Source organism: Nicotiana sylvestris, chromosome 8, assembly GCF_000393655.2.
Source record: "Nicotiana sylvestris chromosome 8, ASM39365v2, whole genome shotgun sequence".
NCBI classification, from domain to species: Eukaryota; Viridiplantae; Streptophyta; class Magnoliopsida; order Solanales; family Solanaceae; genus Nicotiana; species Nicotiana sylvestris.
Genome location: NC_091064.1, coordinates 211,800,256 through 211,872,344, shown reverse-complemented (window position 1 = coordinate 211,872,344; position 72,089 = coordinate 211,800,256). Strand labels below are relative to the sequence as shown.

The 72,089-nt window shown below is 35.9% G+C and overlaps 3 protein-coding genes across 3 annotated transcripts; 2 read left to right on the top strand and 1 right to left on the bottom strand.

Moving 5' to 3' along the window:
- Positions 1–17,586: 17,586 nt before the first annotated feature.
- Positions 17,587–24,009, top strand: LOC104220699 (cell wall protein RBR3). Its single transcript, XM_009771614.2, has 3 exons — positions 17,587–18,547; positions 23,186–23,303; positions 23,388–24,009. The coding sequence occupies exons 1-3, from the start codon at positions 17,729–17,731 to the stop codon at positions 23,939–23,941; spliced, it is 1,491 nt and encodes a 496-aa protein (XP_009769916.1). The 5' UTR covers positions 17,587–17,728; the 3' UTR covers positions 23,942–24,009.
- Positions 24,010–43,017: 19,008 nt separating this feature from the next.
- Positions 43,018–45,551, bottom strand: LOC138876311 (serine/threonine-protein phosphatase 7 long form homolog). Its single transcript, XM_070155225.1, has 5 exons — positions 44,772–45,551; positions 44,509–44,667; positions 43,985–44,419; positions 43,136–43,207; positions 43,018–43,041 (listed from the first exon to the last, which is right to left on the bottom strand). The coding sequence occupies exons 1-5, from the start codon at positions 45,549–45,551 to the stop codon at positions 43,018–43,020; spliced, it is 1,470 nt and encodes a 489-aa protein (XP_070011326.1).
- A 4,054-nt stretch (positions 45,552–49,605) lies between these two features.
- LOC104232030 (UDP-galactose/UDP-glucose transporter 2-like) lies at positions 49,606–53,315 on the top strand. Its single transcript, XM_009785125.2, has 8 exons — positions 49,606–49,717; positions 49,906–50,063; positions 51,124–51,152; positions 51,263–51,464; positions 51,595–51,837; positions 51,939–52,040; positions 52,608–52,715; positions 52,814–53,315. The coding sequence occupies exons 2-8, from the start codon at positions 49,938–49,940 to the stop codon at positions 53,057–53,059; spliced, it is 1,056 nt and encodes a 351-aa protein (XP_009783427.1). The 5' UTR covers positions 49,606–49,717; positions 49,906–49,937; the 3' UTR covers positions 53,060–53,315.
- Positions 53,316–72,089: the final 18,774 nt, after the last annotated feature.

Below are 72,089 nucleotides of genomic sequence, written 5' to 3'. Positions count from 1 at the left end.
ATAGTGTAAGTATGTATGTATATATATATATATAATTAGAGCATAGTATAGTGTAAGTATGTGTGTGTGTGTGTGTATATATATATATATATGTATATATAAGCTATATTCGATATGTATAAGCTATATTTGTCACGACCCGGATTTCCCACCATCGGGTGTCGTGATGGCGCCTACTATCAGAGCTAGGCAAGCCAAATATTTAAAACACCTTTCCTGCTTTCTTTCAAACAATAAAATAAACGAGACAAAATCTAAGCGGAAGACTTTAAATCTAAAGCAATTGAAAACCAAAAGTGCGGAAGTTTGAACCAAAATGCTACGCAGAGTCTGGTGTCACTAGCTCACGGACTACTACAGAATACTACAATCAATGTCTGAAGGAAAAATACATCATGTTTGTCTGGTACAAGATAAACAAACAAACAAAAAAACATGGAAAGGGACTTCGGCCTGCGAACGCCAGCTAGGCTACCTCGAGAGTCCCTGGACTGAAGATAGCTCCCAGAAGTCCTATTGCTGCGGTCCGTAAGCTGCTCCCTGATCTGTGCACCAAAAATGCATAGAGTGTAGTATCAGCACAACCGACCCCATGTGCTGGTAAGTGCCTGGCCTAACCCCGGCGAAGTAGTGACGAGGCTAGACAGTACCTACCACAATTAACCTGTATAGATATATATACAACAAGTGCAAGAAAACAATAACAAGATAATACAAAGTAAAACTGGGAGGGGACATGCTATCGGGGAGTAACAGATAAAAATGAAATACCGGAAATAAACAGAAGAAACTCCGGTTTCCATGATATATATATATATAGTGGACGGCGTTCCACACGATCCCATAATATCATATATAAGTGGACGGCGTGCCACACGATCCCATAATATCTTATATAAGTGGACGGCGTGCCACACGATCCCATAATATCATATATAAGTGGACGACGTGCCACACGATCTCATAATATAGTTCATAATATCTGACTTCATATAGTAGACCCCTTCAGGGGAGAATAACAACTCAATACCTTTAACCCGGCAAGGGTACAACTAACAGCCCAAAATATCCCGACAAGGGAGAATATATATATCAGTCTACACATCCCGGCAAGGGAGTATTCACAACACATTCTCCTTTTAAATCATTCTTCCTCAACCGTTCACATTATATGAAACTTATCAAATAAACAAGGAGCTTGTGTCACATTATTCGAATTAAAAGCAATCAAGACTCACGGTCATGCTAGACTCCGGTGCATAGATAACCGTCACCATGCCTATACACCGTACTCCACATTAGCAAGTAGCAAATATCATCCTAATCCTATTCCCTCAAGCCAAAGTTAGAACAAACACTTACCTCGAATGCTCCAAACTCAACTCACGCTTCTAGTATAGCTTTACCTCTTGATTCCACCACCAATCCGCTCGAATCTAGTCATAAGTTACTTAATCACATTAATAATTACTAAATGAATCATCCCCAATGCATGAAAATAGATTTTTCAAGGTTTTTCCCAAAAAGGTCAAAAATACCCCCGGACCCACGTGGTCGAAACTCGAGGTTCGGACCAAAACCCGGTTACCCATTCCCCCATGAATCCCAATAGATGATTTGTTTTTGAATCGGACCCCAAATTGAGGTCCAACTTCTCAATTTGTAGAAAACCTAGGTTCTACCCAAAACACCCGATTTTTCCCATGAAAATCTTTGATTTGAAGTTGAAATTATGTTAAAAGATGTTAAGGAATAAAGAAATTAAGTTAGAAATCACTTACCAATCGTTTTGGAGAAAAAACGTTGTTTGGAAAATCGCCTCTTAGGTTTTGGGTTTTTGAAAAGTGAAAAATGACTAAGATTTTCCGAACTTGTATACCTTTCTGAGGACCTGGCGCGGACCGCACAAAAATGTGTTGCGGCCGCGCCGAGTGGGAGAAAAGTGGGGCTTCTCTGAACCCTTCCAGCGTGGACCGCACTGTTTTGGTGCGCGACCGCGCTGGTTAACCTGAAACCCTAACCCTCAGACTCAGCCACGCGGACCGCACAGAAATGACCGCGGCCGCGCTGGTGTCTGCAACACCTGAACCTGCATTTTCTTAAGTCCAAGACCTCCCGGGCCCCATTCAAAACTCACCCGAGCCCTCGGGGCTCCAAACCAAACATGCACACAACCTTAAAAACATCTTACGGACTTACTCGTGCGATCAAATCGCCAAAATAACATCATATACATAGGATCAAGCCTCAAACACATGATTTTCTTTTCTTCAACTTTCATAACTCAAATTCTCCATTTTTAGTCCGAAACACGTCATATGACGTCCGTTTTTAGCCAAACTTTACAGATAGTGCTTAACACATATTTAAGACTTGTACCGGGCGTCGGAACCAAAATACGAGCCCGATACCTATATTTTATAACTCCTTTTCATTTCAAATTTTCATATCAAATTTCAAAAAAACAATTTCTTTCAAAAATTCATTTCTCGGGCTTGGGACCTCAGAATTTGATTCCGGGCACACGCCCAAGTCCCATATTTTTCTACGGACCCTCCGGGACCGTCGAATCACAGGTCCGGGTCCGTTTACCCAAAATGTTGACCGATGTCAACATTATGCATATTAATACCAAAATTCATCAAATGTTTCACATGATTCACATATTCTAACATAAAAACTTTCCGGCTATGCGCCCTAACTATGCACGCCAATCGAGACAACTAAAAGCGAGGTTTTCAAGGCCTCGAAAGCGCGGAATAAGGAAGAACTACGGTGACGACCATTCTAACATAAAAACTTTCCGGCTACGCGCCCGAACTACGCACGCCAATCGAGGCAACTAAAAGCGAGGTTTCCAAGGCCTCGAAAGCGCGGAATAAGGAAGAACTACGGTGATGACCCTTCGGGTCGTCACAATATTTGAATTAAAAGTAATTTAGATAAATTGAAATAGAGACCAAATTTGGTCACTAATTATACATAAATTTAAATTAGCGACCAAAGTTGGTCGCTAAATTTAAATCAGATTTATTTATATTTTATATAATATTTAAAATATTTTATGTTAAACGTTAGAACTGAATCCCAGATTAGCGACCAAAGTTGGTCTCAATTTCAGTAAGCGACCAACTTTGGTCGCTAACTTTGAATTATATTTATTTAAATTTTTATAATTTTTTTGTAATATAAATATAATTATTAAAATTTTATTACTGGGTCCCATTTTTGCAATCAAAGTTGGTCGCTATCTGCTTACCCTTTAGTTAGCGACCAACGTTCGTCGCTAATTTAAAATTATATATATTTATATTTTGTAATTTTTTTAAAATAATAATATAATTATTAAAATTTGATATGTGGGTCCCGCTTTAGCGACCAACGTTGGTCTCTAATCTCAGTATACCTTTGACCAAGCAAGTATGACCAGCCTGGTCAACATTTTGACGAAATTAGCGACCAAGTGGTGAGCAACCTTGGTCGCTAATGTATTTCAAATATTTATTTCATTATTTTCGCTAATTTAGTGACCAACTTTGGTCGCTATTCTTGACAGACCAACGTTGGTCGCTAAACTTTGGTCGCTAAACTTTGGTCGCTTTTTTACGGAATTGTAGTAGTGGCAGTTATATATATTTTTTTATTTGAATGTTCTATAAAAGTTGAAAAAATAGTTGTATAATATATGAATCGTTGTATAAAATTTGTATTTAAGTTATCAATACTATCTTTTTACATAAAATTATTGATATGTATCAAAATTGTATTAAGAGAGTAAGTTTTGATTTGAATTTTAGAGAGGAAGAAGCATCCATCAAAGAAAAAATATATACAAATCATATACAAAATATATACAAAAGACATATTGTATAAAATTTACATAAAAATTGCATTTAAGTTGTATGATATTGTAGTTGTATTTAACTGGGTAGAAATAATGTATGAAAGTTGTAGATAAATTGTATAATATATTAATAGTTGTATGAAATTTGTGTTTACGATGTATGTTGTTGTAGATATTTAAATTTGCATTAAATTTGTACGAAATTTATTTTTAATTTGTATATTGATGTGCCATATATTGTTCTCAGAGATAGAGATTTTATGTGTTTAGTTTGAATATTAATATGCAATGAAGTTTAGATTCAATAGAAAGGGGTGTTCATAAAAATCCGAACACCCGAACCAAACCGAAAATCAAACCAAACCGACCAAAAAAATCGATACTTTTTGGTTTGGTGTAGTTTTGGTTTTGAAATTTAAAAACCGATCAAATTTGGTTTGGTTTTGATTTTAATAAAAAAAAATCAAACCAAACCGAATATAGGAGTAGCTATTTTAAATTTATTATTACACACACACACACACACACACACACACACATACATATATATATATATATATATGTGTGTGTGTGTGTATACTTTTATACAATGTTTCAAAAATTTTATAGTAAATGTTAATCGTTTGCACTTTTAGTACAGGTTTTTACATTTACATTCTAGTTTGATTGGTAGTATTCTTTTGTTAAGTGTAAGAATCTATTTCATGTCAAAAATAATATATTTTTAATTGAGTCCTTAAATTATTCATCACTATTTGATTCAATTATCATCAATATATCTTGGTAAATAATAAATTTCTCAAAGGGCAATTGATTTGATAGTGTTACGTTGAAAATGTGGCCGCCGAAATATGTGTTTGGTAGTGTATGTCTTATATTTAAGAAAAAACTACAAATAACCGAAAAAACCAAAAAACTGACTTAATTGGTTTGGTTTGGTTCATTTTTAATATTTAAAAAACCGACTTACTTGGTTTGGTTTCTTTTTAGGGAAAAACCGATCTAAACCGAACCATGAACACCCTAATTAGACGTTCTCTTTTAGATTGTGCTGATGAATAATTGTCGATTCTTGGAAAACATAATTGTTGTAATTTAGTAGTGTAAGTGTTCTGTAAAATGCCAAGCTTAAAGTAATCCCACATGTCACTCATATCGACGCAAGTATCATTGACATGAAGTCCTATAAACAGAACCATGAGTATTGGATTATCATTCATTTTAGTTGGTTGCATATCTTGCTGTCGAGGTTTGGGATCCTCTTGTGGTTTCTGCTTCATCGACATTATTGAAGTCTATAATAGGAAAAGAGAGCAGTAATTCCACACCTATTAAAATTCCAAAAGATGAAGTTATGTGGCGGCGGCAGCACCGAAACGGAAGATGATAACCATGGAGTATTTCTATTGGTATTGGTAATGGTGGTTGAGGAAACAAAAAGACCAACATGCGTTAGCCGATGAATATTCTAGAGAGAAGAGGGGAAAGAGGAGAGAAAAAAAAGAAAAAGTGTGTAGCTAAATCCCTTGATTGAAGGCACTAATAATGGATTGCGAGTCTTTTAAGGTGAAATATATATAAATTTGTAAGTAATCCTTGTTTAGGGCAGGTAATATACAAAATTAAAATAATTTTGGTAAATAAGTTTCAAATATTGTACAGGAACGAAAAAAATCCCATGTAACAACGACAATAATAATGTTGAAATTGTTTAACATATTTGGCCATTTCGAAATTCTAATAAGGGCTTTTTAACATATTTTGTCCAGTCAGTTAAAAATAATTACAATCACTAGTTAAATATATTAAAAATTTTATAAAGCGTATATTTTTAACTGTTCCCAAATATAATACACGATAAAGTATATATTTTGTATATGTATATTTTATAGATATAATATACATATTTTATATATTTTTTGGCTAGATAATATAATTAGTATCGGCCAACCGACCAACTTATACTTTTTTCAAAAAATATACATTGATTATGTATGAAATTTATATATATTATACGTTAATAATTTCCCTTCTAATGACTCATTCCATATGTCGAGTTGTTGACTAGTGAATTGTAGTGCGAGTGCTAAACTTGGGCTAGGCTCGAGATCAAAGTTTCAAATCCAACCCAAACTTAGCCCAAATGTCCACCTTCGGGTCATTTCGAACTTCCTATTTACTTCCGGTGATTCAAATCTATTGGGCTGTTGTGCAGATATGCTCTCTGCTCAAAAAGTCCAATTAGATGATTGGATGGAAAAAGAAACTTTTTCCTTCCTATAACATATATGAAACCTTATTACGAAAAATGTACATAATTTCATATTTACCCGTCATGTTCACAGTTTTTCTAAAATTATTATATTATTTATTAAATACTAATTATTAGGAGTTGATTTCTTCCTAATTAGGGGCGCTACACAGGAACAGAATATTCTAATTGATTTAGCGACCTTCAGATCAAATTTGAAACGCAAATCCTAATATCTTCAATTTAAAATCAAATTACATAAACCTTTTCTGCAAAAACTCCGTTCTTCGATATTTTACCTTAAGCCACAAATCAAAAAAAGACAAAATCGTCAACAAATTCAAATCAAATTTTAGAAATCAGTTCTGCAAAAGCTCAGTTCGTCGACATTCTCTCTACATCTCTCTCTATTTCTCAATCGCAAATTTCAGTAATACAAAGCAAATGAAAAGAGAGCAGCAATTCCACCATTGACAGCCATTAAAAGCTTGAAAGCTTTAAATTCAAATTTGGGTTTTCAAAATCATTATTTGTTTGGATTGGGTGTTGTTGAAAATAATCGGGAATATGGTTTGGAATTTATATCTGAATTTTGAGGGATTTTGGTGAAGATTAGACTTGGTTTTGACTGAATTTCAGATTGAAACTCGAAGAAGAAGAAGATATATTGAAGAAATTGTAGATAAATTGTAGATTATTTGTATTTTGATTATAGATGCTTTATTTTTTGTTTTCACAAATAAAAAACGGCTAAAACTTCTACAAATCTTCTGAAAAAATGCAATTATTTCAAAAATCCCAATTATGCTACAATTGAATGGGAATTGGAATATAAAAATTTAATTTACCTAGTTTTCGGGCAAAGAGGGGCAGCTGTAAGCACGTGATTTTTGCCCTATATGAGAATTACTCCCAAAAATTCAAAAATAAAATGATTTTCCTTGGTGTGCAATTTTGTGGTATTTTTGTGTAATTATTTGTATGTTTGTATGTGCATGTTTATTTGTTAAATTATTAAAAATAATAAAAATATGTCGCATTTCGCATGTAGGATTTAATTATACAATTGTTAGTAACTAAGTTTGTTTTACAAAAAAATAAAAATTACAAAAATAGGCATCGTTTGCATTTTTAGCATTTAATGTCCAAATATACAATTTTATGCTTAATTATTACTTAATTGTGCGTTAATTGTTATTGGGAGTTAAGTTGCGCTTTTATAACTTAAGTTAGTTCTTAATAATAGTTTAAGTATTTTTATAATTTAGTTTTAGAAAAATAAAAGAAGAAAAGAGAGCGAAAATATAAAGAAAGTCGGAATTGAGCCTCTTCTTCGATTTCAAGCCACAGGCCCAAAAAATGACCCAATCTTCCCAAACGACCCAGTCCATTTCGAACCGGGTCGACCCAGTCCATAACCCAACACCCCTATTATCTTACATTTCATAAAACAACATAAAACAAAACAAAGAAAAAAAACAAACCCTAAAAAAAACACCCTAAACATCCGCCACCCCCCCTCCCTATCTTCTTCTTCAAGCTCCCCTACATAGGAACCATGGCTGCCCTATCCCCTCACCCAACGACCACCCCCTCCAGCCCTTCCCCCTCACCCCGTCACACTCACACACACACGCACCAACAACTGCATAGCTGCCCTCCTCCATCAAGCTTCGTCATCGTCGAGTTTGAGCTCATCCATGGCTTCCCTTACTGCGTTCAGCTGCTTCTCCTTCTTGTTGCGTTCAGCTGCTACTTCTTCTTCGTGTTTTCGTCGTCAACCCGTCGCGCTGCTGCTCCGTTCTCCAAACAAACAGGCCGCCAGTGCTGCCCGTTTCTGCTCCCCGCGGCTACGGCTTCACGCCACTTCTGCCGGTGCTTCTTCTCCCGACGTCCTCCTCGACAAACTGCTGCTGCTGCTCGTCGCGGCAGTAGCTTCTGCTATTACTCCTTTCCTCTTTGTTTCGTCAAAGTTCGAAGGTCTTTCGTTGAGTCGAGGCCCGGACAGATTTGTTTACAATCGAGTTCGTCGTTGATTCATCTCCGGTTAGTTGTTTTATTTTTGTCCATATTTCATTTTTATATTTCTCGAAGTTAAAATCGTTAAGTATTTGATTCTTGTTTTGTTCGTTGTTCATCGTTGAAATAATTTTCTAGTGTGTTCATGTGTTTTGATTAAATTAATTTTCAGATTTCAAATGGAAAGTTAATTAGTGGTTTTTCATGTTTATTTCATGTTTGTTTTATTGTTTAGGTAAATGTTGTTAGTTTAATGTTAGTTAGATACAAATTGAAGTTTAATTAATTGTTTCTTCAATTTGTTTCATGTATTTTATGTATTTTCCAGAAATTGTTAATATTGTTAAGTTCAAGTTTAAATTCATAATTGTTTCTTCTTAGGTTTCGTTTTGTTATTTGCCTAAAAGAATTTAGTTGTAATAGGGAAGTATGTTGGTTTAATCATTTGAATCCGTCATGTTGTTTTTGTTCAAAATAAATTTAATTCATGTCCATACTTTGTTTAATTGTTCTTGAATCCAAAATTTTTATAGTTTTGATTTTTCTTGTTTATTGTTTATCATTTATGATTACTTCTTGAATTTGTCTCATAATCTTGTTTAAGTTTAATATAGGAATTGTTGGTTGTAATATTGTTAGAGTTGATTTTAAGTTCCATATTATGGAATTTAGAAATCTGAATATACTTGTTTGTTGTTGTTTGTTGTTGAATCTGAAAATAGATTTGTTTGTTGCTAAAAAAAATATATTGTTCAATCAAATTTTAGTTGTTCTTTGTTGTTCAAATTGTGTTCATGTGATTTGTTGTTGAAATGTTGAAGAAATCATGTTCATGTGATTTGTTATTTAAATTTGTGTAGAAATTGGTCATATTGGCTATATTTTGGTGGAGTGTGATTAATTGATTTGTTATAGCTGAAGGGGTAGTTTGGTAATTTGCAGTACGTTCAGGGGTAGTTTGGTAATTTCAGTAAGGTCGGAGGGGTAGTTTAGGAATTGTACATTTTTGTAATTTCTTATGTGAAGCATGAGGGACAAAATGTAATGGGGTGGGTTGTGATATAATTGTTTAATATAAAGGGGGACAAGACAAAATTTAGTGTGGAGGAATCTTGTATTTGTTTAGTGAAAGCATGGGGGACAAAATATAATGGGGTGGGGTTGATATATTTATTTAATGTAATGGGGATGAGTGGGAAGATAATGGGTTAGGTAGGAGAAAATGAGTTAATTTTAATTGATTAAAAGATTTATGGGATGAGATATATATAGAAGTCTTGAAGACAGACAGAAAAAAGACAGAGAGAGAGGACAAAAATAAAAAGGAAGACAGAAATAGAGAGAAGAACAAATAGAAAATAAGAGAGAAAAAAGGGCTAAACATTTAAGAGAGAGAAAATTCCGAAAAATATTTAAAACTTTCAAAAAATAAAATAAAAAACTAAAAAAATCTTCTGCTTTCTTTCATTGTTTGAAATTAGAATTAATTGTTGTTTCATCAAAGCTTGAAGCTTTTTTTTTTTGGGATTACTGCTCCACTGATTTGCAAACTCTGTTCCTGGGTTGTTACTACTGCTGGACTGTTGTTACTGTGATGTATTGTTATTATTGCTGCTGATTCTCATCTTCTTTTGTTTCCAATACCAGGTACACGACTGTAATACTAGCTATTGCAAAGCTAATAATGTGGAAGCATGAATACATATGAAGAATGAAATGTTGAAGTTTTAATTTCATTTTTATTTCCTTTTATCGATTGTATTTAAACTATTTCATGTATTACTGAATAATAATTGAAATAAGAAAAAAATAACATAAGTTAGTCTTCAATGAATCGGTTTGGCAAAACGGGTTAATTCACTAGTTATGAAGGTTTCAAAATTATCAACAGTAGGTTAATCATGAATAAGTAGCTAAATTTAGTTAAGGCATGAATTTGAATTAATTTTCGAAAATTAGGCATTAAGGCATTTGAGTTCAGACAAGATTAGAAACTTCGTTTAAGTCTAAAAGACTTTCTAAAAAGATTTAGTAATTATGGTTAAAATCTAGTTTCAAATGGTTGTGAATAATTAATCTCAATAGTTTTTTTTTATAACAATGCTGAGTTTTAATCTAGCTGTATTTGATTCTTTTGAATATTAGTTGTCAGATTTTTATTTTATTTATAATTTCGATTTTTTTTAATAAAATTCCTTTTCATCAATAATTGTATTAATCTAGCAATTAGTATGTCATGCTTTCTTAAATAAATAAAATAAAAGCTAGTAATTAATTAGGATTTTCTTTCTTTATTTTAGAGACTAATTTTTATAGAAAAATGTAGTCGCTTTAAGATTTGTCCATTTAAAATAAATGAGATGAGCCTCGCTTAATAAAATGTATAGATTGTGGGGCCCTCAATAAATGTACATTTAATTGCTTAGAATTCGGGAGGAGCCGTTTAGCAAATTTCTCGGCCCTACCCAAAATAATGATACGCTAGTTGCTTTAGGCGCGTATTTAATAATGTTATCTTCCTAAACTTGGGTGCACATTTATGTGACCTAAATCTAAATCTCAACCGAGTCGAGATATGCCAAACAACTACGGGTGCATTGATGTAACGTGGTTCGAGATATGTTTCCACGACGTTGCAATTCTCGTAAAATAATAACAATAAGTAAGAAAGCGGTAAAAAGATAAAATTTTGCACATAAGTTCATATTTGTATAAAATCAGATAATCAAGCCGAATATAACAGTTGAGCGACCGTGCTAGAACCACGGAACTCGGGAATGCCTAACACCTTCTCCCGGGTTAACAGAATTCCTTATCCGGATTTCTGGTACGCAGACTGTAATATGGAGTCATTCTTTTCCTCGATTCGGGATAAAAATTGGTGACTTGGGACACCCTAAATCTCCCAAGTGGCGACTCTGAAATAAATAAATAAATCTCGTTTCGATTATCCTTTAATTGGAAAAAACTCCTCGTACCCTCGCGGGGGGCGGAAAAAAGAGGTGTGACAATTTGTATTCTAATTGTAGATGCTTTATTTTCTGTTTTCACAAATCCAAAACGACTAAAACTTCTACAAAATCTTCTGCAAAAAATGCAATTATGTCGAAAATACCAATTAAACTATAATTGAATGAAAATTGGAATACTAAAATTCAATATACCCAGTTTGTAGATATTTTGTAGATAAATTGTAGATTATTTGTATTCTAATTGTAGATTATGTAGAAAATACCTATTCGCTGCCACATTTATAGTGGCAGGACTGATAAAAATGCACATAAGGAGGGCAGCTGATAAAAAAAAGGGCAAAGTGGTTCTTAAGAGCAAGTGCATTCTTGTTGGCAAAGTGTAACGGAAGGTAAAAGTAAGCAATAGTCGATAGTTCAGGTGCAAATTTGGAACTTTTTACTAATTACATATCATTGGTATCTATGTCAATTCATCTCTTGAATGCTTCTAGTCTCTCAGAGAGAAACAAAAATGCCTCATAGGAACGAATCATCAACTGGGAATTATTTTTCTGAAGACTTCCCTAGGCAGCTTTGCTGAGATTTGACGACGTAAGCAATAACCACATGTTCTATCAGAGAAAGAAAACGTGGGTGAGGGTGAGAGTTTGGGAGAGAGAAACGTGGGAGGGTGGGATATACAGTATCTTGAATTAAGGAGGGATATACGCTGCATTAATTGTACCCTTAAAATACACTATGGTATAGAATTGGTAATTTGTTATACTAAGTGTAATTAAGTCAAACCTTAAACATTGAGGGTAATAAGGTTTCCTATTTGGCATAGGAATGTAAAAATACTAGCTATGTCCATTTATAAGTAGCTTATTATAAATATTGGCCAATTCCTAAAATATTACCAATATTAGCCAATTAGCTATTTGTAGTAAAAAAAAGTCATATTTTTGCTTTCTTTTGAGTGGGTGTTATTAGAATAGATTAGGTACATCTTAAGAAGTTTGAATATCATTTTTGGGATGATTTGATAGAGTTTTGAAGTGGGTTGAATTGAAAATTTGAAGTAGAAGATGAACATGAAAAAAGTTATATATGTATCACACTGTGTATCACTTGTGTATCAAACATGTATCATATTTGTATCAAATGTGTATCACATGTATATCCACATATACATGCATGTGAGATATATGCGTGATACATATTTGATACATGTGTCACAGAAGAATTTTTTGAACTTGATTTTAACTACGAATTTTGATACTAAATCAGTCCAAATCACCTGCAATCTTCCTCAAAATTTGTATATTGACTTATCTATATGTTTTCAATGAACCTCAACCATACTCATTGAAAAAAGTTATTTTTTTGCTTAGATTTTCTGGAATCTTGTATGTATGTATATATATATATATATATATATATATATATATATATATATATATATATATATATATATATAGTATTCCATCATTTTATTTGCTACCCGATCCACGAAATTTTCTTTCTGTCTTGCATCTAATGTTGCTAATCACGCTTAAAAATATGAAAGGAGATCTTCGTGTGTGATTCTTGGAGAGAAAGAACCTTATTTATTTGTGTTTTTAATTTTTATATGTGTTTGACTAGTTTGGTAAGTCTATAATTAATGATTAGAGATTGGTAAGTTGAGATTTTAATGGAATATTTTTGTAAGATTCCCTAATTGGGTATAGGTGAATGAGCCGCTTTAATGGACTTTTTGGGAATAAGTTATACTCCCTCCGGTCCAAAATAAGTAATTTTTTAGCTGTATTCACACATATTAAGAAATACACATTTTAACATTAGTTAGCAATGAAATTGACCATATTAATCTTTACTATCTCTTTACATAAATACTCCTAACACATACTTCAACACTATTTACTTCAAGGGCAATGTAGGAAAAAAATAATTAATTCTTTCTTGAAATCTGAAAAAATCACTTATTTTGGGCAACAAAAAAAGCCAAAAAATCACTTATTTTGACCGGAGGGAGTATAATTTTGCTAAAAAAAAATTAATAATAAGCCTAAATTGTGAAATCTAAATCCACTACCAGGAGATTTGAGCGATAGTCAATTGGACTTTAAAAATATTTGATCGGTCGGTCAAAAATAATTACAGCTGCTAGTCAAACTCAAATATACGAAAGTTATACATTATACATTATGTATATATATATAAAGAATTATTTATCGCTATTATTTTAGTGGACAGTTATACTGTGTAAATTTTCCAAAGTTTAGTTTATCTATGATCGATTCTTTCTGTTGGCAATTTAGAATTTTCATTAATCACCAAGGAAAGAGGTATAAATCTTAGTTAAGCTATTCAATCTGCTAGCTAATTTGAGAAAACAGAACATTATGACTAACCATCTCTTTGGTCTAAGGGTCTATGATCGATTTATAAGTAACAGCTTGATCCTCGTACTCTAAAATCGTCGTTTAAAGAAATAATAAATGCAGTATATTTTTGTTGAACTAATCGAATTTAAATATTGTAGAAGATTAAACCAAAAAAAAAAAAAAAAAGCACGACATGGAAATGTTAGAGATTGGATAATAAAGGGTGGGGAACTACAGATAGAGTAGGAACCTAGCTGCATGCGCCAACAGATGGCACAAACTTGGGAATTAGGGCCATATGGCACGTTTAGCGCAAGGCTGCAACCATATATATTGGGAACGCTCCTATTAGAAACTTCAAATTCAAACATAATCATTACTGAAAGACACAACGTATGATCTTGAACTCCCTCCCATGCAAGTGTCAACGAATCAGTAAACAGAGTCAGAGCCAGAGGTGACGCTCCCATTTTCATATGACTCTTCCAATTTTAAAAAACTTACGCCCTATGTTCACCTATGAGCCAGAGGTGAGTTTCAATTTCTTGATCTTTAAAATTAAATTACATACACATAAAATATATTTAAAGTATAAAATTTTGACTTTGCAATTAGTAATGTTATAAAATATGGACAAATAAAGCACATATAGACCTCTCTAGAACATCATTGTAATATAATAGTCATTTATTATAAAAGTTAAACTTTTTATGGAATCAAGTTTTTATGCTATATTGTAATAAATGTTATCTTTAACAACTTTTTGTTATAATAGCCAAAAAAGTCTAGAACAAATAAAGCTGTTATAGAGAGGATTGATTGTATATATTAGTTCGAACATTAACATCTTGATGAGGGGCGGATTTAGGGGGGCGGAAGAGGGTTCACCCAACCCTCCTTCGCCGGAAAACTATACTGTACATATAAGGCAAAATTTGATTTGTACCTCTATATAATATATTTTTTAATCCCTTTGACACAACCCAAAAACATAGTTCATCAATATCGGCCCAAGGGGGAGGCAGCTAAGCAATTGCTTTAGGCCCCCTAATTGAAGGCCCCAATTTTTCATTATTAGTTAATTTTATATTATTAAAAAAATTATTATTATTAAAAAGATACTAGATTTATGTTTTTTCTTTTTGGATATAAAAGTTAATTTAGAAAAAACAGAGGTTATTTAGATAACTACTTGAATTTCATAATAAGCATACAATAAGGCAAAATAACAATTTGATGATGATATTGATAATAAAAAAATAAAAACAAAATCTCTTGTAATATCTTTTAAAGTAAATTATTTTTTATAAAGAGTAGATCAAGCTATTTTTTTAATTCAAATAAACTTGAACTATTTTAAATGTATAAAAGTATTTTAAAATCTACTTTAGTAGTATAAAATTACGATCATTAGATGCTGAGAACTTATAAAAACGTTTTTTTTAACTGCAAATATTTCATATAATAAAATTTGAAACCTTGGGGAGCAGAGTTACAAGATATCTTCGATGATGGAAATTAGCAGGTAATCGAGTGAAGGGCCAAAATACGTACAAGACGGTCTATAAAACTATTATTAATAACAAAAAAGAAAAGAAATCATAACTATATACAATTTTATTAAATAAATTTTGGGCCTCTTTTTAACGTTCGGCTTTAGACCATCAATTTTGTTAAGCCGTCCCTAAGCTCAATGATCAAAAATGTTCAAAATCTTTGTTAGGTCACCGGTTCAATTCCTCCGGACTCCGCCGCTAATCTTGATACCCATAAAACACATGCATATATCACCGATCGGGTCAATACGTTCCATATCCTATAATAGATAAAAAAAAAACTGAAAGAACCACTGTTTTTCTCTCACACATGCAAACTCTTATATGCTCTTAGAGAAATGTATATACCAAAAAATATGCTCTTAGAGAAGCTGTTCTTGTTCATCTTTGTGATAACTAGTCAACTGGTTAAAAATTTCTCCTCCCACCACTAAGAAATTGCTTCGTTAGAAAGTAACAATTTCTTTTATTAACATAATAATTTCGTAAAATCTCACAGAAAGTTACAATATTTTATTGGAGATCACAATATCTCAAGTCATGCATATTAAGGAATTCCCAAAAAGTATATAAAAAATCTTCTGGTTATACCTACCGCTCATCCTCTTAAGATTTTTGAATTAAATTTTCGGAATTATTTTTTACAACATTAATATCAATTTACTCCAATTAATGTCGAGAACTTTCACAAACTTATTGGGTGCAATAAAACTTCAGGTTTAGCTAACAAAGCATAAGTCACATGGAATATGTAGTCAGAAAGGTGAACTATCATATATCATATATGCAAATAATATAGCTAGACATTTATTAAATTTATTACTCCATTTCTTTTGTTTTTTAAATTTTCTTTATTGATATATGTAATGGAACTAACTAAATTTGTCAATGGGAATGTCTATGCCATTCTAATTCTAGTCATCTACCATAATTGGTGTCAAACTTGAAATCAGTGAAGAATCCTTTTAATTTGTATTCATCTTGCAATTTTGAACTTTGTCACAATCATTAAGTAATTAACCATCAAGATCTTTAAGAAGAAAAAAAACAATTTATACTCAGGCTTCTTGGTATTCCCTTTGTGCTATTGAAATCTTAATTTGTATTCATCCTGCAATTTTGAACTTAATCACAATCATTAAGTAATTAACCATCAAGATATTTAAGAAGAAAAAAAACAATTTATACTCAGGCTTCTTGGTATTCCCTTTGTGCTATTGAAATCTTAGTAGAGATAAAATGTTATGGTCTATCGTAAGGAATGGAACTTAGAGTCCCATGTCGATACTACAAAATGCTGATGTCAGGTCTATATAGCCATGAACTCTCCTACCTTAATAATTAGCTTTTGGGATGTAGTTCTCGCTAGGTTGTATCAATGATATCAGAGTCACTCACCACCCTCTGTACCTACCGTGCCTTGGATGGTGACGCCGATATTAGAGTATTCATCCGGGGCTAGAAATGACTAACGTACAACCGTCGAGGACATGGTGGTTTGTTATGGTCTATTGCAAGGAATGAGATTTGAGTCTCACAGGTACTACAAAGTGCTGATGTGGGGCTTACATAACCTTGAGCTCTCCCTCCTCAATAGCTAGTTTTTGAGGTGTGGTTCTCCCTAGGTTATATCGCAAAAGACACTAGATGATTTTTCCTCGTTTGTTTAAGCTTTAGTGAGTCGAATTACTCGTTCATGTGCAATTTAAAGGTAACAGGTATCCGATGAAACAATCGAAAACGCGCAAGCTAATCAATATTTCACCGTTATAATTCTTTATAGCATATTTTATTGGTTTCAACCTATTTCCCACCTTTTTTAGATCACCAAATTATACTTAGGCATCATTTTTTTTTAAAGAATTTGATCACATAAAAATTTCTCATTGTTAAGGCCTAAGCATTGAACTGAAGCTCAGAACTAAATATGTACTACTATTTTCCCCGTCAATTAGTGCAAATTTCCTCCATGTTCTCAAAACGCAATATAGTGCAAACAATTCCAGCAATTTCATCAGTAGACATTTAATGCCATGCAGAATAGTCGCTGCACGCGCTGGACAACCGAGAGCGCGTGATAGAAACCACACAATATTGAAATATTCTAATCTAACAAGGTCAACCAGTGGTCAGTCCCAAGTCTAACAGGCCGAGATTTGTAATCAAATCTCAAAACCAGCTAATTCAATTAATTAAACTCCTATTAATTAAATACTAAGTTCAAACTCAAATACAAATCTTTAAACTCATTAATTTAATCAAACTTGAGATTCAAAAAACCTCTACAAGAAGCATGCTTCTTCTTCTACTTCTACTTCCATTTCTTGTTCTCTCTTACTGCTAAAAATCCCCTTATTTGCCAGTGATAGCCAATTGTTTTATCATTTTCTTGAGATCTTCAACTTTAGCTTTAAGAAGCTGCCTCTCTATTTCACCACCCATTGGCCCCCTTTTTTAGTGTCTTAAATTTTTCATTCAATATTTACACTGTTATCAATCAGTAAAAGCTGCAAAATGCTACAGCTTTCTGTATGAGCTTTCTCTGTCTCTCACTAAACTTGCATTCTGTCCGTTCTAATTCAATGCTCTCTCTTTGATTCTGATATTATTTCCTTACCACTTTTGTCTCTGATTCTAATTCAAATTTCGGCTCTTCAAGTTGTTCGTTTAAGTTTTGAAATTTTTTTTTTAGTGTTTTTCTTTGGTACTGTTTGATTATGGATTTGAAATTGATGAAACCATTACCAAAACAATTGATGCTGAAAGATTACCTGTTAGATGACTTGAGTTCATGCTCATCGAGCGGTTTCCGATCATATCCTCGCCGGCAATGTTGCACTACAGTTCGATTTCTTCTCGAAATCGACTTAAAGAACAAGTATCAACCAGCACCGCCGCCGCCATACATGAAAAATGCAAAATCGTTACTCAAAACCCGGCCAAAACCATCGCCGCCGTCGGCGACGGTTTCTGCATTTCAGAAAGCGTCTGTGGCGGTGATCAACGCCGTGAAACACCTCCCGTTCGCCGGAGCGAGGTCTCCTCTGTCTTCTTCGCCGTCGAAGAAGAAGAAGCCGATGATGAAGGCAATTTTTCCGAGGAGTTTGTCTCGGAAGCTGAAAAGAAGCTTCTGGAAGAGAGGCGATCACAAGGAGATCCACTGGTGGACGTCTTTCAACCGGTTAGATAAGGAAGAACTAAAATCGCCGGGTTTTTCTCCGGTTATAACTGCCATAACCGCCGGCGATTCAAATAGCTCAATGAGCGTGAGTGTGAGTGAGAGTAAAAGTAAAAGTAACAGTAACAGCTGGTCAGATAGTGATTTCACTGCTTCAAGTGAAAATAATTCACTGCAAACTTCAAGTGGTAACTCGGAGGTTAATTCGACGGAGACAGAAAACGACGTCGTCGCTTCGAAGAGCTTAGGAACAGAGAAGGTGATCAACAGCAAAAAAGTTGGCGCAACTACCGGTGATGATTCACCAGACTCAACTGTAAGCAGTCACGGTAGCACTACCAACTCTCCTAACAAAAAGGTTAGCTTCTTTTTTTCCTAACATTTCTTTTTCATTTTTGTCTTATTTCTCTAATTTCATGTTTTCTTTCTTTTATTTTATCACTATTACTTGCATTATCAGTTTACCTTTTTACATATAATCAACACAACTAGCAAAGGTCAAATGGAACTTATTACCAAATTAGTAAGAATAGATTTTTAGATATAGGAACTTAAACTCCCCTTTCATCATAGATTTTGTTTGAAAATACTGTTTGTTTATGAAATATGATCATGTAAATGGGGAAAAAAATTTAAAAACTGATTTAGGGCAGTTTTTGATTGAAATTTTTTCTTCGCTTCAAATAAAATACATGTCTAAACACAACTTTAATTTTCAAAAATTATTTTTCAACATAACTCAAAAACTCTTTTTTCAATTTTCAATCAAATTTATGTTCAAACGCTAGTTAAATTATTTATACTTTGACAATTCTGTTCAAGACTTTTAAAGCTTAGTAAAAATGTATGATATTCGATAAGAAAGGCAAGGCACAAGAAGAACTTATTGTGAATTAATCAATAATAGCATCGATATATATCCCATATATTTTCAGCACGAGAAATTTTTCTTTTACATAGTAAGTTTGCGAGGTTCAAGTTGGAATTTTCATAGTAGCGGTAAAATTTTGAACATGACGAGTAAATTAAAATATTAGACAAACCTTAGTAATTATGAGGGGGTGTAATAATTTGTTGAGCTTAGAAAAATTAAAATAAAGTTGTATTCTCAAGGTATAATTAAAGCGTGGTGAATTCAAAATTTTGAAATATAGTAAAAAAAGTATGGTGTAAGAAATTTGAATTATATTATAAAAGAAGAATTTTCTAGAGAAATGAATTTTCACAGCGATATGGTAGGAGCAAAAACAGGTGGAACTATTTGGGGTAAACCTGGAGAGTACACGTGCGGGGTATTCAGGGTTTAATTGCATGCTTCTCGACACTGACAACGAAGTTACAGTCGGGTTATGAGACGGCACTGATCCCGCTACGTTGTTGTCGCCTTGCGGGATCTACGGCTATCTATGTAGACTAGCATTAACTTTGTGGAAGTCGAGACAGCAGATTACTATATTTGTTTTATTTCCTAAAATACCCTGACCCACCTCTTTGACTGTTTGACACATAATAGTGTAGATAGCAATTTGTTTGATTGCATTAAACCAGGTATGAAGTGTCATTTTCTTATTCTCTGATTAGTAGGACTGTGTAGGAGTAGTTAGTTCGGTTATATATTATAGTATAAAATAATTCCATTATCCTTTTCAAAATAAATATCCAGTGATTCATATGCAAACTCTCCTTATTGAAAATTAGCCTTTTAAGTCGGTATTTGAACATAAATTGGTTGAAACTTGAATAAAAAGTTATTGAAATGGTGTTGAAAAATAATTTTTGGAAGTTAAAGTTGTGTCTCACAATATATTTTACTTTGAGTGAAAGAAAAATTTTCATCTAAAAATAGTCTAAACTTGAAAAAAATTCTTCTAATTTTTTTTCAAAAACTGATCAGATTTCATGAACAAACAACGTTTTCGAAAAAAATACAAAAAAAAAAAAAAAAAAATATGTCCAAGCGGAAGCTAAGTTTTCACATGACTGCTAATTAATATTAGTAGTCAAGAGATTACAATTTTTTCTAGTATTACGAGTTCGAGTGATTTAATTACCTCTATATTAATTCTTCAATAAAAATTACTTAGATTGTTTGTGTATATAAAAGTTTCTTTAATTTTGTGAATAATAATATTGTAGGGTCCTTTATTGTTTTTTATTTGTAGCAAGCTAAAATATAGAAGATATTATTTCTATCACATTGAACTTGTGTCGGTCGTGTGTATGGTATGTTTTAAATAACTTGCATATCCTTGCGCGTAAAAGGAAAGAGGAAAAAGGTGAGTGATAGTTTGGTTTGTTTGGACGTATAACTGCTACAAACATTAATATTTATTAGCATGTGGGAACATTAATATTTCCATTTCATAATTTATCTTTACGCTAGGTAGCTCAAAAATTGGTTATGTGTTTTTCCTTATAATAAGAACTTCTATAAACGATATCATATTGGCAAAATACATAGTTTACCCATTGATCTTGTACCCAAATTTCTCTTACACACTTGTTTACTACGGGGATAATATTACATACTCAAACCTTTTAAAAGTGTGTCAATAGCACACCACTTTAACTACGTGGCACTTGTGTGTTCTTCACATAACACAAGCACGTATTACAGAGGCGGATTCAGGATTTGAGGCTTATGGGTTCCTACCGTAATTTCAGATTAATATGTAATGATAACTGGGTTCACAGTCAGATATTTACCAATACTTAGTGAATTTCTTAATATAAATACAGAGTCTACGCAAGAGTTATTGGGTTCCCGAGAACCCGTAGTCCATGCACTAGGTCCTCCCCTGACGCGTAATGCTAAGAATTTCATGTCAGAAAGTTTATAAAGAATTCACGTGTCTAATTTTTAAGTTTTTTTTCCTTTTTACGCCAATTAACAAATTTAAAAAAAATAAAAAATAACCCCTCTCACTCTTGTCTTCTTCCCAGCCCCAACCCCCCACCCCGCGTCTTCTTCCTAGTTCCTCACCCCCAGGTTTCGTCTCCCCTCACCCTATTTCGTCTCCTTCCCCGATTCAAACTTCTCCTATTCCATTTTCTTTTGGTTGTTTAAGATTCGAAATTTCTCCGAAAATTTCTTGGTGGTAGTTATGTCATTGAGAAAGGCAGAATTGCAGAAGAAATTAAGTTTTCAATTTCTTGTTTTGGAATTTTATTGACAAAGTGGTCTTTTTGGTTCTTTCAATTGTGCCAAATAATGAACTGAAATTTTTCCTTTTCGTTATTTTCTTTTGGCTCACCATTATTGAGTTTTGTGAAAAAGAAGAGATAATACCAAAATGAAGGGTTGGCCGGAGATGGAGTTTTAGGCGAAATTCCGGCCAGTGAAATTTTTTTGGATATGTTATTTGTGTGTTACAACTAGCATTTTTGTGGTAACTATGGCAGAATATTATTTTTTTACAAAGAAGAAGGGTTTGCAATGGTGGAGAAGGTGGTGCAGTGGTGGGGAAGGTGGTGCACTAATTGTTGGGGTGTTTTATTTGAGTGGGTCGGATCTTTAAAAGGGTTGGGTAATTAAAAGAGTCCTTTTAATTTAGAGACGTGCGTGTGATACACAATATAGACTATTACTTGGACTGGTCAAAAGTGATGTGTTATTGACACACTTTTGAAAGATTGAGTGTATAATATTATCCCCGTAGTGAACTGGTATATAAGAGGAATTTGGGTACTGGGTCGATGGGTAAACTATATAAAATAACGTTTTAGTTAAGGATCTGAAATTCCCTTTTCTTTTATTTGAAAATGAAAATAGTATAAATATGGGTAGACAGAAGTCACATACTTTGTCTAGTAGTTAAGTTGACTTATGACGAATTTGAAATTGTCTTCGGAGTTTGTGTCCATTTGCTTACGGTAGAAACATCCCTGGAGAATAGTTGACTTCCTAATAACAAAACTTGACCACATCTTTCCTATGTGTACTATTTATTTCTACCCTTTTCAAGAAATTGCTCTAGGAGATTGGGAACTTTTAAAATCTCGACGCCAAAATTTTAATCTATTTTTAAAGTACTACTAATATTAATTATATTTTGGAAAAAATAGACACTCCAATGCACAAAGTATTATGCGTTTACGCGGGGTGCAAAGAAGGGTTGTACTCTTGGGGGTTATAATATAGACAGTCTATCCTAATGCAAGTATTAATAGCTGCTTTTACGGCTTGAATCTGTGATGTATAGGTCATATGAAGACAAAAAAAATTAGTTTTCCTTTCGGTTAGTTCCTCCAAACCCCACTTGTAAAAATATACTGAGTCGTTGCTTTCAGTTAGTTCCCCTTTCTTCTATATTTTTCTTTTAATCTTCTGATGTGAAGATGGTTTTTTTTTTAAAAAGAAAAAATAAGTAAGTGAGATTTCCCTATTGTCACGCATGATAAGTGATGCCAAGACAGTCTCATTGAAGTGGAACTATCAAATAAATTCAAGTGTCTAAAGTATATTGACACTAACATTTATGTGACTTTATTAACACTATAGCTAAGGGTAGGGGCCATACTGGTTGGTCTTGCCAGGAGAACAACCGAACAAAATTAATAATAAGAGATATGTTGGATGTGTAGCCCCTGTTTGTTTGATTATTTCTTTTCTTCTATCTTCCTTTGTTTTAAAATTTAACAGTACTTCCTTTATCCCAATTTATGTTAAAATGTTCGGATTTCAAGAGTCAAATAAATTATTTTTTAACTGTTATTTTTTATATGCCTTTTAAATATTTTAAATTATTAATTATTGTGACTTATACATAGTATTTTTTACGTACTTTTTAAATATGTAAATTTTATTTCAAAAAACAAAAAATATTCATGTCCAAATGAATGTCAAATTTAAGAAATTGAATCTTGAAAAAATGAAAAGTGTCACATAACTTGATACAAATGGAGTAATATTTCTCGCATTCAATATTTGATATTGTACACGATTAATGTTCAAAATAATCCTCAAAGATTTCTTAATTTTCATTGTTATGTGCAGAAACATTGGCCAAATGAGGAAAAAGAACAGTTTAGTCCAGTTTCTATACTGGATTGTCCATTTGGTGATGAAGACGAGGTTTCATCACCTTTCCAGCATAGATTAGCTCGTGTGGAAGGTAAAATCCCTAATCAATTTGTGTTAAAGAATAATTCAAAATTTATACCCTTCTAACAGAAAATCTTAAATATATTTGTAACAGGAACTACCAAAAAACTCATGAAGAAAATCCAAAGGTTTGAGTGTCTCACTCAACTAGAACCACTAAACTTAGAGAAAAGAATCGTTTCTTCAGAATCAGAGAGTGAATCCCCACTCACAAATACCTCAGAAACTGAAGTTGAGGAACAAGAAGAGGACAAACAGACAGTTGAAAGCAAAGCATTAGATTTGGTTCAAGAATTGAAAGCCTCATTGCCATCTAATAACATGAAACTAAAGGCAGAGAAAATACTGTTGGATTTCTTTAAGGAGAGGATTCTCAATGCCAGTGAACATTCAGAAGACCTAACAAGAGGTGATGCATTCAATAACAAGCTGTTGCAAGTAGCAAAAGATTGGATAAATGGGAAACCAATTGAGGTACTGTTAGATTGGAAGGTGCAAGAAAACAGGATGGCTTATATTCGAGACATTGAAAGCCGAGGCGAGTGGAAGAACACAGATTTAGAGAAGCAAGAAGTTATTTTGGAGTTGGAAATTGAAGTCTTTGCATCTTTGATGAATGAGCTCTTGCTTGATATCATCTTCAGCTAGCAGATCTTTAGGTGCAGTGCAGTAGAATGGTAATAACATAACATAGTTAAAAGGGGAGTTAGGGAAAATATTAGAAGCATATACTCAATTCTCAAGGTTGTTTTTGTCATTCAGTTGTTGACAGAAAATGGCTAGCTAGAATGAGTGAGACCACCTTGAGAAATGGGCTACATGAGTTTTGAACTCATTCCTTCTTTTTCTCTTCCTTGGAGAAAGAAGGGATGGTGAAATGTTGAATTAGAAGAGAACTTTGGTTGTACTCCATTTCTGGATCAAGTTATGCTAAATTCTAGTTAATCATTGTTAGTTAACAATCTCATTTGCATGCAAAAATAAGAATGTTAGATAGGAAATAACATATTAATGTATCTAAGATCTTTATTTACTCATCACTTCAACCAACTATTTAGATGAAATGCTCTGGTACTCAGAGGGCGGACCTGCGCTATACCGAGGGTCACCGACACCTCTAAAGTTCGATAAAATTTTTATGTACACATGTATATGTCTTTAGAAAATAGTGATATGTTAGTATTTGATATACCTATGTATCCAAAAATACATCCCAACCTTCAAATTTTGGGTCCGCCTCGAGAGATACTCCACCGAAAGTCCAAACTAATAAATGTGTGCAACATAAATCACTTTTCTATATGAGTCCTTAAAGCCAAAATAATTGTATAACTAACTAAAGGTCTCATTTGTTTGCACTTAATGAAGGTTTGAATCTTAATCATTCATATATCAGATATTAAGTGTATTTGTCTTTAAAGTCTAAATCTTAAACATTCAGATCTTAATCATTAAGTGTGTTTGTTTTTTTAAATTCACAACTACTTAGGTCTAAATAGGTTTGTATGATTAAGATATATAACCAAAATTTAATTTCATTAAGATGTTATTGTCCACATTCATTAGTGACTGACACCAACGCCTACTATTATCAACTACCAGCACCACCATCATCCTCAACCATAGCTGCCACCACTACTACCCCCACCACCACCACCACTATCATCCTCAACCATATCCACACACTCATCCACATCAACTACCACAACCAATCACCCCATCACTATCATTAACCATAATCAGCACCGCCCACTGTTATAAACTACAACCACCCACCACCATCTTCCTCAATTACAACCACAACCATCACCACTACCACCATCCACCATTATTAACTATGTGTGTTAATCGGGCCGGGCTGACCCGTTTTCAACCCGCTTCAATCCGGGTTAGCCCGGTTCAGCCCGGTACTATTCCTTATTATGCGGGCTGGGGCGGGTTGGTTGGGGAGGCGGGTTTTGGACGAACATGTTCTGGTTAACGGTGCACCGAACCCGCTAAGCTCGTGACCCGTTAACGGGTTGTTAACGGGTTGCAGCCCGTTATGAGCCCGGTTACTGTTGCTAATTTTTTTATTTTTTATTTTAATAAATTGGACCGTTGGCAACGGTCAAATTGAGAAATGACCGTTGGGGAACGACCAGATTTTACTGAAATGGCCATTTCGGCCTCCCCCATTAAAAATATAGCCCTCTCACCCCTAATAATTGTAAAATTACATTTTTAACCTTTTAAAACATATAAATAGCCCCCCTTCTTCTTCATTTTTTCTCACAATTCATTCTCTTACTACTCTAATTCTCTCTCAAGTCTCAATTCTCAATTCTCTCTTGATATTATAGTTCTTAAATTCTCAATTATTTATTATTTCAAGTTTCATCAATTATTTAGTTTAGCCATTACAAAATTATTATTATCAAATATCAAGTATTCAAGTGAAGTGGTATCAAGCACTATCAAGTATAAAATTTCGGTCTATCAATTGAAGTTTGATTTTTTATATCAAAATTAGTGCGGCATCCGAAATTCCGGTACACTCGTTCCATCTCTTTCTTTTATTTGGTGTACACTTATTTTATTATTTAGAATTATTAATTTAATTTCGTAATTTAATTTACATAATGGATTTACTTAGAGCGGCCAAAAAAGCGTGCACTAGTAAATGTGGTAGTAAGAAAACTTCCAAAAAATCAAGAGGTGGTGTTGGTTCTTCTAGTAGCTTTACACATATTTATAAAAGTTAACCTGAAAATTTAAATGAAGATTTTGAGTGAATGCAAGAAAATTTTGGTATAGATGATGATTTAGATGATATTCAATCACCCGATAATCTTGAAATACCACCACCTACACCTGATAATGCTAGTCAAACTCAAAATGTTAGGGGTGCAACAAGTAGGCCTCCTCTCCCTATTAAGAAGAATCAACGATTAAGAAGTAAGTATTGGATATTTTTTGAAAGACTAGAAGATCAAAAAAATTATGTAAAATGTAAAATTTGTAGTGAACATTATAAATATGAGCCCGGTAAGGGAGGGAAAACGGGTCAACTTCGTAGGCATATGGAAGAGAAACATCCTCTTGATTGGGGAGTAGATGAGCAATCTGGGCAACAAAAACTTAACCTGAGTACTGGGGGGTTAATGGGTAAATACGATATTAAAAAAGATCGGGAAGAATTAGCTAAAATGATTGTTTTAGGTTGTTTACCTTTTAGTTTTGCTTCTTCACCGTATCTTGTTACTTATATTCAAAGAATTTATAACCCTATGTTTAAAGGTATTCCTACAAGTACTTGTAGAGCTGATATCTTTAGGCTTTTTGGACAATATCAGACATATATACGTTATTTGTTCGCAAGTCTTCCTTCTAAAGTTTCTCTTACTTCTGATATTGGTCGTGCTAAAAATGAAATGATTATTTGACTGCTACATGTCATTGGATAGATGATAATTTTTGTATGCAAAGACGTATTATTACTTTTAAATATGATGAAGATCAAAGTCATACTGGTGCATTTATAAGTAATACTATCCATGAAGTTGCTATATTTTATAATCTTGCAGAAAAAGTTTTGTATATGTCATTTGATAATGCTTCTAACAACAATGTTGCTATTACAATATTAAAATTGCATCTACACCCACCACTTCCTGAAATATTTCATGTTAGATGTGCATGTCATATTTATAACTTGATTGTGAAGAGTGGCCTTGCATTATTTAGAGATGAAATTACTTTAGTTAGGAGAGCTGTTGGTATAATTCAAGGAAATAATAGAAGTACTAGATTATGCATTTAAGAAAAAATGTGTATACTATGGACTAAAACCAAGACTCATACCTGAAGAAATAGTTACTAGGTGAAATTATACTTATTTATTCTTAAGATGTTGTTATAAATATAGAATGCCTATAACCTATATATATATATATATATCTTAATTTTTGAAAAAACAAATGAGACCTAAGTAGATATTCATATGGGCCAATTGGGCCCCTACCTACACCCTCTTAGTGCAGAAGTTTGCGGCCTTCTCTTGTTACAATTAAGGAAATTTTCATAAAGCACTATCTTTTAGTGGTAATTAGCTATCTATAGATACTATTTGCTATATTACGAATTGTAGATATATTTTCTGTTGTTATAAGATGTATTTGATGTATTTAAGCTACTGTATTCATGAATACTGTAGAAAAAATAGGCGTGAATCAGGAAAGTCCACCTAATCAGTTGTTGTATTCGAGTGTATTCGACTGGATTCATGGCATGAAAATGGGATTACAGCTGGACAGATTATTGTATTCGACTATATTCACGGCATGAAACAGAGGATTACACTGTTTTTAAATGGAAAGTGAATCAATAAACATAATAGACACCGAATATAACTCAAAAAACTCAATTATAACACATAAATTTTGTATTTCCAGTTATAAAAAAGATTCACAACCGAAAAATACCCCAAAACATAGAAATCTTCAGAAAATTATATAATACATCTGAACACATAAATTATATTAATTAAAAAAATATATGAATACATTCATGGCATATAGCGAGACAGTGAATACAATGAAATACATAGAATACAGTGGATACGTTGAAATACAATGAAAAAAAGATAGTGAATACAATGAAATACACGGAATACAGTGAGATACATTGAATTACATTTAAAAAAAAAGAAAATAAATACAATGAAATACATGAAAATACCGTGTGATACGTTGAAAATACATTAAAATATATTAACAGAAAATCAAGTTGTTCAGCCCCAAACTCCGTCGTCTTTGTTCAAGAGCAAACCCTAATTTCCGTCGAATCCGCCATCGAGCAAAAACCCTCGCGAATGAAGACAAATCATTCTTGAATGAAAGCAGGAACAGTGATCACGCCCAACTCTAGTCTTAAAAGGGATAAGCGGTCGCTGCAAATATAATCCGGTCTAAAAGTCCGGAGTCGAATCCCACAAAGAACTAAGGTTTAGCTATATCTGTTTAATATCACTAAAAAGACAAGTTTGAACAATTTTTCTAGATTATAATGATTGAGATTTATATTTATAACTAATTAACTAGCAAATACTAGAAAATGGTAAAATTATCAACTAACGAGATAAAGGGTTGGAGACTAAATTAAGGAGGTGTAGAGTTATGATTTCCCCAATTGTCGGAATCCTTCTAGCTATGTTCCCTACAATTTTTTCAATGTGTTCTCTACTGATCGTGAGCACTTTAGGTGTCGTAATTCTCTCTCAAGCAACTACAATAATTTACTAGACATATTCTCTCGAACTACGCTAGTTGGGTTTATCTAACCGCTCATTATGACCACGTCATAGCTTTGTTATTTCTAAACCTGCCTTTAAACCCACTGTATTGATTTTTCATATACGTTAGGAGTGACGTTGTTCAACAACTACCTAAATATGTATTCTCTCTCGAACACTACACATTAAATAGGCACAGTCAATTGATGGCCATTCAATCAGCAACAACAAATACGTAGTTGAACAAGTAGAGAAATCCAACGGCTCAATTATATAAAAACATAACAAGAATTTATCCTACAAAAGGTTCTATCAAAACCCTAGATAACACATTAGCTATTCATAATAGTATGTAAAACTACAATACTAAAAGTCATAACCATAATAAAAAAATAGGAAGAGGAAGGAAAAACTCGTAGAAGAATTTTCCGCCTTGCTCCTATTATGTCTCTGCCTCCTTAGGTCGAATCTGTATCAAAAATTGGTCTCATCCTCAAAATACTATTTTTCGTGCATATATACCAAGTAGGGTCGGTCCCAAACTATTATACTTTCTCCTACACGAAAAAAGACAAGTTTCCAGGCCTGGACGCCCGCGGCCGCGGCCCAAGCGCGGTATGGGCGCGGTACTTTCCTAGTGTACTGCCTCAGCCCGCCTCAGGTCCGTGGTCGCGGTTTCGACCGCATTTTTCTCCCTATTCTGTTTGGAAAATTGAAATATGTAAAGTATGAAAGTTGTAGCGCTTTGAGTTATCTTTGGAACCCAAATGGAATTATGAGCGAAAAGTTATATGTATTTTACTAGACAATGCGCAATTGCCTACTCGTTTCTTCGTTTTGTTGCTCTATCATCCATTGATCCTCGAATACGATCCCGACTTAATTCCTTGGGATTTTACTCATACTTCAAAGCTCCGTAAATTCATTCCATAACATCTATATAACTCGAAATCACTCCTACAAGGCATAAAACACACAATTAGTGCAAAATACTAACGATTAAAACACAAACTCAACTAAAGTGCAATAAATTTGAGTGTAATAAGCGACTAAAATACGTAATTATAGCCTATAATCAACACCCACACTTAAACCAGTGCTCGCCCTCGAGCAATCAAACTACACTTTTTTTATAGACACGACCTTTTTAAACAATTCTCCTAACTCATCACACCACGAGCATTTAAAATAGACTAAGCACAAAAACGTAACATCTTCACCTCATGATTTGACCCACAAGTACCACGCATTATTCACAACTCACTCACTTACTCTAACATAGAGGTCACTGACATTACCTTTCCTTCATGAATCAAGTGCCCTCACACAACAAAAAAGAGTAGTTTCACACAATAAAATTTAAGAACACTTAGGAACTAAAGATAGAAAGAATTCACTCACTCTCAGAAATAAAATTCATATGCCACAAAGTTGCACCATAAGCTTGCCCGTAGTGTACTACTCTACTAATCGAGTTCATTCCGTCTAGGATCAAGTAGGAATTTATTTGTTTGTAATGTAGGTTGCGGAACGGGTAGGATATATTTGGATATAAGAGTGACTACACCTCCCTAAGCACTTTAATACATATACTTTAACATTCAAACCTCATACTTATGCCAAACCAAACTCCACCTTCTCATCAATGTATATTACCTCATTCTTCTTTAAGCACACTTATATCAAAAGCTACCACTTATCAAGGAATATTTTTTCACAACAATACAACTATTTTTTTCTATATTTTTTCAATTCAAGTGGCTCTTACATTTTTCAAAACAGTGCACCTTTCTCCTTATTTAATTAGTTCCACTCAAAAGCCAAACCAACCTCTCCACACTTTAACCTTTACAAAGTTCATAAACAATTCAAGTGCTCATGAGAGGTTACAATGGTTCAAATAGATGGTTAATTCAAACAAATGAGTAAGGCTTGTAATGTGGGTGCCAAAGAAACAATATTATAGGCTCAGAGGGGTTAACTACGATACATACAATTAGGTGGTTAAAATATACATATCTGGCTCAACAAAGAAACGCCTATATCACTTCCAAGACTGAACAAAACTACTATTTCGCTTTGCAAACACATAGGGCAAGTTCTAGGCATCAAATGCAATGCACAGAATAAGGCAAAACCTTACACACACACATGGCACATAACTCACTCAGGATTGGATTCATAGACACTCTAGTCAAAGCAGTTAAGCAAAGTTAAGATCATAAAATTTAAGGTACTTCTACAAGAGTCAAAAACTGAGCCTAAGCGTCACAACCAAAGTACTCACTATTCTCAAGGCATAACAAAGTCAAGAGATATTGCTTCATTTCAAAACACTAAACAATGGCTCCTATTCCTAAAAAAAACTAACTACACCCGGTTCAAATAAAACTCTTGGAAAAGAACCGCGACACAAAGAAAAACCAAGGGGGAATTGCTACATTACCTAACAAAAGAAACTCTTTTTATTTTATTTTTTCTTTAGACTTAAATCCCTCAAGAAAATTGTCTAGTAGATCCATCATCGGGAAAAGTCCAATCTTTTCTATTTAAAAAAAATATATTCAATTAAACTAACACAACTAAAATAGCATAGAAAGTCACCCAGACAATCTCCTCACCCCACACTTAAAATTATGCATTGTCCCCAATGCACATCATAACTAATAAAAGGGTAAAAGAGACTCCCTGGTAGGCCAAAGGCCGAAACACTAACAGCTCATGGGGTACTCAGACTTCTCCCAAGCTTGGTCCTTCGTGCGGGTACCTCACACTTTGTTTCAACCATTTGGTTTGTTATTGCATCCTTCCAATACCTTTGTTTTCCATGATCCTAGAAAATAAAAAACTGACACTATAAAAATAATACAATAAAAAAATAAAAAAATAAATAAAAGAAAGCAATAAAGCTGGGTTGCCTCCCAACAAGCGCTTGATTTAACGTCGCGGCACGACGCGAATCACTTTTTGCCTCCACCTCGAGCTTATGAATTGAACCCCTAATTTGGCATTAAGTTTTCGACTATGCTCCAGGGGTGGAGGAACAAATCTAATTGGCCCAAGAAACCATTATACTATTCTACACTTCTTGGCTTTTAGATGAAGTATGTAATCCCGTCTTTCTGGCAAGAAAACTTCCAGAATGTAGGCACCTTGTTCCTCATTCCTTGACTTCTCAATCGGCTCGGATGACTCTATTTCTATATCGTCATCCAAGCACAATGTAGAGAAATATTTGGAGTGAGTACCAATGCGCTCACACACATGAACTTCAGGACTTTTAGCATCCTTAACATCAATGATACTAGAGTCAACAAAATTTGTATCCTCAATGTCCTTGGCTGACTCTAGTCTCACTTCTTCAACATTGACATCCTCAAATTGTAGTTGGCTAGGTTGTTGATGTTCTACTCTGACCTCCCCAGTTAACACCTCAAATTCATGCTCTTCTTGGCTACTATCCTCAATATTGGCTTGTTGAGCATTAAAATCTCCAACCACTTGACTCAATTGAGCCTCCAAATTGCGAATAGTTGCCTTTTGCCTCTCTATCTGCGGTTTTTTCTCATTGTTTTGTTCCAGAAGGCACTTTAACATATCCTTGATCTCCTTCAGGCCCGCTTCCCCGGGTTTTTTGTTCCTATTAACTTCACAAGAAAAGGTAGAACCATCATAGTAAGGGGTTGGGGGAAGATAAGAAATATAAGCACAACCATTAAAGTGACCATTTTTACCACCACACACATCACACACATTCCATAAATAAGATTGAGTTGGTGCACATAACTCGCTCTCGGGAATATTTTGATAATTTTTATACGGGTGGTTTCCTTCACAATATATATGAGGATGAATAGTAGAATTATCTACACCTAAATTCTCATAATTACAAGATGTCCTGTTTCTCAAATCAACAGTTATAAGAAAAATACAAAAAAAGAAAAGAAAAAAAAAAATAAAAGTTCAAACTTGAACCCTAGCAATATATACAGCTACAAATACATCGTTAGTTCCCCGACAATGGCGCCAAAATTTGATCACGCCCAACTCTAGTCCTAAAAAGGATAAGCGGTCGCTGCAAATATAATCTGGTCTAAAAGTCCGGAGTCGAATCCCACAGAGAACTAAGGCTTGGCTATATCTGCTTAATATCACTAAAAAGACAAGTTTAAACAATTTTCTAAATTATAATGATTGAGATTTATATTTATAACTAATTAACTAGCAAATACTAGAAAACTTTAAAATTATCAACTAACGAGATAAAGGGTTGGAGACTAAATTAAGGAGGTCTAGAGTTATGATTTCCCCAATTGTCGGAATCCTTCTAGCTATGTTCCCTACAATTTTTTCAATATATTCTCTACTGATCGTGAGCACTTTAGGTATCGTAATTCTCTCTCGAGCAACTACAATAATTTACTAGACATATTCTCTCGAACTACGCTAGTTGGCTTTATCTAACCGCTCATTATGACCACGTCAAAGCTTTGTTATTTCTAAACCTGCCTTTAAACCCACTGTATTGATTTTTCACATACGTTAGGAGTGACGTTGTTCAAAAACTACCTAAATATGTATTCTCTCTCGAACACTACACATTAAATAAGCACAGTCAATTGATGGTCATTCAATCAGTAACAACAAATACGTAGTTGAACAAGTAGAGAAATCCAACGACTCAATTATTAAAAACATAACAAGATTTATCCTACAAAAGGTTCTATCAAAACCCTAGATAACACATTAGCTATTCATAATAGTATGTAAAACTACAATACTAAAAGTCATAACCACAATTAGAAAATAGGAAGAGGAAGGAAAAACTCGTAGAAGAATTCTCGACCTTGCTCATATTGTGTCTCTGCCTCCTTAGGTCGAATCTGTATCAAAAATTGATTTCATCCTCAAAATACCGTTTTTCCATGCATATATACCAAGTAGGGTCGGTCCTAAACTATTATACCTTCTCCTACGTGAAAAAGGACAAGTTTCCAGGCCTGGACGCCCGCGGTCGCGGCCCGAGCGCGGTATGGGCGCAGTACTTTCCTAGTGTACTACCTCAGCACGCCTCAGGTCTGTGGTCGCAGTTTCGACCGCCTTTTTCACTCTGTTCTGTTTGGAATTTGGAAATACGTAAAACATGAAAGTTGTAGATATTTGAGTTAGCTTTCTAACCTTATATTATGTATTCCAAATGGAGCTCTGAGAAAAAAATTATATGTATTTTACTAGACTATGCGCAATATGCCTACTCGTTTCTTCGTTTTGTTGCTCTATCATCCGTTGATCTCCGAATACGATCCCGGCTTAATTCCTTGGGATTTTACTCAGATTTCAAACCTCCAAATCACTTGAATTCATTCCATAACATCTATATAGCTCGAAATCACTCCTACAAGGCATAAAACACATAATTAGTGCAAAACACTAACGATTAAAACGCAAACTCAACTAAAGTGCAGTAAATTTGAGTGTAATAAGCGACTAAAATACGTAATTATAACCTATCATCAAACAACATCATTGGACGAGATGAAAAAGAGTGTACATATAAATTGTCGGCGTTGCCTTCTTTGCTATCCCCTAAGAATTACGATCACATGACTTTCCATTGAGATTCGATCACTATCTTGGAAAATAGGTATTACAAAGATGTCGGAGTAAAACCATTATGGCCAATGTCAAGTGGCCAACATAATTCCCATAGATGTTAGCACGACGAACCTGGAGAGGAATAGTTCAGGGATGGATAGTATGAGATAGGGGAAGTTCTCTGTGGAGAGAACTAGCATATCATTTTCTAGTTCATGCCGTCAACAATTCGTCGCTTCTCAATTGAATTGGGATGAAGTAAAAATGGATAGTATGAGATAGGGGAAGTTCTCTGTGGAGAGAACAAAGAGGGGTTTTGGTGCAGAGAGGTGATGTGGGCATCGTGTTTTCAGGAAATGAAGGAAGAGAATGACATGTATAAAAGTAGAGAGGGAAAAGAAATAGTGTAACTGAATAGCGTATTTAGTGGCTTAGGGATAGGAGGTAACCAAAATTAAATATTTTGCTATAAATATTAAAAGGTATCTATAGAATATAATTTTTTTAAAATGTATTTATTTAAAATAAATAAGGTGTTAACCTTTGCTATAGGAGGTAAAAATTCCTTATAATGATCAAGTAACCCTGCAGCAAACAACACATTATTGTATTACAGTATGCATTGTCTCCAATAGCATCAAATTTTGCATCTTTATTTTTCAAGAGAAGAGAAAGTTAAATCCTAAAATGAATCTAACTCAACTAAGACTAATCAACTCGTGAAAAATATATTGCTCGTCTAATTTGAACTAATGAACACTATTTTTTTTAAAAAAAAAAATTCTAACAAAACAATTTGACTGCCCTAAATAAGAAACACAAAAACCAAACGGAAGCAAGACAAAAATATTGTCAAATTTCTGCTGCCCCCCCCCCCCCCACACACACACTTACTCTAGCTCCTTAAGTAAATATAATTTTTTCAACTTAGGGGTAATTTGGTTAATAGCCTGGAATAATTAATCCCAACTTGGATAAGGGGGGTCAGAAGTACTGTATATAGAAATGTGAGGGTCTTTTTGTATCAAGTGAAAAGTAAAGGCAGGAAAAGTGCATTTGACCTTTTTCTGAATTTGGTGACACTGGTCTACAATTTTAAGAACAAGCAAATGCAGATAGCAGACGTGAAACAGAAGATGTATAAATTTTCCTTTTTGCTATGAATGCCCCTAATATTTGTTAGATTCTTAGATTGCATACTACGAATGACTTTTTTTGCTCTTAAGCTTCAGATAGTGGCAAAGTGCAAATTACCCCCCCACACAAATTCTTCTAATCTTTTTAAATTATACTTACTTATAACTTGCAAATTACCCAACTTAAGCTGATGCCAACCTCAGACATTTTTTAATTTTATACAGTTTTATTAATAGTGCATGATACTAAACTAAGAAAATGGAAAGTCCAGATATCTTGCATTGCTTCCAAAGTAAGATGAACAGATAATTGCTAGCTACCCATTTTTCCTTTCTTTCTTTTGATTTTTACACTTTCTGGATATGTAAATAAAAGTCATGAAAAAGTCACTCTTGATCGGAAAATTATATTGAGTATATAAAAAGTTTTATTATGTATATCGATCAAAAATTGCTTTTTATAAATATATATTAAATTTTAAATATCCTTTGCAAAATTCATGTTCGCCACTGATTGCAACATAACATATTTGAAAATGGTGTATTACGACCTTTAAAATGAATAACAGGAAAATACACGTTAGTAAAATGAACATTTATTTTTATCTTGTAATTCTATAAAGGATTAGATTAATCATAGCGTAATATTTTGGGGCGTTTCAGTGTAATTTATCTCTTCTAACTGCAAGGACTCGGCTAGTTACCAGATGTATTTTAATAGCATGTTTAGTCAAATATTTTAACTTTCTAAAATACTCTGCGGTTCTAATTTTTCAAAGATTCGGCGTGGCGTAACACTCAAAAGTACTTTTTGAAAAAATAGACTAGACACAAACTATTTAGCTCCGATTTTCCATACATCATATAGCTTGAATAGATTTGCTTGAAAAGGACTAGAATTGCACTAGATTTGTTTAGCATCCTTCTTAGAGAACAGTGCAAGTCTTTGAATTAATTTAATACTTAGCATGTTTGGCCAATTAGTTCCTGGAAATTAGAAGTTATTGTACTTATTTTGGAGAGGTAAGGTATATTTTGTCAAACTTGTGGGAAAAGAACAAGTGATTGAACAACAGTAACATAAATAGTTTTTTTGTATTGCGGAAGGAATAAAAAAAAAGTAATTCTTCCTAGAAGTAGAAAACTAATTTTAAAGGACAAAATTACTCTAATCAAAAGTCTATATTTGAAAACTTTAATTTAATTATTGTCATTGTTTACCCGTAAAACGATACAGTTGAATTTGTAATGTGATTTATAGACACGTAAATTAATTTGATCCAAGAATATAAAATAATCAAGAACAATAATAAGTTAATGAAAATAAATTAAAAAGAAACACTAGCCTGATTGTGGGATTAACTTCTCCGAGAGCAATGACAAGAACAAAGTAAAGAATATTATTTAGAATAAGAGCTTGTTTTGCCTTTTTTGTATACAGAATGTCTCGTGTCCTACAATTTAGGGTGTACAAAAGAAACCGACAAACCGCACCAACCCGATAATCCGAGTCAAACCGGAAAAAAATCTCGATTATGGTTTGGTTTGATTTGGTTTGGTGTTGGAAAAAAAAAAACTCGACCATAATTGGTTTGGTTTGGTTTTAACTAAAGAACGTCAAACCGAAACCAAACCAACCCGACATTACATATATAGGAAATTTTAGATATATTTAATATATAAATATACTTATTGTGATCCAATTTATAAATATTTCTTAAAAAAAATCATAATTTTATCTTTTAAGTTATTATTTCAAGGTTGGACTTAGAACTTTTGAATGCTCCAATAAGTTTTATAGCCATTAATATTAGTAAATTAAATAATGCTAACAAAAGCCCAAACCAAAATCAAATCAATACTAATGCTAACAAAAGACATTCAATTCAATATTACGAACGGGAATGTATTAAATATCTATTTTTTATTTTGCAATAATTTAGATAAACATGCATAGCCTATTTTTATTTTTCTTTAGCGTTTAGTCATGTAATTAATACTCCCTTATTAGTCTATTTATTTTAGCATGACTTAGTACTTTTAGATTATGTTTCTTTTTATTATGGAGTTTTTAATTAGCAATATTTATATTACATAATTTTATTGACTTGATTGTTGAATATTTTAGGATAATGCCATGACACATCTCATATTTTTTATTATTTTCTTGAAAAATACTTTATATAATTGTACCTTACTAGGATTAAAGAAATATTTTGAGCATACGTTATATGTTTTGTTCTACGAAGATTTTACCGGAAAAAAACCCGAAAAACCCAAGAAAATCCGAGAAAAATCAAGATTGAAAAACCCGAGTTTTATTGGTTTGGTTTGGTCTTTAGATTTAATAACCCGATACAATTGGTTTGGTTTGGTAATTGTAAAATCCGAACTAACCCGACCTATGTACACCCCTACCTACAATGAATATGAGTTCTTCTATTTATAGCTCAATTCAATGAGACAAGATCCCAAAATCAAGCTCTCCTTTAATATAAATAAAACCCCTCTTGATGATTGAATAACGGTTATGAATTAATGAAAAGATTCTCTGGAATAGTTGGCCATTGAATGTTGTATTTCCCAACCGATGACTTCATTTCAAATCTTCATCATCGAGTTTGCTTGAGTCTGAAACCTTTTTAATCAATTTTTGGACAAAAAACACTTTTGTACTACTTTAAAAAAAAGTTACATAAATGAGTAAAATGCAGTATTATACTGCGAATTACTTTAACGGAAATTTTGCCTTTAAAGTAATTCGCAGTATAGTACTGCGTTTTACATAAAAAATTATTTTTTTTGTAATTCGCAGTACTATACTGCGTTTTACTAAGAGACATTTGTAAAACGCAGTATAATAATGCGTTTTACATTAAATAATTGCGTTGTACTCTGGTTTTTGCCCCCATCAATAATGTACTAACATAACAATAATTCAATACATAAAACGTAGTATTGTACTGCGTTTTACATAGAAAAATTCTACACCCCAACGTCGAACTTGCCTTATTTAAAGGCGTTTCAATTTTATAAAAATTCATTCAATACTTTATTTCAAACTTACATTCATACTTCTCTCTTCTTCTTATCAATTATTTTTTTTACAATGTCTGAAGTGACAAAAATAAGGGTTTCACTATATTGGGGGGGTGAGGTTGTGTTGGAGAATAACTCTGTGTGAGGTATAGCTCACCTCCACAATGTCATGTTAAATTGCCGCTTACTATGGAGTACGATAAATTGGTATCGTTGTTACGTAAAAAATGAATGAGAGGAGGCATTCGGTTAACCTTAAAATAACCGGTAGATTTCCGTATTCAGTGACTCCGCAGGGGTTTGCTTATTATTCTGAGTTTAACATCGAGAATGATGAAACTCTTAGAGATTTTTTGCTGATTTCGGATGAATATAGGGAATTTATTGTAATAAAATTATTGGAAATGTACGTCAAGGTGGAAGACGTTCCCAATAATGAGGGCGTGCATAGTAGGGATAACCCCCAGTCATCGGGTGGTTATTGTGGAGCAGTTTTTGCCGGACATATTGGTAATGAAAGAGCTTGCCTTGATTTAAACTTGTCACCACCGGCGAATGAGCAGCCACAAAATAATTTTTCGACTTTAGATAATCAACAAGACGACTGGTAAACTTCAATTTTACTACGCTTTAGCGATGTTTAATTTATGTTTTAATTGGATTTGTATTAACACTCATATTTTTCATAGGGGGTACCGTCCGGATATGAATTTTACAAGTTATGACCCTGCCCCTAGTTGGAATATGCGTAGTTCTGGAGTATTGGACCATGGTGGTCCATCTGGGAGTCATCACCAACAAGAAAATATCCATCATGAAACGTCAAGACAGTACGACTTGTAAGTAAAGTGATATAGCTATATCTAAAGTATTTATCTAGTTGGGTAACTTATCATTTTGTTCTTTATGTGCAGTGAAAACGAGCTTCTTGAAGCTCCTGACCTCACACAGTTGCCCATAGACGACGTATTTACTCGTGATTTGGCAGATGCGCAGAGTCAGGAAGATGATAGTGATTATGACAACAATGCGGATGAGTCTGGGGATGACACACCCTTCCATGATGAGGGTGATGATGAGGAGGAAGTGAATGTTGAACCTGAGTTGACGAGGGAGCATGTTCCTCCACCTCCAGCTAGACCAAGAGTGTACGAGTCCCACGTGCCATTTCATGAGCGGAATATTCCCTACCTTGATAATTTGCCAAGCATGCCGAACGTGGATGCCCTCACAAGGGATGATGATGAATTTCGGTCAGCAATGTGGGATGAGTCTAGACCAGCTGTTCTGACAAAGGGCATGTATTTCACCGATAAAGCTCGCCTAATTAGGGCTGTAAAAATCTACAGTATAAGAGAGTGACGTGGGATGACGGTAAGTGAGTCAACTACGGAGAAATACAAGGTTGTATGTCGTAGAGACTTTATGGGTTGTCACTAAATGTTGCGTGCCACCAAGAAGAAATCAGGTTTGTGGAAAGTGGGTAAATTTATTAGCGAGCACAGATGTGAAATGGACACATACAATGAGAATCACTTCAACTTGGATGTGAACTTGATTTCTCTTGTCTTGATTCCATATTTGGAAGTGTCCATTAGGTTTAAGATTAAAGAGTGTGTATTACAGTCGTCCACTAGGAGTATGGTTGTACTATAACCAAAAGAAAGGCATATCTCGGTCGCAAACGTGCCTTTGAACTTATTTATGACGACTGAGATAAGTCTTTTTCAAATCTGCCCAGGTACATGGCCGCACTGCAACACTTTAAACCCGGGACTGTTGTTGAATGGAGGCGTGAGCGGAGTCCGGACGGACCCGAATATATTTTCAACTATGTGTTCTGGTCATTTAAACTAGCAATTGATGGTTTTGTGCATTGTCGCCCTGTTATTTCCATAGACGGTACTCATGTCTATGGAAAGTATGATATTAAGCTTTTGATTGCAGTTGCAGTAGATGCCAACGGGAAAATATTTTCACTAGCTTTTGCCATATGTGCCAACGAAAGTGAAGAGACATGGACGCTTTTTTTGAACCACTTGAAGCAGCACGTTGTCAAACAACGTTAAGGTATTTGTCTAATAACTGATCGGCATGGTGGTATTTTAAGTTCTGTACGTCACTTGCCTGAATGGAAGGAACCATATGCATACCATCATTACTGTGTGTGTCACCTGAAGGCCAATTTCCAGAAGAAATATCTGACAAGGCATTGCATGACTTAATGTGGCTGGCTGCAACTGAGCACCAACAGTGCAAATTCACGAGGTGCATGGAAGCGATCCGGCAGTTAGAACCACGAGCCTATACTTGGTTGATGGGGCATGAGCTTCACATGTGGACATTGCATGCTGATGGCGGCAGACGATGGGGAGCCCTCACTACAAACGTGTCGGAGTTATTCAACGGCTTGTTGAAGTCTGCCCGTGGACTGCCTGTCACTGCCATGGTCCGCATGACATCCAAACAGAGTGCGGAGAGATTTGTTGAAAGGCATGCAGCTTCATCAGCATTGATGGACAGGGGTGTTCAATTTATGCCAATACCCATGAGAAGATTTGAAAGGTCAAGGAGGCGAGCACAGTGGCATTCATTTCTTCAGTACGATCATGAACGAGGTGTTTTTGAAGTTAAGACCGCTATCCGCGGACACCGTAGGAATAATCTACAGACGGTGAATGAAAATAGAAGGTTATGTTTATGTGGGAAATGGACCATCTACCACATGCCATGCGCACATGCGTTGAAGTGTTTTCAACAAGTTGGATATGGGGCAACAAACTATATTGATAGGCAATACAATGTTGCTGCATACATAGACACGTATAGTGGGAAGTTGCAGCCATTAGGTGCTGAGCATTATTGGCCGCCGGAACCTTTTAAGATGGTATGTAACAAGGACTATTTGCGCAAGCTGTAAGTGCAAAAGAGAACGCGTATACGGAACCAAATGAATGTTGGTGACACCGTTTATGCGCGTAAATGTGGCATATGCTCGCAAACAGGACACGACCGTCGTAAATGTCCTTCAGGTGGTGTGCGTGGCGGAGGTAATCCGGCTCCTGGTGCAAGTTCGTCGAATGTACCCAACTATCAAGGATACCCCTAGTCTTTTATTTTGGTATTGTTTTTTATAATATATGTTTTTACTTGTGTATATTGCAATATATATCAAATAAATTATGTTCCACAATTTGAAATGAGTGAAGAACAAGCTGTTTAATTGTAGGAAATGTAATATGTAAAGGTTTGATAGTTTCATATAACAACACAAGTACTTAAACTTAACTTGCACTTCAATTAAAATAAAGCATTACTACAGCACAAACACAAACATAACAGGCCAACATAATAAAAATACATGAAATATGAAAAATACACTAAACACATACAAGCAAATGTTTAGTCCCGGTTGCCATTTATTCTCCGCTCCAACCACTTAAATCGTTCTTCCATTCGTTCTTTTTCTTCTTCTACCTCTTTTAGTTTCGCCTTCACCTCCGCAAGTTCCCGTTTATATTTTTCTTTTCGTTCCTTTTGTGCTTCACAATTCCATTGTGATTTCCATTTTTCTTCTCCCACCTCCTTCAGTTTCGCCCTCATTTCTACAATAATTCTATCGCTTTTTCTTTGTGTTTCCCGTTGGCATAAACACATATTATGAAGAAACTGCAGTTGTTCTCTGTAGCAGTCCTTATAACATGGTTCATCAACCCATTCCTGAAAATCACAAATAGGTTCGTCGGAAACCTTGTATAACTGGTTCATACAGCACCAGTAGCGGCGTCCAACTTCATCATCGTCCCAACAATTTTGCATCGAGCATTCTTTTCCACAGTTACACTTTGGTGCTCGAAGATATTGAGCCATTTGATGAAATATTTGCTTTTAGTAAAAAAAAAAACCTTACTTTTAATGAAATATTTGCTTTTACTAATTTTTTAACACACAAAATAACTATAATGATGTCGTTATTTATAGGCGAGACAAAGTACATAAAGCGTAGTATAATACTACGTTTTATGGAGTTGTCTTGTCGTTCTGAAAAAAGATGAAAAACATGTGAAAAAGCTGGTTTATCGCAGAAAATTTAACACATAAAGCGTAGTATAGTACTACGTTTTATGGAGTTGTCCTGTCGTTCTGAAAAAGATGAAAACCATGTGAAAAAAGCTGGTTTATTGCAGAAAAATTTAACACATAAAGCATAGTATAGTACTACGTTTTATGGAGTTGTCTTGTCGTTCTGAAAAAGATGAAAACCACGTGAAAAAAGCTGGTTTTAGTTATCCTTTATGCAGTGATGGTTTTAGTTCTATTGTTTGTTTTTCTGTGTACTGATATCCTTTGTGCAGTGATGGTTTTAGTTCTAGTATAGTACTACGTTTTGCAATGTTTGTGTTTCTTGTGTACTGTTTAAGTAAAACTGTTGTTCAAATGAAATTAAAATATAAATGTTGTTAAAAGATAATTGTTATCATTATATACATAATGCACTATTTACACAAACTAAGCACCTAAGTAAATCAGTGAGTCTCGCAGCCTGTGTGCTTCAGTGCTGCTGCTGGCCTGAGTCGCATCCCCTGTCGCCCGGGTACACTATCTGGATCATCATCATCAAGCCGCCTCTTTATGTGAGGATGTGCAGCAGCATCGACACCACAACTGGCAGGATCGGAAGATTAGGTCGTCGGGCCGTCAGCAACCTACAAAACAAGTACTAAACTTAGCATGTGACAAAGTATATTTGTATTGTACGTGTTAAGTCAAAATATATTTTTCCATCGTGGTATCGTCGACCTCCTGAATATACGCATCAGTGGTGTCCTCATCAAAGCATGTAGTGGCCTCAAAGATGGGCTGGGATGATGCCTTCATAAGAAAGTTAAAAATTAATTAATGGCAGCTCATTAAGGAAAAAAAACAAATTGAAATTTTAAAGTAATACAAATATACCTGCGCTTGTGATAGATCCGCATCAACCGCCAGAGATGAGGCATAACTCAACCTGCGCCCGCCATCCACGTCCCGGGTGGGCCGATCCTCAGCTGCGGTAGATGGGCATGCAAAGTACTGGTCTACATCCCCGTCGAATGTACCCGTGATCGACAATGCTCCTGACGGGGTGACCTGCGATGCTGGCAGAGATAGCTGAAGACTGTACGAAGGCATGTTGCTGGAAGGCTCATCTTCCCGAGGTATATAACCCGGCTGATCATCTCCAAGCGCCACAACTCCAAAGTCCTCATCATGTCCCTCAGCAGGTGGGTCGACAGGTGCCTCAACGCACCCTTGCTGGGGACCATCTCCTCGCCGTCCCCCGCGACCCCTGCGACCTTGTGGGGCACCCCTCCCTCGTGTCCTACCCCTGCCTCGTGGGACACCCCTACCCCGATGGTAGTCCTCTAGCACCGCATACTGAGCCTCGTGGTCCAACCTCGCGGCATCTCTCGCCTAAAACAGGGTCCGACGAGCCAACTGTGCCACCCGCCGGCCATAGTCAACGACTGCAGGGATGTCGGTATGCTGCTATATCTCCTGTCCCAACTGGTAGAGGTGATGATGCCCAATAGCCGGTGAAATATTTAAAATATTAATTAAATAATGCAATATAACAATTATACGATATTAATAAGCCAAAAAACATACCAGTGCCTCGTGTCTCCCGGCGTATGGTCTGTAGCGCTCGCCAAGTACATGAATGGGGTTCCCGATAATCAGTCGGGTGTGACGGCGGTACCATGATGCATACATATGAATAGTGGCATGCTGGGTAAATATAGGTGATGGCGGAATACGGTCAGCTCGCTGCTCCTCCCAAATATGGACCTGCTGCTCTAGCCATCCCATATATATATCGTCCAGCCTGGCACGGTCATCTCGCTGATAGTGTATAGCCACCCATCTAGGCTCCCTCGGTATAGGCTGGAGACGGTGAAACTGGCGAAGCACACGCTCTGTGGTATGATACTCAACCATATCAAAGAAGATCATCGGGATGGAGGTGCTCCAAAGCAATCGATCGACTGAGCAATAAAAGGGCAGCTGAGCTAGCAACTCGTCGATGTATGGCGTCCAGATGAACTACCAAATAATAACATAAAAGTGAGTATGCGCAACACAACTCAATTTAAAACAAGTAAGTGTAGGTACATATTTACCTATCCGTCCACCAGCATATCTGGCACATCCCTGATAAGGGGGAGATTATGATGAGCATCGGTCCCTCGATAGTTCCCACACCGGAGAATCCACCTAGAAGCTAGAAGGAGAAACGGATAAGCCTCACCAGGCGCAAGTGGTGGTAGAGGTGGCTGCAACGGCATGATCCGCTGTCATGCCCAAACCTAAGATAAAAGGTTGATGTAAAATTTATGACTCATTTCGACCATATAGAATTCGGAGAAATGAACAGAGTATTCGAAAATGTTGTCACCTGTAGGAGGGGCAGAAAACCATATATGTCCACCGCTGGGCCCATGCTCGCCCGACACATGCTCCTATATAGGTATGCGAGAACAGCAACACCCCAACTGTACTGGGGTAAACCATCTAACTGCTGAAGATGATGGAGAAAGAGCATACTCACTTTACTTCCCGAAGTGTTCGGGAACAAGACACACCCGAAAAGCAGGAGCAGCGCCAATCGCGTGTACCTCTCAATGTGGAGATCCTCAGTCTCGCCGGTAATGTCTGGGTGCAAAAATGCCATATGATCTTTGATGACTGACAAAGCAACGCGACTACCCCCAGCGTCACCCTGAGGTCTATAACCAGTAAAATGGCCCATCATATCCAAAAATTGTGCACGCGTCATGGATCTAATGTACTGGGGCAGTGCTACGGCCTGTCCATCTACGCGCAGCCCGTACAAAACCTGAACATCCTCCAGCGTGATGGTGGCCTCTCCAGTGGGCAAGTGAAAAGTGTGTGTCTCCGGTCGCCACCGCTCTACCAAGGCCGTGATGAGAGACCAATCAAGCTGCATCCGTCCAAGCTCAAAAATCATATAGAAGCCCGTAACCTGTAGGCGCGCGACTACACGGGCATGGAAAGGATGCTCCCCGATGAACTCCCACAAATCGTCAGGTCTCCTGGGGCGGAGAGGCTGCATCGATAGTTGTCCCTCCCATACAAAGGAGGACCTATGGTTGCCCTGCAACACTAGTAGCTGATCCTCGGTAGGTCCGGGATGCGCAGGCGGAGGAAATTCCATGTCGTCTACTATAATTTAAACAAAATTAATTGTGTGTGTTAGCTTAATAAATTAAATAATTAATTATGTTTACAATTGGACTGAATAATTATGTATGGATTCCAGGCTCGATTTTTAAGGCCCGGTAGCACCGAGTTATCCTTAATTATTATGCATGTCAATTTCAACATTTTTAGAATTGTGTGTGTTAGCTTAATAAATTAAATAATTAATTATGTTTACAATTGGACTGAATAATTATGTATGGGTTCCAGGCTCATTTTTTTAGGCCCGGTAGCACCGAGTTATCCTTAATTATTATTCGTGTCAATTTTAACATTTTTACAATTGTGTGTGCTAGCTTGATAAATTAAATAATTAATTATGTTTACAATTGGACTGAATAATTATGTATGGGTTCCAGGCTCGATTTTTGAGGCCCGGTAGCACCGAGTTATCCTTAATTATTATGCGTGTCAATTTTAACATTTTTAGAATTGTGTGTGCTAGCTTAATAAATTAAATAATTAATTATGTTTAAAATTGGACTGAATAATTATGTATGGGTTCCAGGCTCGATATTTGAGTTAATTTTACAACATATAGGAATTTGTTACTTTTGTAAGTTTATTGTTATAATTAAATAATTAATTTTGTAAAGTGTAATTGGATAGAGTTTGCAGTTACTACATACATAAACTACATAGACTCTACGTTAAAAGGCTCTACATTTTACTACGCTAAAAGGCTCTATATTTTATAACACTAACAGACTCTATATTTTACTACAGTAAAAGACTCTATATTTTATTACGCTAAAAGGCTATTTATTTACTACGCTAAAAGGTCACTATTACATATAAAAACAACTAACATAAAATACAAATATGAACAACAAACAAAATAAATAATATTAATTTTTTAACAATACAAATAATTTATCAAATTTTAACAATTTTTTGTACCAAAGCTAATAAATCAATCCGGGTATAAATAAGATACAAATTTAAACACAAACATAACACAAATTAACATGGAAACACATTAAACAATACAAATATGCATGTACTATACGAGTTTCGACATAAACAAAATTGAAATACCTCGATTTAAGTTTTTTAAATTTGATTGAAATCGAATTTTTGCACCCGAAAGAAGGAATTCAAAGCTTGTCTTGTATGTGGAACCTACACTCCTTGTTCTTTAGGTGACGGGTGGGGCCCAAATTTTATTTTTTTTGAAGTTTGACGCGGGGGGGGGGGGGGGGGACCAGCAGAATCGAAGGTGTTTGGTTTTCTTCGGTTCAGTGGTCCAAGGAAGAAGAAGGGGCTATATTTTATTGAAGCTGTTCGCAGTATTATACTGCGTTTTAAGTAAAACACAGTATAATACTGCGAACAGCTTTAATAAAATATAGTTGGGCCCAGCATCTTAGTAAAACGCAGTATAGTACTGCGAATTACAAAAAAAAAAAATTTTTTTAAGTAAAACGCAGTACTATATTGCGAATTACTTTAACGGCAAAATTTCCGTTAAAGTAATTTACAGTATAATACTGCGTTTTACTTATTTATGTAACTTTTTTTTTAAAGTAATACAAAAGTGTTTTTTATCCAAAAAATGATTAAAAAGATTTCGGACTCGAGTTTGCTTACCCAGCACAGACTATTTGCTGACTTATTTTTTACTTGTCTTTAGAATTGCACAACATTTGTTTGGCATTACTGGAATGTGAATGTGACCGCTACAGAGCCCTGACACAACATACATGGAAAAAATGCCAAAATTTGAATGAAGTAATGCCCCCTGAACTTACGCACATTGCTCCCTTGACCCCAAGAAAGAGACATACAAATTCTGCTGATAAAATGAACAAGTTCCAAGTAATAAGACAACCACCGCGACAGAAAATTACTTTAGACATTATGAGTAAGTAATATAATATTGTACGTGATATGAGAACTTGAGTTATCAACAAAATCGAATCCGGAATTTAAATTTTGTGGATTCAATATACTAATCAATAAATTCGTTGTATTTTTAAAGTGACAGATTTATATATACTATTTATTACAATTATAAAAAACTTTTATATATAAATTTGTGTCTGAGTACTTGATTCAAATAAACCAGTATTGCATCCGTCTTTGGTTAGAAAGTGATAAAGTGAGAAACCTAGAATAGATGTCATGTTGTAAAATACGTAAAGTTGCTATTTTTTCCTTTTTACATTTGGTAACTCACAAACATTTTGATCCTATTAGTTCAAATTCATGTCAAGCTGACCTATTATTAAGAGAAAGATTTTCCCTTTAATTTGTTTTAAGTGCAATTTTTTCCCCACCAAAAAATAAAGGCAAATCTTTAGAGTTACAAGCCTAATAAACATATATACATAAATTTTATTTTTCCATTATAAATTAATAGCCAAGTAAAATTTTCAGTTAGTTGTTCAGATCATAAAGTAAACAATTACATTGTTTTTTTAATCAAAATGATTAGCAATGGTCATAGAAACCACCGAATTCAGTTGGAGGACGTAGACAAATTACTTCCTCAAGTTACCAATACGGTAACCAATTATGAAATGACCTTTTCAATCTGATTTTTCTTCTCTTTTTCTAAAGTATTGGTTGGGTTTTTAGTTAATTTTATTAAATTTGTGCTTAAAGGTTCAATAAATAGGGAAAAGGGTAAAGAAAAGTTTTTTTTTTCTCTTTTACTTCGCGCCAAAAACTATTTTCATTTGATAGCTGAAAAAGTGTATAAAATTTAAAATATATATATATATATATATATATAGCGGCTATACAGTATTATTTTCCTAAAAGAAAAACAAAAAGCGAATCGTAACTGACTAAAAACCCAACTAAGGAATAGCCTCACATATTGACCAGCAGAAAAATCAATTTGCCAGAGTTTCATTTACTACTACTCCTTCACTCCCCATAAAAAAATGACTAAATTCAAAGTACAAATGTAACTTTAATTTTAATGTTAACACACTGAAATTTTAATTTATTTTAGAGAACCTTTAGTTAATTAGGAACTTGATTAACAGTATCATCATTGTCTTTGTTAACTCTCATAGAAGAAGAGATCGAGTAGCGACGAATTGGAAGTCAACAAGCGCAAAACCTAGTCTAAATAATTGATATCGACAACGAGGATTAATCATGTCTAGTATCACTGTTTGCGTATTAATTAAATACTATTTTTTTTCTTTGTTTGTTGGTTTACTATTTAAAAAATTTCACACGTTGAAATTTCTAAAAAAAAAATCACTGTAAAGTCTTATATGATTAAATGAAATGTGTATATTAAAACTTGTAGCATGAATGATGTAGCATATAGACTATTGGTTCAACTAATTTCAATATTTTCAACATGAAGTATAGATACAAATATAAGAAAATTACAGTATTATTGTTAAAAAATTAATGTTGAACTTATAATTCTAATAGTATAATAGGTGCAATGGTAAGAACTAAATGTTGAACCCGTAAAAATTTATAATCTGGATCTACCTCTTCATAATAGTGCACCCATATACCTAAAATTTCGAATCCGCCCTTTATAGGTTACATCTTACATGGAGTAAGTATTACGGTTGCTCCAAGGTTCCCCTCTAAACGCTCAACTTTTATAAAGTTAAAATATTTTAAAATAATAGTAATAGTAGTACTCCCTCTGTTCTAGTTTATGTGAACCTATTTTCTTTTTGGTCCGTTCCAAAAGAATGATCCTTTTCAAAATTTGGTAACAATTTAGCTTAAACTTGCAATTCTACCCTTAATGAAAAGCTTTTATAACCACACCAATACTCTGTAGCCTTTTTTGACTTGTTTAGGACCACAAATTTCAAAAGTCTTCATCTTCTCTTAAACTTTGTGTCCAGCCAAATATGTTCACATAAATTGAAACGGACGGAGTAGTAAAAAAGAAAAAATAGTTGACTATTCAAAACTATTTATAGGAGTAAATACGATAATATGGAAATAAATAATTCATTTAATACCCACAAAATTATTAACCCCATGAAAATCTAGTAACGCTTCAAAGAGCTTCACGTAAACTTTGTTTCAATCCCCTTTCTTCCCATATATTTCCTCCTGGCTCCTGCTTTTATGGCCTCAGTTACCAGAATTAAGCCAACTCTTTAAAAAAGAAAAGACAAAAATATAGAGGTAAATTATATGACAAGTCTAAGCCAAATTCTTATTCTTTTCTTCTGTTGCTAAGTGAACTGAATCTTTTCACTCTTTTGTTTCTGTTGGCTCTGCCTTTTTTGTTTTCTAACTGGAATTCAGTAAACTATTGGGCTATTGATTTTTCAAGTTAAATTTTCTTTTTAATTATTTTTTTTTTTTGTTAGAGTTTTGAGGGGTTTGAGGGAAGAGAAAGCAGATGAAGAATGAGGATCAAGCGAGGTTTTTGTTTGGAATTTCACTAACTGATAGACCCAAATGGCAACAATTCCTCATTTGCTCTTCTGGGTTTTTCTTTGGTTATCTCGTCAATGGCTTGTGCGAGGTCTGTTTCATTTTCTCTTTTAATCCTGTTTCAATCATTATTCTGTTGTTTCGGTTTTATATATCACTTTTGTTCATTGGATTACTGTTACATTGAGCTTGAGTTTTGTCACAAAGTTGCTGCTTTCCTTCTGTTCTAATGACAAAGGCCTTATACTTCACCCAAACCAAAGAATTTTAACCATATAACAGGTAAAAGTTAAAATGAGAATACATTTCACTCAATCATGGTTAATTAAGTATGAAAGTTGGATACAATAATATCAAAAAATCCATATGGGCAATTCCAATTAGTAGGAGTTAAGGCTTAGTTTTAATATTGTATATCAGAGGCCTGAAAATGACGGGGGCACCACTGTCGAAAAACAATTTGAGCAAATGTTAGAGTCCGAATCGAACCCAAGCAAAAGCACTAAAAGTCAAGTTGTGCCCCCCAAATCGACTAATGCAGCTGCCTAAGATTTGAATTTGAGGGTGCCAATCAAAATATATATTGTTATTTAAGATATGTACACATATACACATACGTTTTTTCCGAAATTAACGGGTGCCAGTGACCCCCTACCCAAAGGGTAGGTCCGCCTCTGCTGTATATGCTTATATTAGGTTCAGTGTTGTCTATTGATTTGTATGTCAGTACGAAATGCATAGAGTTTCTAGTGTTAGAGAAATCCAAATTTTGGATATTGGCATGAAATGGGTCAAAAATTGAGCGGAATGAATAAACTGGAACATGTTTGGGATTAAGGCGTAGTTGTTCTTGTATAGAGTGTGCAATGGTGGTATTTTGCACAGACAGACTTAATATTCTCGATCTGACTCTAGTTGTAAGTCTGGTTTAATTTGACCGATGTGAGACTTTTCATAGGCCTCTTTTGTTCATGCTATTGTCTTGGTAAGTTGGATGGTGCTTTTAATTCTTTTTCATTTTTTCAAGTTTTCAATTCTTTGATATTTAGCGCTCCTCTGTTAGGCTCAAGTTTGTACTAATTCAGTTTTAAGTCATAATCAGTGTTGCAATGCAAAATAACTGCTTCAATTTTCTTAATTGCAATTTGCAGGAGTATGTATATAATCGACTGGGATTCAGGTAGACTACTGTCTTCCTTCAACTCTAATTATTTTCCCCACCTTGATCATCACTATAATATTGAAATAAAACTCCTCACTGACAATTTTTTTTCTCAATCTTGGTTTCAGCTATGGGTGGTATTTTACCTTTGTACAAGGTTTTGTATATCTATTTCTCATACGTTTGCAGGGTTTCACCACTAAGCAAATGGTGAACCCGTGGAAAACTTATGTGAAGCTTTCTGCTGTACTCATGGGTTCTCACGGATTAACAAAAGGCTCCTTGGCTTATTTAAACTATCCGGCACAAATCATGTTCAAATCCACTAAGGTATATTATATGCAGGACTCCAAATAATGACAGAATGCTTAGTTATGTGGTGATTTTTGTGTAGGAAACTTATGATGTCTTAATACTTTACATTGGTCTAATTCTGGCTATATTCATTTTTGGAGTATAGGTACTACCGGTAATGGTAATGGGTGCCTTTATGCCTGGTTGGAGAAGAAAATACTCAGTTCAAGAATATGTATCGGCCGTGCTTTTAGTTGGGGGCCTAATACTTTTCACTTTAGCAGATGCCAATACTTCACCAAACTTCAGTATCATTGGTGTAATTATGATAACTGGTGCTTTGGTGATGGACTCTTTTCTGGGTAATTATCAAGAAGCAATTTTTACCGTGAATCCTGACACTTCTCAGGTGCTCACTATTTGTTTGATGTTTATGGTTTCTGCATCACTGATTAAATCACCTATTGCATGTATTTAACAATTTGATTGTCGTGTTGACTCTTCTATCAGATGGAGATGCTATACTGCTCAACAGTTGTCGGTGCACCTTTTCTACTTGTGCCCATGATACTAACAGGGGAACTCTTTGCTGCATGGAAATCCTGTTATGAGGTTAAAAAGGAAAATTCCTTGCTGATTCTGTGGATTATACCTTGTTCACTTGTTTCATTTGTTTGTCCTGAGATAATGGAGAATAAGAAATTGACAAAACTACATTCATTTCGAATTGTCTAATCTGGAGAAACATCTCACTCGATTGGGAGTTCCTCAACAAATTGCTTTAAAAGAATGAATGTTTCGCCCATTCTTCATAGTCCACTTAAATTAGTCGTTATGATTCCTTAAATCAATGCACGATTTATTCATTTTTGTGATCGTAGTTCATGCTTGACAGATTTGTGCAGTCAGACTGTCAGAGCAACATAATGTGAAACAGAATGAGCAGCCGTTATCCGAGCATGCCCGCTTTCCACTGATCTTTTGTTATTGCTATTGTAATTAACAAATTATGAATGATGAAATAAGTAGAACTATGTGAAGCGGTTTCAGAAATAACACAGCACTCAAACCTTTATATGGATAATATTATAGTCTTACTCTGAGTGAACTCGTTGAAACTTTTCTCGTTTGGCTGCTACAAAGTTTATATTAGACTAACATTTGTTGTGTATCTTGTAGCATCCATATGTTTACGGTGTGCTTATATTCGAAGCAATGGCCACGTTCATTGGTCAAATTTCAGTTTTATCACTCATTGCTATTTTTGGGGCTGCAACTACTGCTATGGTAAATCTTCTGATTTTCTAATCCTCTAAATCTGCAGCCTTATTGTCATTCTTTTCTCTGATGCTAGAGTTAACGTTCTATGATCATTTCGCATACAGGTAACCACAGCAAGAAAGGCAGTGACATTGTTGTTGTCTTACTTGATCTTTACTAAGCCACTGACAGAACAACATTGCTCCGGATTGCTGTTAATGTCAATGGGAATTGTTTCGCGGCTATTGCCTGACAGTAAACCTCCCTCACAAGCTGTGAAATCCGATACCACAACTAGGCGAAATCATCACAAAGAAGCAAACTTATCATCACAAAATAGTCCAGATGAAGAAAAGAGGCCATTAGTATGAGCTTCCAATGTAAAAACATCCTCCTATTCCTCCCCCTCCCTTAGAGAAAGAAAATACTTCCTCCGTTCACTTTTATTTGTCATGTTTCGCTTTTCAGGAGTAATTCTTAGCTAAAGTTAGTTTATTGGTAGTTGCTGCTAACTACTTTTGTCCTCTATCCTTTTTGTTTACATGAACCTCTTTGCTTTCTTTAGAAATATTTGGACTTTATTTTTGTCATAAAAACACAGAGATATAACAGAATACTATAACAAAAGCTCTATGTTTGTCTATATATGGAATGGAATATAGTATATTCCTTCTCTTGATCCCCATTTCTTTGATTGATGTAGACTGGTGTTATTTTGTTCCTTACATTGAAAGAATGGATTTGATTTTTAGTGCAAAAAATTTGACATAAATATCAGCAGCAAAGCAAAGTCCGTTTATATTTGATAAGTTAAATAATGTTCTATTTGATAACATTTTATTTATTTGAATAATTGTTAGAGGATTAGTAGTTGAATACTGAGAGTTCAGTTGCCTTTTTTTGGGGGGTTTCCCACCCGAGGTATGGTACCCTCATTGGAGCCCGACTATATCCGGATTCGCACCGCATGGGCCCCATTCAGGTGGAAGCACTCCTACCAAGGATTTCTCCATATCCAGAGCTCAAACTCGAAACCTCTAGTTAAGGGAAGAGCAGTTCTCATCCGCTGCACCATGTCCTTTGGTGGTCAGTTGCCATTTTCTATGAGAAAATAAGTTTGCACCATTGGTGTAAATAATTTTTTTTAATGATATCATTGTAATTTAATCCGTTTCAGCAAGTTACAATTTTTATAATTACTGGCACACAAATGTAAAATATTTACACACTCAGATCAAACTTAAACTCGTTTTCTAATTTAATGTTTTACACTTAAGAGTATAAAGAAAATACACACTTAAATAAATAGTTAACTATTCATGCTGAGCATGAGTTAATAATAACCTGAACAAAGAAAAGTAAACAATTTTAGGATTGTTACAGTCGATTTAAATAAGATCTAATTCAATTGAATTTTAGGATTCGAGTAATTCACGTGGTGAACTTCCTGATTTTTAACTTTAATTAAAATATTGTCATCTGATATATATAATCCCCTTTTCCTTAATAGTTCATTAGTTTCTTCTTCTATGAGATTTATTTTGTCGGTTTCGACAATTTGACGCTTTCTTATAATTTAAGAATTCTTCAATTTTACCACTCATATTTATCCATAGTAATATGCGTTTATGTCAAATGTCTGACACATTGAAAATTGCACGATACTTACTTTTATATGTAGCACATAAATTAATTTCTTAGAATATAGAAGTTTTTATATGAACTTTGTTTTCACTAGGGGTGTTCATAAAAATCCGAAAATCCGAACCAAACTGACCAAAAAACCGATACTTTTTGGTTTGCTTTGGTTTGGTTTTGGTTTTGAAATTTTAAAACCGATTAAATTTGGTTTGGATTTGGTTTTAATTAAAAAAAATCGAACCAAACCGAATATAGGAGTAGTTATTTTAAATTTATTATTACATCTATATATATGTATACTTTTATACAAAGTTTTAAAATTTTTAGAGTAAATATTAATCGTTTGCACTTTTAGTACAGTTCTTTACCTTTACATTCTAGTTTAATTGGTAGTTTTCTTTTGTTAAGTGTAAGAATCTATTTCATGTTAAAAATGATATATTTTTAATTGAGTCCTTAAATTATTCATTACTATTTGTGTAACACCCCGTAAAAATTCGGCTTAGGTATGAATGAGTTAAAGGAGTAGTAAGGATATATTTTGAACATGTGAAGTCCCATCGGGATGATTATGGATGAAAATAGTTGTTTCAAAATCAAGATGGAAAGTGAGGTGCATAAGATTTGACAAAATCGACTAAGTTTGCAGAAGGTCTGTCTTCCAGCAGGTTTTAGTAAAGATGTAAAAGAAATCTGGAAAAACTCAAAGCATGAAAGTTGTAGGCCTTTGAAATACTTTCCAACGATATATTATGGAGCCCAAACGGAGTTATGTGCAAAAGGTTATGCCCGTTTTATAGAATGGTATGCAACCACCGCGGTCCTGCCGCGTTTTACCGCGACCGCGGTGGCGAGGCAGTGTTCCAGAGATTTACCGCGGTCGGGACCGTGGCCGATCCAATCGGGACGCGGTGGACGACTTGGGAAGTCGTTTTTTTAAGCCCTATTTCATCCCCTACAACCCCAAAACATAAAAACTTGTCCTAGAAAGGAAAACTCTCAAAAACCTAACTCCTTAAAGGTCTCTCCACCACCCAAGGTAAGTTCTAATGGTGATTATATGTTTATTTCAATTTTTCAACATCTTATTAACATGGGTAAACCCTCCATATCATTAGATATTCGATTGGAACATCATTGATGAGAGAAGAAACTCTATAACTCGAATTCAAGGAGGTTGAACTTCAAAAAGGTAATATCTTCACCCTCTAGTTGATTCTATCATTGAATTAATGATTATAGACTCTATTTCATGAGATATGAGTTGATGGGTTTGATATAAAAGCATGAACGGTGATAGGTTTGGGTTGTTGATTGGTTATTATTGGTTATGGGTGTTGATTACCTTATGGGTGATAAAGAATAATGTTGTTTATAACCATTTGAGACTTTAGAATTTATCTAAGAGCAAGAGAATGGGTTATTGGGTGTAGAAGCACCATTAATAAGGACTATGAAGCTTTATGCTACCAAGTGTTTGAGAAAATGCCTAAGTGACCAAAAGATGAGTATTATTGCTAATATGGAATCCCTTTGACTTGTATTGATATAGATTAAAGTTGAAAGGGTTGGCGAATGTTGTATTATGCTCAAGAGCAGGAAGTTAAGTTATGTGAGGTTAACTCTCTATGTTTGGGAATGTTAATGATTCTCCCTACACTACGTTTCTTTATGACGTATCAATTGCCTCAGAAATATAGTTAAGCTTAGTTCCTTGAATCGTTGTAGAACTTCTATTCTTTAGCTTCATAACTCGTTCATGACTTTCATTCTGAACGTTGTGAGCTCAGTGCGTATTCAATATAGACTTGGGTTTGATGCCCCCGAGTCTTAGTATAGATTACTCAGTATGCCATAAATAGTTGAAGTTTCAGTGTTCATAATCAGTTCAAGAATACATGTCTCAGTCTAGTCCTATTCAGTATTCCTGTATTATGTAACTCAGTGTGATCCAGTATTCCAGTATCATGTAACTCAGTGTGATTCAGTATTTCACTATCATGTATTGCAGTATGATTCTCAGTTCCTGATTTTAAATCCATGAATGTTGAACACTTGTATTTGGGCCTGAGGCCGCAGTTTATGCTTTATGCATCTTTGGGCCTGAGGTCGCAGTTTATGCTTTATGCATTTTGGACCTGAGGTCGCAGTTATGTATACGTATACTTGGGCCCGAGGCCGTAGTTTGTGCATATATATATATTGGGCTTGAGGCCGCAGTTTAATATTCAGATAAACAGGTTGGTCATCATTCAGAAGAGGGAGCATTCATATCCTTACTTCCTTTCAGTTCAATTATTAGTTATCGTTCAGTTATCAGCTATCATATAAGTTACCAGTTATCAGTTCAGTTATCAGCTATCAATTATCAATTATCAGTTATCATTTCAGTTTCAGTTTGAATAGTTATCATTTCAGTTATCAATTATAAATTCTCAGTTATCAGCTTAGTTTCAGTTTCAGCATTTATAATTCTTTCTTTCAGTTGCTTTACATACCAGTACAATTCAAATGTACTGACGTCCCGTTTGCCCGGGGCCTGCATCTCACAATGCATGTAATGATTTACATGTTGATGATTCTGAGCGCTAGGATTCTCGTACCAGCTATTTGGTGATCCCAGTTCTTTCGGGGCATTATCATTACTACAGTCTTTAGTATTCACATACAGTCAGTGTTTTCAGTACTCAAATAGAGGCTTCATAGATTAGAGTAACAGTTAGACAAAGTCACGGGCTTTTCATATTAAGCTATGTTGGCTACAAATATGTTTCAGAATTGTATTAGTATTTCCGCTCTTTGATTTATATCATCCAGACTTTCAGTATATCAGCATGTGTTAGTTTATCTTCCGCATTCAGTATGTTATGATACCACATGTTGATTCAGCCAGCCAGTTGGTTCGCTCGGTCACATGTAGTCAGGCACCGAGTGTCGTGTTACGTCCAGGCCAAGGTTCGGGGAGTGACAATTTGATTCAATTATCATCAATATATTTTGGTAAATAATAGATTTCTCAAAGGGCAATTGATTTGATAGTGTTACGTTGAAAATGTGGTCGCCGAAATGTGTGTTTGGTAGTGTATGTTTTATAATTAAGAAAAAACCAACAAATAATCGAAAAAACCGACTTATTTAGTTTGGTTCTAATATTTGAAAAACCGACTTACTTGATTTGGTTTGTTTTTAGAGAAAAACCGAACCATGAACACCCCTAGTTTTCAAAGTTTCTAATTTCTTCCCAAATATATCTTCAGTAACTTTGTTTTCTTATTTATCTGTTTTATGGTTTCATTAATAATCTGTAGACTGTCACGATATAATAATGAATTCACTTATGTGAAATTTTTTCGACGTAAGTGGGAAAATTTTAGAATTTGGAAAAGAAAATTAAGCTAGGTCGCAAAAACATATGCGACTTATGGTTAAGTAAAACTAGCCTAATGTCATCACTTAGTACGAACTTGTGTTTTTATCTACTGCACATAGTACTAGAAAAAACCTTTCAACAATCTATATCTATATTTATATCTATATTATTATAAGTGCATGAATAAAATGTTGGATTACAAAAATAACCGTTTAATATTAAGCATAATAACTCATAATAAAAGGATATAATTGGAATTCTACACATTAGCCTTATAATCCTATTATTTTTAGGACATAATACTACACATTAGGAATCCTACATGATTACCTTTAGGAATTCTATTAGTATAATTATTTTTGGGAATATATATTAGCCTTGTAATCCTATTACTTTTATGATATACTTCTTAAAAAATTCCTATTACTAATTCCATTTGAAAATATATTATATTATCCAAAATCATTTAAAAATATGAGAGTCTATATTATTATAAAAGCACGAATATAATATTGACACACAAAAATATCTCTGAAATATTAAACAGAAGAATTCATGTGACGACCCAAAGGGTCATCACCGTAATTCTTCCTTGTTCCGTGCTTCCGAGGCCTTGAAAACCTCGCTTTTAGTTGCCTCAATTTGCGTGCGCAGTTCGGGCGCATAGCCGGAAAGTTTTTATTTTAGAATATGTGAATTTTGTGAAAAATTTGATGAATTTTGATATTAATATGCATAATATTGACTTCGGTCAACATTTTGGGGAAACAGACCCAGACCTGTGATTCGACGATCCCGGAGGGTCCGTAAAAAAATATGGGACTTGGGCGTGTGCCCGAAAGTAAATTCCGAGGTCCCAAGCCCGAGAAATGAATTTTTGTGTGAAATTGTTTTCTGAAATTATTTAAGGAAGATGAAGAAGAAAATTGATCAGAAAACTGTGGTATCGGGCTCGTATTTTGGTTCCGACGCCCGGTACGAGTCTTAAATATGTTTTAAGCACTATCTGTAAAGTTTGGCTAAAAACGGACGTCATATGACGTGTTTCAGACTTAAAATGGGGAATTTGAGTTTTATGAAAGTTGAGAGAAAATCATGTGTTTTGAGGCTTGATTCTATGTATATGATGTTATCTTGGTGATTTGATCGCACGAGTAAGTCTGTAAGATGTTTAAGGTTGTGTACATTTTTGGTTTGAAGCCCCGAGGGCTCGGGTGAGTTTCGAGTGGGGCCCGGGAGGTCTTAACTTAAAAAAAATTGCAGGTTCAGGTGTTGCAGGTCCGGCGCGGCCGCGGCCATTTCCGCGCAGTCCGCGCTGGCAGCCACGAGGCCGCGGCATTTTTCTGTGCGGTCCGCGTGGTGGGGTTCAAAGGGGGGTGGCCAGGCCGACCAGCGCGGCCGCGCACCAAATCAGTGCGGTCCGCGCTGGGTGGGTTCAGAGAGAGACCACTTCTTCCCTCCCTCGGCGCGGCCGCGGTACATTTCCGCGCGGTCCACGCTGGAAGCAACACGGCCGCGGTGTATTTTTGCGCGGTCCGCGCCAGCCCCCAGCATATATATAAATTCGGGATTTTCAGTCATTTTTTCCACTTTTCAAAAACCCAAAACCTAAGAGGCGATTTTCCAAACAACTTTTCTTCTTCAAAACGATTGGTAAGTGATTTCTAACTCATTTTCTTCACTTCTTAACATCTTTTAACATGATTTCAACTTCAAAACAAAGATTTTCATGGGGGAAATTGGGTGTTTTGGGTAGAACCTAGGTTTTCTACAAATTGAGGAGTTGGACCTCAATTTGGGGTTCGATTTCAAAACAAAGCATATATTTGGATTCGTGGGAGAATGGGTAACCGGGTTTTGGTCCGAACCTCGAGTTTCGACCACGTGGGTCCGGGGGTGTTTTTGACCTTTTTGGGAAAAACCTTGTAAAAATTATTTTCATGCATTGGGATTGATCCATTTAGTAATTATTAATGTGATTGAGTAACTTATGACTAGATTCGAGCGGATTGGTGGTGGAATCAAGAGGTAAAGCTATACTAGAAGCGTGAGTTGAGTTTGGAGCATTCGAGGTAAGTGTTTGTTCTAACTTTGGCTTGAGGGAATAGGATTAGGATGATATTTGCTACTTGCTAATGTGGAGTACGGTGTATAGGCATGGTGACGGTTATCTATGCACCGGAGTCTAGCATGACCGTGAGTCTTGATTGCTTTTAATTCGAATAATGTGACACAAGCTCCTTGTTTATTTGATGAGTTTCATATGATGTGAACGGTTGAGGTAGAATTGTGATTGGTGTACTCTTGGAGCGTTAGCTCGAACATGAATGTGTTAGATGAGGAAGAAGTAATTTAAAAATAGAATGTGTTGTGATTACTCCCTTGTCGGGATGTGTAGACTGATATATATACTCTCCCTTGTCGAGATATTTTGGGCTGTTAGCTGTACCCTTGCCGGGTTAAAGGTATTGAGATGTTATTCTCCGCTGAAGGGGTCTACTATATGAAGTCAGATATTACGATCTATATTATGGGATCGTGTGGCACGCCGTCCACTTATATATGATATTATGGGATCGTGTGGCACGCCGTCCACTTATATATGATATTATGGGATCGTGTGGCACGCCGTCCACTTATATATGATATTATGGGATCGTGTGGCACGCCGTCCACTTATATATGATATTATGGGATCGTGTGGCACGCCGTCCACTTATATATGATATTATGGGATCGTGTGGCACGCCGTCCACTATATATATATATATATATATATATATATATATATATATATACCGAAGTTTCTTCTATTTATTTCTGATATTTCATTTTTATCTGTTACTCCCCGATAGCATGTCCCCTCCCAGCTTTGCTTTGTATTATCTTGTTATTGTTATTTTGCACTTGTTATATATATCTGTATAGGTTAATTGTGGTAGGTCATGTCTAGCCTCGTCACTACTTCGTCGGGGTTAGGCCAGGCACTTACCAGCACATGGGGTCGGTTGTGTTGATGTTGCACTCTGTGCATTTTTGTGCACAGATCAGGGAGCAGCTTTCGGACCGCAGCAGTAGGACTTTTGGGAGCTATCTTCAGTCCAGGGACTCTCGAGGTAGCCTAGCTGGTGTTCGCAGGCTGAAGTCCCTTTCCATGTTTTCGTTGTTTATCTTGTATCAGACAAACATGATGTATTTTCCTTTCAGACATTGTTTGTAGCATTCTGTAGTAGTCCTTGAGCTAGTGACACCAAACTATGGGTAGCATTTTGGTTCAAACTTCCGCACTTTTGGTTTTCAGTTGTTTTAAAATTAAAGTCTTCCGCTTAGATTTTGTCTCGCTTATTATATGGTTGAAAGAAAGCAGGAAAGGTGTTTTAAACATTTGACTTGCCTAGCTCCGATAGTAGGCGCCATCACGACACCCGATGGTGGGAAATCCGGGTCGTGACAAGTTGGTATCAGAGCACTAGGTTACTTAGGTCTCACAACCCATGGACAACTCGGTAGAGTCTGAGGGGTCGGTACGGAGACGTCTGTATTTATCCCGCAGAGGCTACTAAGTTAGGAAAACTTCACTTTGTTCATTCTTGTCGTGCGATTCTGTTTCTCAAGTACTGATTGTCTTTCCACTCTGTTCTTTTGCAGATGGTGAGAACACGTGCTTCCTCCTCTACCGCGCAGCAGCCTGAGCCCCCAGCAGCAGCTCCTATTAGGGGCAGAGGGCGAGGCCGGGGCAGAGCTCAGCCCCGAGCAGCAGTCCCAGCGACGGAGCCTCAGGTCGATATTGAGGAGGAGGTTTCGGCCCCAGCTGTTCCAGTGGGCCCAGCTCAGGTCCCAGAGGGTTTCATAGCCACTCCAGTGCTTCAGGACGCTTTGGTCCAACTGGTAGGCATTATAGAGGGCATTTCTAGAGCGGGTTTGCTTCCCGTAGCTCCAACCACATCTCAGGCTGGGGGAGGAGTTCAGACTCCCGATACTCATACTCTAGAGCTGGTAGATCCTCAAGCTCAGGTTCCAGCAGTTCAGCCAGTCGTGGCAGTTCAGCCAGCTGTGGCAGCCCAGCCAGGTATTGCGGCTCAGTCCAGCGATGGTGCGGCTATGTCCGCAGATGCTTTGTGGAGGCTTGATCGTTTCACCAAGCTCTTCACAACCACATATAGTGGCACCCCCTCAGAGGATGCTCAGGATTTCATATTCAGTTGTCATGAGGTTCTACGGACTATGGGCATTGTATAGACCAATAGGGTCGACTTCGTCACTTTTTGCCTGGCAGGATCCGCCAAGACTTGGTGGAGGGATTTCTGCTCAGCCAGGCCAGCAGGGTCGCCATCATTGACCTGGGATCAGTTTTCAGAGTTATTTCTGGGGAAGTTTCTTCCAGTTACTCAGCAAGATGCTCTTCGCAGGCAGTTTGAGCGTCTCCAGCAGGGTCCTCGCCCGATGATTCAGGCACCAGTTCCCCACAGCCTGCCCAGCCAGCTAGAGGCGGGGGTAGAGGACATAGAGGTGGAGTTAGAGGCCTTAGAGGTGGAGCTCAAACCACTAGAGGTAGGGGTCAGCCAGCAGCAGATCATCCCAGGGATATGATTCAGGGAGGTGGGGCCCAGCCTCGTTGTTATGCCTTGCCAGCCAGGCCAGAGGCTGAGTCATCAGATGCTGTGATTACAGGTACTATTCTTCTCTATGATAGGAATGCTTTTGTACTATTTTATCCCGGATCTACGTATTCATATGTGTCGTCCTATTTTGCACCCTATTTGGTTATGCCTAGTGAGGCCTTGAGTATTCATGTATATGTGTCTACGCCAGTGGGGAATTCTATAGTGGTGGATCAGGTTCATCGTTCCTGTGTTGTGGTATTCAGGGGTCTTGAGACCCGTGTTGACTTGTTGCTCTTGGATATGGTGTATTTCGACGTCATATTAGGGATGGATTGGTTGTCCCCGTATCATGCGATCTTGGATTGCCATGCCAAGACCGTGACCTTGGCGTTGCCAGATTTTCCATGTTTAGAATGGAGAGGGACTCCTGGTCATTCTACTCGCAGCGTTATTTCTTATGTGAAGGCTCGACGCATGGTCGAGAAGGGGTGCCTAGCTTGTCACACCTCCTTTTTCAGCTACACCCCGCAAAGGGGCATAAAAGGGAGTTTTTCCAATTAAAGGACAATCGAAACGGAATTTTATTTAAAGATTCAGAGTCGCCACTTGGAAGATTTATGGTGTCCCAAGTCACCGGTTGAATCCCGAATCGAGGAAAAGGTTGACTCTGTATTACAGTCCGCGAACCAGAAATCCAAGTAAGGAATTCTGTTAACCCGGGAGAAGGTGTTAGGCATTCCCGAGTTCCGTGGTTCTAGCACGGTCGCTCAACTGTCATACTCGGCTTATTTATCTGATTTTAATACATGTTGAACCTATGTGCAAATTTTTATCCGTGTACCGCTTTTATTATTATTATTATTTTTACCGAGAATTGCAACATCGTAAAAATACATCTCGAACCACGTCACATCAATGCACCCGCGGTTATTGACATATTTCAACTCTGTTGGGATTTGGATTTGGGTCACATAAATGTGCACCCGAGTTTAAGAGGATAACATTATTAAATACGCGCCTAAAGCGACTAGCGTATCATTATTTTGGGTAGAGCCGTGAAATTTTGCTAAACTGCCCATCCCGAAATCTAAGTAATTTTACCAACACGTATAGAGGGCCCCGCAGCTTGTGTATTTTTGTTTGTCGAGGATCGTCTCATTCATTATTTTTTTAAAAGGAATTTGCAACATCATGGAAATGCATCTCGAACCACATCACAATCAATGTACCCATGATTAGCGACACATTTCGACTTCGTTGAGATTTAGATTTGGGCCACATAAGTGTGCACCCGGGTTTAAGGAGGTAATGTTATTAAAATACGCGCCTAAAGAGACTAACGCGTGATTATTTTGGGGAAGACCATGAAATTCACTAAACGGCTCGCCCCGAGATCTAAGTATTTCAAATATACATTTGATGAGGGCCCCGCGACTTATGTATTCTATTTATCGAGGCTCGTCTCATTTATTATTTAAAAGGCAAACCTAAAAGCGACTATGATTTTCTATTTGATATCATTGTCTCTAATAAATAAATAAAAACTTAGTTAATTTATGAACTACTATATTAAAATAAACCTGCGTGTTTAAAACTGCCCAATTTTGGGGCCTTTGATCAAAGCATCGGGCTAGCAAGAATGTTAGGCCTAAGGGGGGAATGGGCTTGTTACCAAATTCGAATGATCCATACAATTGGGCCACGGTATGGCCCAGATTGCTCATATTAACTTAAACGATCCTGAATGAAGTTTCTAAGCCATTAGTTTAATACCAATTCACTAATTCATTATCGATTGGAATTAAAACGAGTTAATAATGCACTGAAAGCAGGTAAACAACTCGCAAAATGATTTATATTTCCAAAAGATGCAATTGACACCCCAACTCTGTTTTTAACTAACGGACCAGCCAACGTCTTATGCCACTGCCATCCTATCATCCAGTTCGACATTCACATGACTACTATTACCAATTTGAACAACGACCCTTAATGCAAACACAATATCACAGGTTCCAAAATAGAATGCTAATTCCAGTTATTTCTAGCTTTAAATGTTTAAACTGAACACACACACTAAACGAACTATAGCTAATGCCTACAATCGATGCTTTAACCAATTCCAATACTATTTGCATTCTACACTTTCCTTTTCCTTTCAATTGATGTGATACTTTCCAAAATTAGCCATTGGCATAAAAACTGACATTCGGACTTAGTCGAACAGAATCCAATGATCCAGTAATCTAACAGTCACAGCCCTAATTAATTTAACAATCCAACAAACTCATTTTTAACTACAGGAATCAGCTACCATATGCTAACATGTTTCAGTATAAACTATATTAAAAAATAATCTCATGCAACTCCATTTCAGTCCACTTACTACATACCAACATGGATCTATATAGTAACAGCAGTGACTAAATAATTTAAATACATTAGTCATATAGAAACTAAAACAAAATTTCAAATCTTCACGTATATTCGAACTCCATGTTTTTAGCTTACAAATGCCAGAGTTACAGTTGTGTACCTGGAAATCAGTTACAATGGAAGAAGAAGAGATCAGCCACAGCAATACAACAGTAGCAACAGCAAGTAAGGCCAAACTCAAGACCAAACCACAGTCACAAAGCCCAGGAAGAAAAAAGCTTAACCCAAAACACTGAATCTACTAGGAATTAGACTAGACAGTAATAGAACACCTTTCAACAATCAGATAATACCCAGCAACCCTCAAATAAATCACCAAGTTCCTTCAAGTGTCCTGAACACCCAAGTACAAAATAGGAACAGAGAGATTTGAACTATTTCTGCTCTTGCAATTAATGTAACAGTATGAGCTGATTGTCTAAAGCACTCTCTCAAGCTCTTCAGGTTCTAAAGTGTAGAAGAATTCAGTTTTAAAAACTCTCGAGACAACTGATCCTCAAATCTTTCTATGAGGTCCAGTTCTCAGAAAATGATTCAAGAAGGGAAACTCTCTCCAGATTTTTTCCAATATAAGGTTTCTCCCCAAATTTTCAGAAATTATCCTCTTATCCTCTGTCAAAAACCCAACCAAATCTGTCCTAAGTGACTCTATTTATCCCCAGCTGACCTTGTCCCTCAACTTTCAAAAGCACTTTGGGCAGAAGTTTTTCACTAATTCTGCCCATCATCTCCTTTTAATTCCACTAGCATATGTTTTGTTCCCCACTAAACTTGTTTTTATTTATTAATCCCACGCGGGTATGGGCAGCCTATTTTTCTATTCAAATCCCTTAAATCTTGTGAAATGGTGCCCATGCTCCCTTACACAGCCTTCAACCCCCCACTACTGTTTTTAAACTATTTCATTAGTTTAATGGCATTTTAGTACCCCTACTGTCAACCCACTTAAACTAGCCAATTTTTGAACTTTTCAATCCCCAAAATACCCTCTTAAAGCCTCTGAAATTACTGTCCTACCCAATCCCTTTAACTGGTAACAACCCCAAATAGCTATAACCAATTCAGCTAATCAATTAACTCCCTAGCCACATGAACCGATACCTAACAAGCACATCAAAACTGAATCCAATACAGGACAATCATTGAGATTCAATTCAGCAAAATCAGCTAGAACTTGCCCTCAGATTAATTTTAAATAGTATCCAAATAAAACTACTGATTCAAGGCAACCTGTATTGAACTACTAAAGTCAAACTGATTCACACATACACAGGGAATAAGCTAACCATATTGGGAACCAATCCTAATTAGCTTAGACAAACAGAAATGAGCAAGGAACCAAACAAATGATGAACAACAACGAGCAAACTTGGCCAATTTGAACAAGTAATAACCATCAAACAATTACAGGAGTTGTCGTGGTTTTATACAAAGCATTATGGATACTGAATAATTCGATGTAAACAACAATACAAAAAAGAAACAAAATACAGAACAAACACAAAGCATTCGATCCTAAAAAAAGTAGAAGATGAACTTACTGAACGAAACTAACAGAGAAGAGAAATAAGTGGAAACCTAACAGTTTAAACGAGGACCGAGTTCGAACCTCCGACCTTTGGATTTGGGGCCAAAACGGACCCCATCATGAACTCATTCTTGGATCCTTTGATCTGGACCAAAGCGGACTTTAATTGAGTGTTTTCAATGTGAAAACACACGATTAAAGTCCAATTTGGTCTACAGATCTTCAACTGTCCACTGAACCTCGAGCTTGAAAGAACTAGGGTTTGGGGTCAAACTTCAATCTAAGATTCGAGAAAATTCAACGAGATTCGAGGGAATCTGTTAATGGTTTAGGGACAAGGGAAGTCAGGTGGACGTTGGGTGTTGATTTGGGGGCGATTGGCTGAACTAAGGTTTTGGTCCGATTCTTCAGATGAAGATTCGAGACGTTTGGTAATGATTCTAGGAAAAAGGGTTGTAGATTCATAGAGGGGAGGGTCTGGGGGTTCAGGGGTGTTATTTTCACGTCCACCGGAGCCGGTGTCGCCGGGTTTACGGTGAAGGGATGGGGTGGTGGCTATTAGGGTTCCTCGTCTCTAAAAGAGACGAGGTTTGGGGGAGAATGAGAGAGAGGGGGCTTGGTTTGGGGGGCGGGGTTCGTTTGGACCCTTCGATCTGGTGAGATCAACGGCCTGGATTGATCATTTAAGTGGAACGGTGTCGTTTCTTTTACCCTTGAGACCGGATCAGTCTTGGATGGGAACGGGTCGGGTGACGGAGGAGTTGATCTGGACCGTTGATCAAGTGAGATCAATGACCCAGACTGAGAGTGACAAAACGACGTCGTTCGGATTAGCCGTAGGTGGACTGGATTTGGGGCGGGTATGGGCTGGTTGTTTTGGCCAGGTTTGGCTGTAAGGATTTGGGCCTGGCCAAATTGGCCCAACTGAATTTTCCTCTTTTATATAGATATTTTTTCAATTTTTCTTTTCAACAATAAAACTAAAAATCCTAATTAAATTATAAAATTGGCAATTAACTAAAAATATTGACACTTAATAATAACTATCACACGGGATTAAACATTAATAACGATAAAAATCACATATTTCGGACATTAAATGCAAAATATGCAAAACACATATTTTTTGTGATTTTTTCCATTTTGTAAAACAAACTTGTTAATTCCTAGATCGTAAAATTAAATCCTAAATGCACATGCAGCACATATTTTTTGTATTTTTCTTAATTAAAGAAGAAATAAACATGCACAGACAAAAATACAAATAAATCACAAACAACTCCAAACCATTTTATTTTGAATTTTTGGGAGTAGTTCTCATAGGGCAAAAATCACGTGCTCACAGCTGCCCCTTTTTGTCCAAAAACACAAAAGGTTTCCGTGCAAAGATAAAGTGAGCGGATACGAGCGATTTTTGCCCGTTGGAATACTCCGTGTGAAGTATTTTTTTGAAAATATTTAACCAAACCTTTGCTTCAAAGGTTTCCTACATATCCCTGGCTAGAAGGGAATCAGGTTAATGTAGTTCGGGAATTTTTGGTAGCTGGGACCACCATGGGACTGCAATGTTGTTGTTACTGCTGTTGCATGCTGTTACTACTGCTTTCCGACCTCCTTATTACACCTTGATAAAATAAAGAAGTTATACTAAGCTATGATCTATACATTACAAAGATTTATTCTCAAACTTGGTCATGTGACTGGTGTTGCCTTGTTGCCTTGTGTTTCCTCTGATGCTGCTTTGACTTGACTTGTATTCTCCCTTGATTGCCGACCTCGAACTGCTTATTCCCTTCTTGTGAGCTTCGAATCATTTTTACTCGAAGGTTGAACTGCCTTCTTCTGACCACTGTTGCATTCCTTCTGATTTGCGAACTTGAATTGATGCTAGGGATTTTTGTTGTATTCCTCTGCTTTACTGACTTCAACTACTTCTTCAAAATATAACACCTTCATTCTCCAGGCGGGCTCCTGACTTCGACTATTTCTTAAAATGTAACACCTCCATTCTCCAGGCGGGCTCCTGACTTCAACTACTTCTTCAAAATATAACACCTCCATTCTCCAGGCGGGCTCCTGACTTCAACTACTTCTTCAAAATATAACACCTCCATTCTCCAGGCGGGCTCCTGACTTCAACTACTTCTTCAAAATATAACACCTCCATTCTCCAGGCGGGCTCCTGACTTCAACTACTTCTTCAAAATATAACACCTCCATTCTCCAGGCGGGCTCCTGACTTCAACTACTTCTTCAAAATATAACACCTCCATTCTCCAGGCGGGCTCCTGACTTCAACTACTTCTTCAAAATATAACACCTCCATTCTCCAGGCGGGCTCCTGACTTCAACTACTTCTTAAAACATAACACCTCCATTCTCCAGGCGGGCTCCTGACTTCAACTACTTCTTAAAATGTAACACCTCCATTCTCCAGGCGGGCTCCTGACTTCAACTACTTCTTAAAACATAACACCTCCATTCTCCAGGCGGGCTCCTGACTTCAACTACTTCTTAAAATGTAACACCTTCATTCTCCAGGCGGGATCCTGACTTCAACAACTTTGCAAATAATTCAGCCTCCATTCTCCAAGCGGGCTCCTGGCCTCGACAACTTCTTAAAATGTAACACCACCATTCTCCAGGCGGGCTCCTGACTTCAACAACTTCTAAAAATAAATCAGCCTCTATTCTCCAGGAGGGCTCCTGACTTCAACTACTTCTTCAAAATATAACACCTCCATTCTCTAGGCGGGCTCCTGACTTCGACTATTTCTTAAAATGTAACACCTCCATTCTCTAGGCGGGCTCCTGACTTCGACTACTTCTTAAAACATAACACCTCCATTCTCCAGGCGGGCTCCTGACTTCAACAACTTTGCAAATAATTCAGCCTCCATTCTCCAAGCGGGCTCCTGACCTCGACAACTTCTTAAAATGTAACATCACCATTCTCCAGGCGGGCTCCTGACTTCAACTACTTCTTAAAACATAACACCTCCATTCTCCAGGCGGGCTCCTGACTTCAACTACTTCTTAAAATGTAACACCTCCATTCTCCAGGCGGGCTCCTGACTTCGACTACTTCTTAAAACATAACACCTCCATTCTCCAGGCGGGCTCCTGACTTCAACTATTTCTTAAAATGTAACACCTCCATTCTCCAGGCGGGCTCCTGACTTCAACAACTTTGCAAATAATTCAGCCTCCATTCTCCAGGCGGGCTCCTAACCTCGACAACTTCTTAAAATGTAACACCTCCATTCTCCAGGTGGGCTCCTGACTTTAACAACTTCTAAAAATAAATCAGCCTCTATTCTCCAGGCGGGCTCCTGACTTCAACTACTTCTTCAAAATATAACACCTCCATTCTCCAGGCGGGCTCCTGACTTCGACTATTTCTTAAAATGTAACACCTCCATTCTCCAGGCGGGCTCCTGACTTCGACTACTTCTTAAAACATAACACCTCCATTCTCCAGGCGGGCTCCTGACTTCAATTACTTCTTAAAATGTAATACCTCCATTCTCCAGGCGGGCTCCTGACTTCAACTACTTCTTAAAACATAACACCTCCATTCTCCAGACGGGCTCCTGACTTCAACTACTTCTTAAAATGTAACACCTCCATTCTCCAGGAGGGCTCCTGACTTCGACTATTTCTTAAAAAATGGGTTTTATTGATGTTGTTCCTTCCTGCCTCCCAAACCATTTTCTTCTAACGTGAATCATCTTCTTTCAACTGCTTCCCTCAAAACTGGTGTCTTATTTCTCCGAAAACTGATGGGGATAACACCGGTGTTTTATTCAAAATATGTCATTTTCCTACTTCAAATACTACTTCCTTTAAAGCTGGTGCCTTCCTTCCACTTGGAACTACTCTCCTCAAGCTTGTGCTTTCACTTCTCTGAAACCTGCTGGGGATAACACTGCTGGGGAATTATCTTCCTCCTTTGAGACTAGTTACTTTCCTCCTTTTAACGATGGTGGGGATGATATTGATTCAAAGACCACTACCTTTAAAACTTGGGTTATCTTGCTTCTTCCAAGATTGCTTTCTTTAAAACTTGTATTCTTTCTCCCGTAAACTGCGGGGGATTCCACTTCCTTCAAAACTTGTGTTATCTTCCATCTTACCCAAGTGGGTATCTGATTTCAAGAAAATTTTCGCAACGAGAGAAAATTTTCTGCCCTAGTTTGATAATCTTCTTTGTGGCCACGTCTTCCCGCTGTCAATAACATTTCCTTTCCTTGCTTCAAATCAAAGAAAATTTTTTTAGTTTAAAACGTGGTTAGTGGTCGTGCTACTCCTGTCGGGGATGGTTTTTTCCTTCTCCCTTTCCCTGCTTTGCGTTTTATTACAAAACTTGCTGGGGATGATATTATTTGTTGAGGATGATACTCCTGCTGGGGATGGTTTTTCTTTTCTCTTCCTTCCCCGCTCTGTGTTATCCGACCATTGCGGAACTTGGTCGAGAATCTGTCGGAGTTGTTCTTGTATCTCGCAAATCTGCTGGGGATCCTCATAACCTTTTAACTGTTGCTTTTCCGTTTTTCTCCAACTTCCCCTGGAAATTTGGTCCTCTTGGGATCTAGACTCATTCATCATTTGGTCTTTCTACCAACTTCTTTTCGCTTTGTCGCCTTATTTTTGGCCTGTCCTATTCGCATTTTGCTTTGCACCACTTTGGCAACTGGTAGTAAGCTCTGAAAATCTTTTTTCAAAAACAAACTGCTGGGGAGGTAAAGTCTTTAAACCAAGAAATGAAAAGTGATGATTTCAAAAAATAGAAAAAGAAGAAGTCTTTCTAAACAAATGCTGGGGAAAAAGAAAGAAAAGAACTTATCTGAATGATACAACCGATCCCAACGATCATGTCGTGCACTCCGGATTAATCAACCCAGTCTATTTGTATCAATCAATCTTTCGGACGGCCTCATCTTGCTGGGGATAAACAAACACTCAACTCTTTGCCAAATGCGGACCCTTTCTGCCAATTTTGCCTTGTCTCCTCATAGTGCCCTTCGAGGGGTTTTCACTAATAAGACTCTCTCATTTCTCTCAACTCCCATCGCCTTATGGTGCCTGTGAAGGTTTTTACCGATAAGACTCTCTCATTTTATTTTATCTTTTCAGCTGAGGATTGGAGTGTTGCCGATATGACTCTCTCTGCTGGGGATTCTTTTCGGCTATCAATTCATTTCCAGTTTGTGGTCCTCTTCTCTGTTGGGGATCAGAGTGTTATTCCCGACTTCCGTTTGCGTGACTTGGCACCTCTCGGATACAGATCGGGAGGTCTTTTTTGGATATCATATGGGTTTTTGTGTATGGCTAAAAGAAAAAGGGTATAAGGTTCAAAATAATTTTGATGGGTAAAACATTACAACCCTTGGAATCAACTTTCTTTTCCCAAAAGTATAAACACAACTTCTGCCCCAGTTTTCTTGCTTGGGGATTTTTATTTTTTTTGTTACACTATGTTACATTATGCACAATATGTTACACTATGTTACATTATGCACAATATGTTACACTATGTTACATTATGCACACTATGTTACACTATGACCGAGCCGTGAGGCGCCTACGTATCCTTCTTTGAGGAATCAGGTCAAACGTAGTTCCCAATTCCTTTGTTTTTCTTGTGACTTTTCTTTTGTCTTTATTATCATTATTTTTCTCTTCTCTTTTTCTTTCATTTTCATTACTGATTCCAAAATAGGGGTATGAAAGAATAAATAAGGCTCAAAAAGGGAAGCAAAGGTTTAAGTGTTTTGGATAGAAGAAAGAATTGCCTCCGTCATTTCATTCTCCGATAAATG

Coding starts and splice junctions, on each gene's coding strand:
- LOC104232030 (XM_009785125.2), top strand. CDS start 49,938: ATGAAGAATGAGGATCAAGCGAGGTTTTTGTTTGGAATTTCACTAACT. Junction 51,153..51,262: donor TATAATCGACTGGGATTCAG/GTAGACTACTGT, acceptor TCTTGGTTTCAG/CTATGGGTGGTATTTTACCT. Junction 51,465..51,594: donor TCATGTTCAAATCCACTAAG/GTATATTATATG, acceptor TTTGGAGTATAG/GTACTACCGGTAATGGTAAT.
- LOC104220699 (XM_009771614.2), top strand. CDS start 17,729: ATGGATTTGAAATTGATGAAACCATTACCAAAACAATTGATGCTGAAA. Junction 18,548..23,185: donor CCAACTCTCCTAACAAAAAG/GTTAGCTTCTTT, acceptor TGTTATGTGCAG/AAACATTGGCCAAATGAGGA. Junction 23,304..23,387: donor TAGATTAGCTCGTGTGGAAG/GTAAAATCCCTA, acceptor TATTTGTAACAG/GAACTACCAAAAAACTCATG.
- LOC138876311 (XM_070155225.1), bottom strand. CDS start 45,551: ATGGAATTTCCTCCGCCTGCGCATCCCGGACCTACCGAGGATCAGCTA. Junction 44,668..44,771: donor GTTTTCTGCCCCTCCTACAG/GTGACAACATTT, acceptor TGGGCATGACAG/CGGATCATGCCGTTGCAGCC. Junction 44,420..44,508: donor GGGATGTGCCAGATATGCTG/GTGGACGGATAG, acceptor ATTATTTGGTAG/TTCATCTGGACGCCATACAT.